At 39.0% G+C, this 50,994-nt stretch overlaps 1 protein-coding gene and 1 long non-coding RNA gene across 2 annotated transcripts; both read left to right on the top strand.

Moving 5' to 3' along the window:
* Positions 1-8,864: 8,864 nt before the first annotated feature.
* Positions 8,865-26,186, top strand: LOC133879254 (uncharacterized). Its single transcript, XM_062317783.1, has 2 exons — positions 8,865-9,293; positions 26,031-26,186. The coding sequence occupies exons 1-2, from the start codon at positions 8,865-8,867 to the stop codon at positions 26,184-26,186; spliced, it is 585 nt and encodes a 194-aa protein (XP_062173767.1).
* Positions 26,187-47,575: 21,389 nt separating this feature from the next.
* Positions 47,576-48,469, top strand: LOC133880489 (uncharacterized). Its single transcript, XR_009902304.1, has 2 exons — positions 47,576-48,018; positions 48,145-48,469. It is a non-coding gene; the product is annotated as an uncharacterized LOC133880489 (long non-coding RNA).
* Positions 48,470-50,994: the final 2,525 nt, after the last annotated feature.

Here is a 50,994-nt window from a genome sequence, read left to right on the forward strand (position 1 = left end):
TAACTGGAGTAGTACATGGGTTACGAGAAGGTGAAGTCATAGATAGTTTTTCAATTGTAAAAAATAATACATATACGACCGAGTAACTTTCCTCCATTCAAATTTAAGGTATTGTACGTATTATTTATTTAATTCAAATTTAAGGTATTTTATTATTTATTTAATTCAAATAATATCATCTAACTAAGGTAAATACATGATCAGCTATAGAATTAATCAAAAAGGAAGTCATATTTTTAAACAATATACATATTGATTTCACTAGATTGAAACGAGTTTAATTTAATGACAACCAAAAACCGTCATTATCTGAGTATTTCTTGGATCATAAAACGTAACGTATGTATAAAAATATGGATTTGAATTTCAAATTACTCATAGAGACATGTCAATAAAAATATATTGTCAAGCACGACATTACCACAAGATAGAAATCAATGATTAAGAATATGAGATTCACTCCACTTGAATGATTCGACTTAAGGTTGTTGATCTGACCTAGGCGTCTTTATAAATAGTTGAATACTAGTAAAGTGGATCAGTTGGTAGAATATATAGATCCATCGTCTCATGGTATTGTGTGAATTGCCTTGGTATAACCATCTCTCACACATTTTGGAACTTTACTAAAAGGAATTGGTTGGATAGTTGATTCTTAGAGGAGAATTAGATGGTTAGACTTAGTGATATTTGAGGCGCAAAATACGAATTTTGCATAGTGCTCACACCATTTGTGGAATACTTCCATGGAAACCTTTCCATGAACAATGTGAGGCACAAACAATGGTTTTTTTTTTTTTTTTTTTTTTTTTTTTTTTTTTTTAAGAATCTAAGCAAAATTATAGGGAATCTTTCTACGCTAGCTGCTTCTAATTAAAACAAGAATGCACTGAGAACAGCAAAAAATAAAAATAAAAACTATAGTATACATTGAAGATTAGATGTTTATACACATAATACAAATTGACAGGTTAGAAAGGGTTCAAGCCGCAGCGGCGGAAAGAGAGATATACCATATGTGTGTCGTCAACATTTGAAGTTTCTCTTTTTCACCACTAAGAATAGCCCAATTAGATTACATCTTTATTGAATGACTTTTTTTTTTTTTTGAGTGGCTTTATTGAATGAATTGTGTAAACAATTGCATGTGCTACAATAGTCGATCTATTTATAAGGAAAATATGGTAAATAATTAATAAGAAAACAAAATACTAATATAAAAAATGTCCTATATATTTTAACAATTTAGCTTGGGTGATTACAAATTTGGGTGCCAAAGACCTACTGGCCTGTCTGGCCATGTGCCAAGGGGCCCTATATAGGAAAAACCATCCTACAGAAATGCCCAAAAAGGATAGGAAAAACAGATAAGAAAAAAAGATAATACTAATCGACCGAGCTGAGGTCGAGCTCAAGTTCTTTTTCAAGTAATTTCAAACGGACAATTTTTTTACCAGCATTTGTTTATCCACAGAATAAGCCAAATTTTCTTGTTGGACCTCTTTATGCCATGACTGCAGAATGCTGATGGAATTAAGAATTTAAGGATAGGTAACGACAACATCGTACGCATGGGAGGCTCAAGCCATAGGGTTTTGATAATGATGCATTATAAATGATTGGGACTCTTATTGCATGTATGAGATGGACTAATCAAAGAGTACCTCTCATATTGTAAATGGAATGGACCCTAGCTAGCTAGCTCGTGTGAACAATACAGCGAAAACCCATATAACATTTACTAAAGTTGTTCAAACGTCTTCCTCCCTTCAACTGCATGATAGTTAATGTATGTCCTAATGCAGAAGAGCTCTCGGTTGTTACAGGTTTTGATTGATATATAAATACATGGATGATTGAATGAATCAAACGTACAGTTCTAATATAAAATAAATCTAAAAAAATGTATCAAACAACGTTCCTCCATTAATATTGATGGTATAATTTGTATTATTGATTTTCGAAAAAACTTCACTCAATCCCCTGAACTTTTATTACATTTGCAATTACCTCCTTAAACTTAAAAAACTCTCAATTTTGTGTATGCGGCCATCTTTTAATTTTTATTTTTTTTCAATTTCACCCGTCCGCTAAGATTTTTCAGTAAATCCTAACGGAGAAGGTGTCAAAATTTTCAAAATACTCATATTATTTTTAGGGAAACAAAGAAAAAAAATATTGTCAATGTCCCCCAATGACGACAATTCAATGTGCTCATTGGGGGTGGCCAGCCGTTGGTGCAATTTTATTTTTTTTTAGTTTTTTTAATTTTTTTTAATATTTCTATTTTTCATATTTTTAAAATTTTAATTATTTATGATGCATATGACATGTGTCAATTTTTTATTGATTTGACGTATAATTCCGTTAGTTTAATTGATGGAGGTACTATTTTCGTATTTAGTCATAAACGATTACCATCTACGATTCAAAATGAAACTTAGGTAAAAAAATAAAGTTCTTAAAACTCAAGTATTAAAAAGGCATTTAACCAAAAACACTAAAAAAACAATAAAAATAAATAAAAACCATCCAATGATGGTCTGGCCACCACCCCCAACACCTAGGGTGGCCAAACCACCCAAGGTCTTTTTTTTTTTTTTTAGTCAAATTTATTTTTAGTTTTTTTTAGTCAAATATATATATATATATATATATATATATATATATATATATATATATATATATATATTTTTTTTTTCCTTGACGGTTTCAGTGCCTGTGCCGATGACGGTGCTTGTGTCGGTTACGGTGCCAGTTCTAGGGCCGGTTCTGGTGACTGTGCCAGTGCCGGCGCCAATTTCGATGTCAGTGTTTGTGCCGATGACGATGCCTGTGCTGGTGCTAGTGCCTGTGCCTATTCCGGTGCCTGTGCCGGTACCAATTCAGTTCCTATCTCGGTGCCTGTGCAAGTTTCGATGCCGGTGAATGTGACAATTTCAGTGCCTATACCGGTGACAGTGTAACAACTCAAGTCCGTTAGGACTAGGTTTCTCAACTACTTCTCTCATAGGTGCAAAGAATCATAAGGTCTGCCAGAGCAATTAATTAAATGCGGAAATAAATGCATGAATAATATAAAAAAAATATTGCCAATTAAAATTTGCCGCTTGGTTTTCGAACGCCAAGTCTGACATTTATTACATTTGGAAAATTCATACTAAATAAGCCTAAGTCTTGAAACTTGTGCTAAAGCACTTATTGACAAGAAATAAAGTAATATGCAAATGGAATGAACTTAATAGTTAACCCTATCCCCATTCTGGCCTCTTAATACGGTGTGCTCGCCACCCGTAAACAAAAGTAAAACTAAATGAGCAAAAATGGCTCAATAAGTATATCCCCAAACAATAAATAGTTGGGTTAATTTCATTTTCTTTAAAAACCTTTCACTCAAAATATGGAATCTTTTGTAAACACTTCAAATAACATTCATTATAAAATACTACATAGTTAAAGAGAAAATCCTCTTTTCTATCCAAAACCAATTTTTCTGACAAAACTACGTTAAAGACATTTCTTTCATTTGGAATTTGTAAGTTCAAGGGTTATATCCAACACTTCTCATAATAGGGTCCATGTACCCTGTTACACCCCGTGTATTAGGGTTGTGCAGTCTTTGTTGTCATGGCTATGCATGCGGCCGCAGGCGTGCTCTTTGGTCAGCCGATTAACTTATTGGTGCACTCAGCTGGTAAATAAATGATGGATTACCACCTTCTGGCAGAGCCACTTTCAGTGGTTGTGCCTCCATCCTAGCATCGGTACTGAGCTCTTTCTTCTTTGGATTCTCTTGGGCTAAAACTATCTTCTTCATACACGTGCCCTCATTTTATAAAACTTATCTCATCTCTTTTATTTCTCTTAGTATCTTTGGACGACGAGTAGGCGGGTTTTTACATCTTGTACTTTTCCAATTTATCATTTTCTATGAGAAATTCTTTCCTGATTCTTGAACTTTCAAAAAATAGAGATTTACTATAATTAGAAAACTATTTGATAGACAAGAACTTTCTAACAACAAATAGATTTATATCGTAAACAGCTTTTCATTTAAAGAGAAAGTTCTTCAAGAAAATTTATGTAAGCCAGGTAAATTCATAAAAACATGATTAAAATAAATATTCATTCATAACACATGAGGTGTTAAAAGACAGTTAAATTAAATAACATGTCGAAAAATGACTATAGAAGGGGTAGGAAATCTACTTACCTCATGACTGTAGTTAAAAGAAATTCCTCGATAGCTAGCTAGTCACCTAAATAAAGGTTCAGATGTATTACTACTCTCATACTCCATACTAAAATAAAATCTTATTATTATGGGTTCGGCTTATTTTTCAAATCTTGAGTTTGAATCCTTTTAAAACAAAAATAACCGAAACACCAATACATCATTGCTCAAGTAACGTCCTTCGGACAAGAAAAGAGTAACATGAAAGAAGAAGAAAAAAATAATAATAAAAGGGCTGGTGCAGATACACATATGGCCGAATGTGGCTATAGAGGCTTGGTGAGAGAAAACCCAAAAAGAAAACCTTATTTCTCTCAAGTAGGCAGCACGTGTTAGTTGGTAGGATTTAAAAGCAAAGACACTCTTTTGTTTCTTAAGAATCAGGAAGGAGGAAAAGAAATATACAAGACCAAAAAAAAAATATAGAAATGACTGTTTTCATTCTCTTAACCATCTCTTGGACATCTCAATATAAAGATGTGTGCAAATCTATAATTGAATTCTGAGACCATATTTGTGGTCCTACAATTCAATGGTAGATTTAAACATCTCTTGTATGAAGATGGATAAGAGATGGATGTGTAGCATCTCTCAAAAAAATATGACTACACATGATTCAAGGTGGTTCTTACAAAAGGCTTGACTTTATGGATTTTTGTTTATAATATATCCTTATCTTGTACAATACTTTATGCAAGAAGCCAACCCAACCATTTTTTATTGTTAAACAATTACATAAGAAGACTAAAGAGATGAAGGATAAGGTAGTATGAAGCAATACCTGTAGAACTCGTGAGAGAGAGAGAGAGAGAGAGAGAGAGAGAGAGAGAGAGAGAGAGAGAGAGAGAGAGAGAGGTGAGGCAGCCGACGTTGCAATAGGGAGAGAAAGAGGCCAGGTATGCGATTTGGAGAGAAACGTGTGCGAGGGAAAAAGAAAGAAAGAAAGACGGCTGTGGACTATTAGGGTTTGTCTTATTCTCTTTAATGTAAGGAATAGAAAAACCTAGCTGATGTTTGGGTGGTAGAAAAATAACTACACGGTTTTTTTTTTTTTTTTTTTTTTTTTTAAAAAAAAAAGATCAATCAACTTTAAATTAAATAAATCATTATCATTAATATTCTTATTCTCATTAAAAATTTGTTTATTTAATTATTATTATTATTATTATTATTAAACTCTTAGCTTTGATCCATTCTCATTACTAGTCAAAGTCCACCATTTCCTAGAATCTAGACCGTCTACTAATTTACTATTCTCACCCTAGATCAGAATTAGATTGTTACAAGTGCCTTTGCATGTACCGGTGTCGGTGCCTGTGCGGGTGCCGTTTTCGGTGCTAGTGCTTGTGACTTTTTTGGTGCCGGTGACGGTGATGGTGCTTGTGCCAATGCCAATTCCGGTTCCGCAGCCTGTGCCAGTGCCTTTGTCGGTGACGATTTTAATGCCAATGCCGATGACGGTGCCTTTGCCTATGCCGGTGACAGTGCCTTTACCTATGCCAGTGACGATGCTTGTGCCTGTGCCGGTTCTGGTGCCCATGCCAGTTTCAATGTCGGTGATGATGCATGTGCTTGTGCTAGTCACGGTTCCGATGCTGGTGCATGTGCCTGTGTTGGTTCTGGTGCCTGTGCCGATGCCAGTCTCAGTGTCAGTGCCTGCACTAGTGGCGGTGTCTGTATCAATGACGGTGATGGTGTCTGTATCGGTGATGGTGATGGTGCCTGTGTCTGTGCCTGTGCCTGTGCCAATGCCGCTTCCAATTCCGGTTCCAGTTTCGGTGCTGGTGCCCTTGCCAGTGACGGTGACGGTTTTAATGCCTATGCTGGTGCCGATGAAGGTACCTATGCCGGTGCAGGTTTCGGTGCCTGTGCCAGTGCTAGTCTCGATGTCGGTGACGATGCATGTGCCTGTGCCGGTGCCTGCGCAGGTGACGTTGACAATTTCAATGGCTATGCCGGTGATGATGCATGTGGCTTTGCCAATGCCGGTTCTGTTGCCAGTTTTGATGCCGATGACGGTGACGGTTTTAGTACCTTTGCTTGTGCCGGTGACGGTTCCGGTGCCTGTGCCAGTGCAAGTCTCGGTGTCAATAACGATGCCTGTGCATGTGTCGGTGCCAGTGCTGATTTCGATGCTGGTGCCAGTGCTAGTTTCGGTGCTGTTACCAGTGTCAGTGCCGGTTCCGGGGCTTGTGTCGGTGACTGCGCAAGTGTTGTTTAACAAGTTTAATGGCTATGCCAGTGACGATGATGGTGCATGTGCCTGTGGCGGTGTCGGTTTCGTTGCCAGTTTCGGTGTCGGGAACGTTGACGATTTTAGTGCCTATGTCGGTGACGGTGCCTTTGCCTGTGCCAGTGACGGTGCCTGTTCCGATTTCGATGCTGTTTCTTGTGTCGATGTCAGTTCCGGGACTTGTGCCAGTGCCTGCGCATGTGACGTTGACATTCTCAATGGCTTTGCTGGTGACAATGATGGTGCATGTGCTTGTGACAGTTTTAGTTCCTATGCTGGTGACGGTGCCTTTGCTTGTGCCGGGGCTAGTGTCGTTGTCGATCACGATGCCTTTGCTGGTCCTAGTGCCGTCTTCAGTGTTGTTACCTATGTCGGTGCTGGTTCTAGGGCCTATGCCAGTGCCTGCGCAGGTGATGTTGACAATTTTAATGGCTATGCTGGTGACGATGATGATGCATGTGCCTGTGCTGGTGCCGGTTTCAGTTCTGTTGCGAGTTTCGGTGCTAGTGACAATTTTAGTGCTTATCCCGATGACGGTGTCTTTTCCTGTGCTGATGACAGTGCTTCTACCTGTTCCGGTTTCGGTGCTGGTGCCTGTATCGGTGCCTACGCCGGTGAGGGTGACAGTTTCAATGCTTATGCCGGTGACGGTGCCTTTGCTTGTGCCGGTGACGGTGACGGTGATGGTGCTTGTGCCTATGCCGGTTCCGATTCCGTTGCTAGTTTCGGTGCCTGTGACGGTGCCTTTGCTTGTACCAGTTTCGGTGCTTGTGCCTTTACTTGTTTCGGTTTCGATGCTAGTTTCGTTGCCTGTTGTTGTGAAAATATCTACCTAAATAAATAGGTAAATAATTGTACGTTTTACTCGCAAGTGCACAAGATCAAAACGATAGTATAGAGAGCAAGTACGAGATCATTCCCACGAGGATTGGTAAATTGTGTTTAAAGCGAATTTCCTAAAGCAAATATCTTTCAATGAAATTAAATAAGATTGCAATGAAATAAAGTAAACAACATAATTGAAAACAATAAGTAAAAAGGGTAGAGCTCCGATATCCACCACTAATCATACTCTTTTTGGGAACTGATATGCACAATGCTACAACCGTATTGCGATGCTTGCCAGCCACAAGGGCATGACATCTACTCCTAAAGCTATTGATCTCCCTAAGCAATGAGTTAGGCATGACATCTACTCTAAATCTTTTTTTTTCTCGAAAGATTTAGCATGACATCTACAAAGTTGTTCTTCAAGAAAACATAAAACTATGAAAATCGGCAAACACACTCAGGTTGAAATATGGCATCTTTTCCAGTTGTCTTCATGTTGATTAATCTAAGAACATGTGATGGGGTTCTTTCGTTACTCTATTATGCCCAAGACTCGGCCATCCAAATTGACATAAATAACAAATCTATACCACATGCATATGATGATCAAGCATAAATATGCAAGGAATTCAATAAAACCGGAATACTCAATTAAGAATCACAAATAGTTGTATCAAGGCAAATCAAAACCTTAAAGAAACATGATTAGGGCTTCAATCGAGCCCCAACTAAAGTATTAAAAACAACTAATTCGGACTAAAAGTATATACATACAGAAAATAAAGAAAGGAAGAAAGAAAAACCAAAACCCTTCTTGATTTAGCCTCTGATTCCCTCCCAAAAGCTTGTATTTATGTTTTAGACGACTTAAAGGTGTATTTATAGTGTTTGAGAGCAACCCTAGTCGATTTCATGCAGCCCATGAAGTCCAAAATCGAGTTAAAGTCGGATTAGAAAAATTTCCATAACAAGCTGTTGACTTCACTGTGCTACAGTACGCGAAGGCACTCGAGCGCAATGGTTGGGCGCTCGATCCCCTTCGCTTTCAGTGGTGCGCTTGAGCAACTGGATAGTGAGCTCGAGCGGCTGCTTCAGACTCTTTTTTCAGCTTTTCAATAGCAAGTCTTCTAAGTCTTGGAGCTTGATGGATTTTGAGTGTTTTTCTTCCAAAACCTACAAAATAAGGGAAAAACACAAAAACAACACAAAACATCATACTATGATGAAACTAAGGGCTTAACATATATAAATTGAGGGGCTTGAATGTGTAATATTAAGCACTTATCACCTGTGCCGGTGACAGTGACGGTTTCAGTGCCTATGCCGGTGACGTTGCCTCTGCCTACGCCGGTGACGGTGACAGTCAGGGTGCTAGTGCCAGTGAGGTTGCCCGTGCCTTTACTGGTGACGATGACAGTTCTATTGCCTGTGCCAGTGACGTTGCCTTTGCGTGTACCGGTGACGGTGAGGGTGACAGTGCCGGTGCCTGTGCCGGTTCCAGTTTCGATGCCTGTTCCATTGCTTGTTTCGGTGTTGGTGCCTGTGCCATTGATGGTGATGGTTTCAATGGCTTTGCCGATGACGGTCCCATTGCCTGTGCCGGTGACAGTGAGGGTGACGGTGCCCGTGCCCGTGGCGGTGCCATTTTCACTGCCGGTTATGGTGATGATTTCAGTGCCTGTGCCGATGACAGTGCCTGAGCCTGTGCCGGTGACAGAGACGGTGAGAGTGCCGGTGCCGGTGGCAGTCCCATTGCCCGTGGCAGTCCCATTGCCGGTGATGGTGCCTATGCTAGTGCCAGTTTCGGTGCTAGTGCCGATGGCTTTCCCTATGCTGGTGATGGTGCCTGTGCTAGTGCTAGTTTCAGTGCCGGTTCTGGTTCCCATCCCAGTGCCCGTGCCGGTTTCGGTGCCTGCTCTTGTGCCAGTTCCTGTTCCTGTCCCGATGCCTGTGCTGGTGTCAGCTCCAGTTCCGTTGCTAGTGCCCAATGCCAATGTATGGTGGTCCCATGCTTTAGAAGTTGCGACAACAATAAGAATTTATTTATTTATTTATTTATTTTGTGATTGTCAATAAGAATTTCTAGTTAGAATGATGAAGACTTAAAATTAAAATGGGAGAGTTTAATTTCAATAAGAATGGGGTAAAGCGCTTGTTTTAAACTCTCCAATTACATGCTGACACATCAACATTTCAAAGATAGCAAACAGACTCTAGAACACCCAATAATCACCTTAAAACACCAAAATCTCCACAAACTATCTAGATGGGGGGTTGAACCACCCTCATAATTGTCTAGAGACTTTTGGAGGTTGTCTAACCAACCCATGTGACAAATTTATTTATTTATTTTTTTTTTTTTCCTTCGATTCATGCATGCCTTACAAGAAATTAGAATTACACATAAATAACAAGTTAGAATGATCGAAGATGCATGCACTTACCAAAAAAAAGACACATGCATGTGAACAAAAAAAAAAGGTAGACATGCGCAAAGGCAGAAAAAAGATGGGTCTTCTTGGAAGGTATTCTGGCTGGCGTATCAGAGGAAGCCATTAAAGGGAATGCGAGGCCGTAGACTCTTGCCTACTATAGCTATGAGAATATATTGAGCTATTGCTTGGAGCTTTGAGAAGAGAGTGCAAGCGTATATATAGGCTTTCCTTTTACCCTTTTGGAGTAATTAATTACTTGCTTGACTATAGCTAGCTAGTAAATTATCTGATATATATGATTCATTAATCTGTGGTAAAATTGATAACATGACTCGATTGGGATGCGTATTAATCTGTGGCTGGCGTCAGGCTTCCATGTGCGCTTGAGACGAAATAATAATAGGGGCTTTAGACCGTGATGCATGGATTGTAACTGATATGGACTCCCGTACGTGTGAACAATACAGCAAGATTCCATATCATTAATTTCTTTTCATTATTTTTTTTTCTGAAATTATTATTATTATTATTATTTTGAATAAAATCACTTTTCATTAATAAGATCAAAGATCATAGAAAGGGAGAAAATTGCTTTCTAATTACAATACCATAAATACAATGTGGAATATCTTCAATTCAAACTTTATTTATGACATGCTTGACTACTTCTTTTGCTAAATCATGAGCAGTCGAGTTGGCATCCCTCTTCACTGTAGTCAAATACCTGAAGTATAAAAATAGTCGAATAATATGAAAAGTTAATTATTCAAATATCAGACATCTTGATTTTATACAAGACATATATAGTTCATTTTGGACTGGGAAAATGTATGAAGTACTACAATTCGGCCTTATAAACTCATATGGTAATATCTTAATGGTGAAAAATTAATTGAGTAACAAAATTTGAGCTGACGTGATAAATGTTATGTAGACTACCATATCAGTTTGCAAAGAATTTGTAGTAAAAACTATAGTACCCTCGCATCATTCTTTTGGATGGTATTCAACCCTATAAGTGGATTAAATGAGTAGTTAATTAATAAATTCTCTCAAGTATAAAATTTACCTAAGAGAATTGCGGGGTAACTGTTGGGAAGAATTTCGACCCTCTCGGGTTCTTGGCCCAATTCGAGAACCCGGCCCATTACATACACCCGACCAGGACCCAGCAATCCAGAGAACCCTTTGGGGGGCCAGTCCCGTCGTTCGGGCTCGGGCCGGTTGAACCGAATCGACCCGGGTGCACCGTGACGCCAGCATCCGTGTACGTCCTGGGGGTACCCAGGAATTAAGGAACATGACACACGACCCTGAACAGGATCGTGGGTCGTGGCCACATCGACAATTTAGCACGCCATCCACGAAAGATCGTGCATCCGACATCAACTCTGCGAACCCGAGATATTCGCATAACCGAAGCCACGTTTTCATGTAACTGCCGATTCCCGTATATGCCGGGACACAGTAACTACACTTCAAAACTCTATAAATACCAAAGACCTTCCAGGGATTAAGGTACGCTAATTAATACCTAATATTACTCTGTGCATTTATTCCCAGAACAGTACACTTACTTAAGCATTGGAGCAGGATTATTGACATCCCCCGACGCAGTGTTATTTTGCAGGTATTTATCGACGAAGAGCATTTCAGCCTATTATTGATCGACACGTCATCAAATGGAAAACTGGTTTAACATGATTGATTCCCAAGTAAAAAAGAAACTTGATTTTGTGTGCATTGTGTGGTTTAAGTTAATTGGGTTTCCGAGTATAGATGGGAAATCAACGATGGTTGGTTTATTTTCTGCCTTGGTATCTTCTAGATCTGGGAATTAAGGCAGTACCGTTTTTGTGACTGGCTAAGGTGGAAAATCTAGTCAATATCACTTGGGTTGCTTAGTTTGCCCTTTTCTTTTAGCTATTTTGTTTGTTTGTACACGTTTGTGATGTGGGGTTGTTTTCAAAGTTTTAATACTTAATTCCATTAACGGTGAAAAGCCATGGACCACATTTGGTTGATATGTCTCACATGAAATCTATGGCATTGGAATGGACGTCTCTATGAACTTATTTATTATCCAACCTAACTCAGCATCTACTGGTGCACAAAATGCCCCTTTTCATACTGCAATCACCCAGCTACATTTAATTTTTCTGCTCTGGTATGTATCCAATTTATCCATATTTCAAGATTCAGAGGCCTGTCCCAGTCTGGTTCCGTCTCTGAATTACATTTTTTTGGTTCTGTGCATGGTCATAATCAATGTTTAAGACCATCGATCTTACATATATCACAAACGGATAAAGATCTCTTACAATTTTTTTTAAATTTAAAACTTTTAAATTAGCCGTTCCTTGCATTGAACTGTACGTTTAAAAAAATAATAATAATAAATAAAAATGGAACATGTTACAAAGATAGTAAAAAAGAATTTTCCTCCTAAATTTTATTTATTTATTTTTTTTTCATTTTTGAATAGACAATTCTTCTTTATAAAACCAAAATATAGTTTTTGGCTCAAAATTTTTTTACAACATAAAAAACAAGAAACTGATGAAAATTTACTCAATTCTGATTAGTAACTGTTGAGGAATAAAACTGGCTCAATAGGAGAGGGTTGCCCACACCTTATAATCCTGCCCAAGATCTTGTCCACAGGCAATGTGGGATAATTCCTCAACAGTAACATACTACATTTTTATATGTGATATTTTTCAAACTGTTCGATGTAAAGAACAATCTGAAATAATTAACATAATTTGAAAATTTATAACTTTTTTAAAATTGTAGAATATCGATCCTAATCCATAACTGATAACCGTGTTTTGTAATTAAATAACAATATAGTCTATAATACACCTAAAGTCAATCGTATAATATTTATTCCATAAATTCATCATGTTGAGGAGCAGGTTTTAAGGAATTAATGTGCAGAACACCAAAATAAATTCTGGGGTAGAATTAAATAATAACATTTGTTAAAAAAGTGTGTGCAACACGTTAAGTGCGATGCATTGCATGGTTTCAATTAAATTAGAAGGGCCTGTCTATTTGTGAACCGTACCTTTGTCGTGCATTTACGAATTACGATAAGCACATTCTTTGCATACAATTTCGAAATCAATGCATGCAACAAAAAACGTTGTCATTTTTTAATGGCAAAGTGGACTCAACTTGGCAATGATTCCTCTAAAAATGCAACTAAATTATAACCTGGGAAATAAAAAATAAAATTATGAGGCAAACTTTTGACAACAAAAGTAAATAGACTAGGATAAAGATCTCCAGCAATTTTATTCTTCGAATTGTTAGTAATTTGAACAACAAATGTGAGAGAGTTTTTATAAAATTCATATGCATGAGCAGGGTCTCAAGAAACCCATTCACTTATTTAAATAGGTGAATCCCATAAAAACTCTCTTATATTTGTTAACTGGATTGAGATCTTGATTCATTCCAATCACCTTATGCATGTAATTCATTTTCTCTAATTTTTACCCGAATGGGATTTTTTGAAATTTTTATCTAAATTTTAAGAAAGTTGGACAAATCAGAATGAAAGGGTGGGTGCAGAGTTCGAGTGCTCCGAACAGGTAAGTCTTGCACTTCGGGCTGCCCGAATCCCGCATTGCCCTCTCTCATTCTTTGCTCGATTCAATAAAATTCCAATAGGAAATTAATCTAGGAGATCTTGAATAAGCCTCTTCACTTGGTCCCTATCTATTTTCACCTCTATGCTTATTATACTCTTATGTATCAATTAATTAATTAATGGCACCCAAAAGAATAGAACTACCATAATTATTAGATGGAGGTTCTAGACTTCATTAATTATTAGGAACTTTCAATCTAATTATGGGAAGCCAATGCATGCTTAAAGGTTGTCTCTCTTTTCTTTTCTTTTTCTTTTTTTCATTTTTTGTTTGAGTTTATTGTTTGGACGTTGTGACTTTGGGATCAGACATAGAATCACAAAACACTACTCCTAGATCAAAGATCAGAAAGGGCTTATTTATTTGTGTATTTTTCCTACCGAAGTGGACCAATCTACTCCGGTAAGTCAAAAAAAAAAAAACCTTGTAGTGTCTCTTTGTCGGCCAAAAGTACTTCTAATTAACTCCCTCTTTTTAGTTTTGATTTCTTGGACTCATTTGAACAATATGTTTTCTTGACCCCATAACCATAAGTCCCTAGTCCTTTTAAACATGGCCTTGGCTTATAGAAAGAAAAGATGCCCCCTATAGTATAGGCTATAACAAATTACTCACAAATGGTGGAACTACTTTCAACAAACGAGAAGTATTTAAAATTTCAAAAGATTGATCATCTACAGCTTCTTCTTATGTAGATTCAATGTAGCTGTAGATTCAAAATGTAGTTAATAAAAATGTAATTTTTAAAAATACAGTTAAGCGTTTGGTAAGATTTATAAAATGGTGATGTTTCTGCAATTTTAAAAACACCCAATTTTTAAAAATGATGTGTTTTTAAAAGTGCTTTCCCTTGTCTATGGTTTCAAACAACTTTTTTTTCTTTTTTTTTTTAATTTTTTTTCAAATGCACTCCCAAATAAGATGTATTTCTAGATTTTGTTTAAAAATACTCGTTTGGCCTGTGAAATCATGGGTCCAAATGCATTCTAAAATGAACCATTCCATTGCATATTCAAATCCAACACCCTGTTTGATTAGGAAAAAAAAAAGTCAGACACCTTATTTGAGCATTGTTTCTCTAAAATCACCATGCCTCGGATAAATTCAAAAATTATAAACCTAAACTTGTTCTCAAGTACTTGGATTGTTGTTTCTTTGACAGTGTGGCTTTCTTGGACACAACTTCCACCGCAAATGCAACGGCTTTTTAGGCGGATTAGGATAGTTTACAATTTTTTTTTTTTGTTTGAAAAATGCTACATATTAAAAAGGTGGTATATATGTTATTGACGAAAATTGAGTATATTTTTATTTTACATTATCTTGATGTAGCAAGTCATCATAAAGCCTCTTCCTGACATTGTACAGTATTGTACAATCCTAACATTGTCTTGTTCAATCGTCCCATCCCTCCCCTAAAATGCAACGCAAAAGGTGAGCTTAGCGCTAGGCATCACGGGCGGCTTAACTCTTAGGCGGCCGCCTAAGACCTCCAATTTAATAAGGCCCCCAATTATTAAATATTAATAAAAAAAAATTTCATAAATTTTTTTTTAAGACCTTAATTATAGTCAATACTCTCTAATTAAGGCCCCAATTAATAAATATTAATGAAGATTTATTTCATAAAAAAAATATTTAAGACTCTAATTATAGTCAATATTATCTAATTAATGCCCCAAATTATGGTAAAATATAAATAAGTAATTAATAGTAGCTTTTGTCTACACGTAATTAATTAATAATTATGATAAATAAGTAATTATAGTCAATATTTTCTAATTAAGGCCCCAAATTATGATAAAATTGATAACATTAAATAAGGAAATCAAATAATAGCTTCTGTCCATACGCAACGTTAAAAAATAGGGCATTTATGATTGGAGTCCAACGATTGGTATCCAACGTTCAAAATAAAATAGAAAAAAAATAAATAAATGTTAAGAATATGGAAAGTCTCTAAATATATATTTTATTCAATTACGAACTTCACTTTTTATAAGTTTCAATTTTTTCTCTCTATTTCTCTATTCAAGTCTTATTCAAATTTGAATTCTTTTCTTATTATCCAATTTCATTATTTTCCAATAACTCATTGTTTAAGTCCTTAAAATCATTCCATATATGATATGTGATAAAAAATGTTAGTTATCAAAAATTCAATCAATAACTTACATTGATTTTAATAAATATTTTTACGCTAATTTTTCTTTCCTAATGTAGGTTGAAAGTGTTAAATAATCCTATCATAAAGATTAAAGTGATTTGAAATAGTTCATTTGACAAATTAGACTTTATTGTTCTATTTTTAAAATTTACTTTATATATTATACTCATAACATAATTTTTTTATCAATTGAAAATAAAATGTTAGAAAAACTTGAAAATAAAATGGATGAAAAGACCAATGGAGAGCTAGTAAGTAGCTGAGGTCTAGTTTTGTTTTGCAGAAGTTTGATATCAGGATAGAGGGGTTGTGCAGCTCCGATCCAATTTTTACCGGAGTGTTTGGTTGTACGTACTCCATGTGTTTGTTTGTTTTAGTAGAAGGTGCATGCACATGCAGTTGATGGCAATGTAGCAATATCTGCAGTAAGCCAGGAGACTTCATTGATTTTAGAAATATATATATATATATATATATATATATATATATATATATATATATATATATATTTGCACAATATTTGTGGTAGTCTTTGTTAGAGTGGCATTTGACAAGAAAAGGTGCAAGGAACTTGGCTTGGCAGTGGTATGCGTTGTGGTGGCAGCAGGGGCCATGGCACAAGTAGTGTTCATGTCAATAACCGTCACTAGCTTTGATTATACATGTTAAATCACTATTTGTTCTAAAAATTTAAATTGATAGAAAAAGATGAATTTAATCAATTAATTTATATTATAACACTCAATCTCATGTGTGAGCTCAAACTCTCCCTAATTAGGTGAGGTCCGACACGTGAAATATTTAATTAAAATGTGAGGTGAATGATGAAAACATAGTTCGAACTCAAAAACCTCTGCTTTAATACCAACGACCTCTGCTTTGATTTGTACCATAGTATCTGAAAAAAATGGATAATGTCAAGGAAATTAAAAAGAAAAACAGAATAAAGATAAATAGACAAAGAGATATGATTTATAAAAATATGGATTTGAATTTCAAACTGATAGAGACATGTCAATGAAGATATATTGTCAAGCACGGCATTGCCACGAGATGTGCATGGCATGCATTAATTAGGCTTATAAATTAATGATAGGGACTCAACGTTGTGTGGACAATACAACAAAAGTCCATATCATTTTCAATGATTCAGTACTAAACAAGCTTTTGGTTGTTTCGGTTTTTTATTTTTAATTTTTTTTTAGTGTGAATCTGCCATATTCCATGATAATAAATTCAGAGCATAAAGCTCTTACATCAAAGAATTAAAGAATAATTAAAGAATAATCTATGACTTCAATTTTCGTTGACACATGACCAGATTTACACTGAGTAAACTAGATCTAAGACTATATTTAAGACATGGATAGTCCAAATTCTTACCTCCTTAATTATTTTCCAGCCGTGCAGGGGTGGAGCCACCTTCTGGCTCCCAAAAAAAAAAAAAAAAAAAAAATTGCTTAAAAACACAATTTCTTTATTTTTTATTTTTTATTTATAAAATAGACCTTCAAAAATTAATTTTCTCATCCAAAATTTTTTACAGCCCCGTCCTCCCCCCCCCCCAATTGTGCTACAATAGTCGAGCTGATCGAGGTCGAGATCAAGTTCCTTTTCAAGTAATTTCAAACGGACAATTTTTTTACCAGCATTTGTTTATCGATTTACTGCCTTCGGAATGTTTTATATATGCTCTATAACTAGAAGTTAATTGGACCGCACGTCCACAGAATAAGCCAAATTTTCTTGTTGGATCTCTTTATGCCATGGCTGCAGATCGAATATTGCAGATGGATTTAACTATATATTTAAGGATAGGCAACGACATGTACAACATCGTGCGCATGGGCGGCTCAAGCAGTAGGGTTTTGATAATGATGCATTATAAATGATTGGGACTAATCAAAGACTACCTCTCATGCATATTGTAAATGGAATGGACCCTAGCTTGATTGAACAATACAGCAAAAGTCGATAATTAATGTATGTCCTCATGCAGAAGAGCTTTCCGTTGTTACAGGCCGGTTTTGATTGATATAGGGCCCCTTGGCACATAGCCAGACAGGCCAGTAGGTCTTTGGCACCCAAATTTGTCATCACCCTAAATTGTTCAAATATATATAGGACATTTTTTTTATTAGTATTTTTGTCTTATTAATTATTTACCTTATTTTCCTTACAAATAGATCGACTATTGTAGCACAATTATTTACACGATTCGTGAATGATGAGAGGAGAAATACAATTGTTGAATTCTAGTTCGTCTACGCAAGAATAAAAGAAATCTAAAAAATATACCAAGTAACTTTTCTACATTCAAATTGATGCATATATACGATTATTAATTTTTTGTTTTTCAAAAAAAAAAAAAAATATTCAAACGATAGCATTTAGATAATTTAAATATACGATCTATAGAATTAATCAAATAGTAAGGAAGTTTTGATAATGATGCATTATGAATGATTGGGACTCTTATTGCGTAGTACTGTAAATGGAATGGACCCTAGCTAGCTTGTGTGAATTACAATACAACAAAAAAAGTCCATATAACATTTACTAAAGTTGTTCAAACGTCTTAATTCCTCCCTTCAACTGCATGATAATTACTGTATGTCCTCATGCATGCAGAAAAGCTTTCGGTTCTTACAGGTCTTGATTGATAAGTACATCGATGATTTAATGTATGTACTCATGCAGAAGAGCTTTCGGTTGTTACAGCTAGGTTTTGATGGATAAATACATGGATGATTGAATGAATCAAACGTAAAAAGTTAACTTCCTATTTATTTGATTAATTATCTAGCTCATGTAATTAATTGAGTTAGACGTACGCTGTACGTGCTTTAATTTGAATTAAAATCAATAATACAAATTATACCATCAATATTGCATATATGGACCGAGTAATTAACTTTCCTCCATTCAAATTTAAGGTATTTTACGTATTATTTATTTAATTCAAATTTAAGGTATTTTATTATTTATTTAATTCAAACAATATCATCTAACCAAGGTAATTAAATACATGATCAGGTATGGAATTAACCAAAAGGGAAGTTATACTTTTAAACAATATACATATTGATTTCACTAGAATGAAACAAGTTTTAATGGCAGCCAAAAACCATCATTATCTGAGTATTTCTTGGATCATAATATATTTTACGAATGCAACATAACGTATGTATAAAAATATGGATTTGAATTTAAAACTCATAGAGACATGTCATAAAGATATATTGTCAAGCACGACATTCCCATGAGATGTGCATGGCATGCATTAATTAGGCTTATAAATGATAGCGACTCTTGTGTTGTGTGGGGACACAAGAAATTATGGACTAGTTGTGTGAACGATATAGCAAAAGTCCATGACATTTACAATGCTTCATTACTAAAGATGTTCAAACGTTCCTCACTTCAACTGCATGATAATCTATGTCTGCAAAGGCATAATGCATGTATATGAGATGAACGAATCAATGATTACCTCTCATATTGTAAATGGAATGGACCCTAGCTTGTGTGAACAATACAGCAAAAGTCCATATAACATTTACTAAAGTTGTTCAAACGTCTTCCTCCCTTCAACTGCATGATAATCAATGTATATATGTCCTCATGCAGAAGAGCTTTCGGTTGTTACAGGTTTTAATTGATAAATACGTACATTGGATGATTGAATGAATCAAACCTACAATTCTTGATGATCAAAACCCTACTGCTTGAGCCGCCCATGCGCACGATGTTGTCGTTACCTATCCTTAAATTGTTAAATCCATCTGCATTCTGCAGTTTGAGTGTTACCCCACAGCAATATTAATAACTCCGAGTTAGACCGCACGTCCACAAAATAAGCAAAATTTTCTTGTTAGACCTCTTTATGCGATGACTGCAGAGGGATTTAAGGATAGGTAACGACCACATCATGGTTGCTGTTATTATTGTTTTTTTTTTTTTTTAATAAATAAAAAATCATGAGTAATACAATTTTTCTTAGGAGTTCCTTACAATGAAAATCCGGGTTTGTGTTGCTGTGCTATTATTAATTAATTAGTTAGTGGCTAATTCGGTAAATCATTTTAAGGAACTGCATCAGGCTAAAAAATTTGAAGAATTATTTGGTGAGTTATTACAGTACTCACCATAATTGGTGAATACTATTCACTCACCAAATGTAAAAACAAATAATTTTTTAATCTCTAACATCTCTCTTCTTTCAATAAAGAATAAAAAAATCTTTGAGAAATAATCACGAGCTGACGACACTCATGTAGCACTTGTACAAAAATCAGTACCATACTGTGAATTATGACATGTCATTTAAATAGAATAGTGAAAGTAGATAACTAAAATAGAGAGTCAGATGCATGTATTTTCGAAAAGTTTGTCAAAACATAGGTAGGAAAAATGTATTTTTTTTAGTTAAAATAGAGAGCAAATTTACTGAACGGAATGCGAATGCTTTAACTTACAAGCTCTAACTTCCAATGTAAATTTGTAAAAAAAAAAAAAAAAATATAAGGTGCAGTACCCTAAGTGTATATAAACTTCTTTTGGATGGTATTCAACCTTAAAAGTGGATTAAATGACCAGTTAATTGATAATTTATTGAATATGATTGAAGGAGCACAATGCTAAAACCCAGGGGCGGCTCAATCCTTAGGTGGATTAGGCAGCCGCCTAAGGCCACCAATTTAATAAATATTACAGAAAATTTTTACCAAAAAATTAAAAAAAATAAAAAATAAAAAATTGAAGGCCTTAATTATAGTCAATATTCTCTAATCAATGCCCCCAAATTATGGTAAAATGTAAATAAGTATTAATAGTAGCTTTTATCCACACGTAATTAATTAGTAATTAAAGTAAATAAGTAATTATAATCAATATTTTAATTTTTTTTTTTTTTTTAATGTGAATTTTCACTTTTCCATTGATGACAATTCTTGAGCAAAAGCTCTTCACTACTAAAATGCATGCAAATAGCCACGTGTAGTTTGACACGTGTACAGTGTCGTGCACGTGTCAAACAGTTAGACACGTGCATTTTGACACGCGTGATACGCGTGTCAAATGTGCATGTCACGAACTGCACAATTTGACACGTGTATTAGAATACACGTGTCAAACGGTTTGACACGTGTATGAAAATACTCGTGTCAAAATGGTTTGACACATGTATTCTAATACACGTGTCAAACCGCTTTTTTTTAAAAAAAAATTCTAAATTGTTAGCCACGTGTATACATACACGTGGCTAAATGTATTGCTTTAGAAAAAAGAAAATTGACACATGCAGAACCAGTTTCGAAACTTGTTATTTAAAATATTGCTAAAATATTGCTATTTAAAAGAAAATTGTTATTTAAAATATTGCTAAAATCAAAAATATTGAATATTGCTATACGAATTCGAAACACATGCAGAACCAGTCGTCGTCCACTTAGAACTGGCCGGTGGTCCGGTATTGACGAGAGAGAGAGAGAGAGCGAGAGACAGAGAGAGCGAGAGAGAGAGAGATAGAGCGAGAGACAGTGTTGACAGAGAGCGAGAGACAGAGAGCGAGAGAGTGAGAGAGAGTGAGAGAGAGCGAGAGACAGAGACAGAGAGGCGAGAGGGTGTTGACGGAGAGCGAGAGACAGAGAGCGAGAGAGTGAGAGAGAGCGAGAGACAGAGACAGAGAGAGTGTTGACGGAGAGCGAGAGCGAGAGAGAGAGATAGAGCGAGAGACAGTGTTGACGGAGAGCGAGTGAGAGAGAGCGAGAGACAGAGACAGAGAGGCGAGAGGGTGTTGACGGAGAGCGAGAGACAGAGAGCGAGAGAGTGAGAGAGAGCGAGAGACAGAGAGCGAGAGAGTGAGAGAGAGCGAGAGATAGAGAGTGAGAGACAGAGACAGAGAGAGTGACGGAGAGCGAGAGACAGAGAGCGAGAGAGTGAGAGATCGAGAGTGGGTTGGAGTGGCTGTGAACCTGCGTGAGAGGGAGGGCTGATCGGATCGGTGAGCTCAGGGGAACCCAGCCCTGCCCCCACCTCGCCGAGTTCCACTCCAGGAACGGCGCAAAGCCGTTCCGGGCCCTACAGAACTGCCTCCGAGTGAAACCACCCAGCAGGTACGCTGCAGTCCGACGGAACCCGACTGACTTCCGGCGGCTCCAGTGATCTTCCAGCGAAACCCGTGAGGAGAGGATACCAGAACCGCGACCCAGCCGGCCCTCCGGCGTGACCCCGCGAGAGACAGAGACAGAGAGGCGAGAGAGAGAGGTGAGAGCGCGCAGAGAGAGAGAGAGAGCGAACGAGAGTGTATAAAAAAAAAAAAAAAAAAAAAAAAAATCTTTTTGAATGCTCATCAGGTGGGCGCGGGATAACTCCCGCGCGCCTACCAACACCATTCCGGGACGTGTATTTAAATACACGTCCCCAATTGTTAAAATTTTATTTAATTAAAAAAATTATATTTAAAAAAAATAACATTTTGACACGTGTATTAAATACGAGTGTCCAATTGTTAAAATTCTATTTAATTAAAAAAAATTATATTTGGAAAAAAATAACATTTTGACACGTGTATTTAATACACGTGTCTAATTGGACACGCGTATTTAATACACGTGTCTAATTGGACACACGTATTAAATACACGCGTCCAATTGGACACGCGTATTAAATACGCGTGTCCAATTGTTGAAATTCTATTTAATAAAAAAAAAATTATATTTGAAAAAAATAACAGTTTGACACGTGTATGTAATACACGTGTCTAATTGGACACGCGTATTAAATACACGTGTCAAATTGGACACGTGTATTTAATACACGTGTCCAATTGGACACGCGTATTAAATACACGTGTCAAATTGGACGCGTGTATTTAATACGCGTGTCCAATTGGACACGTGTATTACATACACGCGTCCAATTGTGGCGGCTGTACAATTAGACACGTGTCAAATTGGACGCGTGTCTACAGTAACCGGTACTATAGACACGCGTCCAATTGTAAGATCTTACAATCAAAAAGCTCAGGCAATACGCCACAAGCTTCGATAACCATAGCCCAAGGCTATGAACTTACAAGTCATAAACAAAGATAATCAAATATTTATGACCTAATCTTCCGCACACCTACGTACAATTCCGGTTATAGATCAGATCTGCAACAAGCAGACAAATTCGAAGACATAGGTAGCCCAATTCACACCAACATAATTAAAACTCCCTCAACCCGAGTGCCAGGGAAAAACACCTCCCTCAACCCGAATGTCAAGATGTATAGTAACAAAAATCAAATTAAAAACAATAAAAGCAAGCAGCACCAAGCAAATCCACCGACTGAAAGCGGAAAGAGGCTGGCCGGCGTGGGAGAAAGAAGCGTAGGAGCCCTAAAACACGGTGGAGGGGCGCGAGAGAGGAAAAACTCAATTTCAGATCTGGTTTTGAGAAACCAAAACCAAAACCAAATTCCAAATCTTAAATTAAGGCCTCAATGGGTAACAATAGTATAAAAAGTACAGATTTGTGGACAAATAATTACCAACAAGGACATTGTTTATAAATAAGTAACGGTTGTCAAGTATACTATATAAGCCTCCATTTCAGATCCTTGCAAGTTCTTTTACCTCCTCCCGGTCAATTTCATAAGTTTGGACCTATTACAATTTGTCAAAGTTTGTTTTTCTTGTAATTCTATATGCTGTGAGAGCAAATGTCGTTTATCACATTTGGTAGGAAAGAAACTTGAGCCGTGAATAACAAGGCAAGTGGCTAAAAAGATTTAAAATTTAAAAAAAAAAAAAAAAAAAAAAAAAACAAAACAAAACAAAAGAATATAAAGGCAAGTGCTCCACCTACGCTGTGCACGGTAAAAAAATAAAAAATAAAATTACTAGAGGCCTTCCCAAATTGTACAGTATCTTGATGTAGCAAGTCACCATATATTTTGGGTCTTGCTGACATGGTACAATCCTAACATTGTCTTGTTCCATCCCTCCCCTTAAATGCAACGCAAATGAGCCTAGAGCTAGGGATTACGGGCGGCATAATTTTTAGGCAGATTAGACGGTTATTTAAATCTCTTAATTTAATAACGCCTTTAATTAATATATATTAATAAAAAAAATTTCAAAAAAAATTATTTAAGGCCTTATTATAGTCAATGCTCTCTAATTAAGGTCACCAATTAATAAATATTAATAAAAATTTATTCTATAAAATAATTTTTTAAGACCCTAATTATAGTTAATATTCTCTAATTAAGTCCCCAAGTTATAGTAAAATATAAATAAGTAAATAGTAGTAGCTTTTGTCCACACATAATTAATTAATAATTATGATAAATAAGTAATTATAGTCAATATTTTTTAATTAAGGCCTCAAATTATGGTAAAATTGATAAAATCAAATAAGGGAATCAAATAATAGTTTCTGTCGACACGCAACGTTAAAAAGTATAGCATTTATGATTGGAGTCCGACAATAGGTATCTAACGTTTAAAATAAAATGAAATAAATAAATAAATAAATGTTAAGAATATGAAAAGTCTCTAAATATTTTATTCAATTACAAACTTCTCTCTTTACAAGTTTTTATTTTTTCTCTTTATTTCTCTATTCAAGTCTTATTCAAATTTGAATTCTTTTCTTATTATCCAATTTTGTTATTTTTCAATAACTTACTGTTTAAGTACTTAAAATCATTTTATATTTGGTTAGTGATATAAAAAATAAAAAAAAAAATGTTAGTTACCAAAAAATCAATTAATCACTTGCATTGATTTTTTTTTTTTCATTTGATTTTAATAAATATTTTTACACTAATTTATCTTTCCTAGTGCAGGTTTAAAGTGTTAAATAATCCTATTATATATAAATACTAAAGTGAATTCAAAATAGTTTCTTTGACAAATTAGGTTTTATTGTTCTATTTTTAAAATTTATTTTACATATTATAGTCATACTATAACTTTTTTATCAATTAAAAAGGAAATGTTAGAAGTTGTTAAGCAATCCAATTTTTACCGGAGTGTTTGGTTGTACGTACTGTGTTTGTTTGTTTTAGTAGAAATTGCATGCACAGTTGATGGCAATGTAGCAATATCTGCAGTAAGCCAGGAGACTGCATTGATTTTACAATTTTTTTTTTTTTTTTTTTTTTTGCGCAATATTTTGTTGCAGTCTTTGTTGGAGTGGCATTTGACAAGAAAGGTACAAGGAACTTGGCTTGGCAATGGTATACGTTGTGGTGGCAGGGGCCATGGCACAAGCATGCATTGTTTATCTCAATAACCATTACTTGGCGGGTTGATTATGTATGTTAAATTATTATTTGTTTCAAAAGTTTAAACCGATAAAAAAGTATAAATTTAATCAATTAATTTATATTTTAACATTTTATCTTATGTGTGAGTTCAAACTCTTCTTAACTAAGTGACGTCTGATACGTGAAATATATAATTGAAACGTAAGGTAAGATATCTTTATCCTTTTATCATACCTCGTATCGTGGTATTAAATGGATAACAAGTCCCTTTCTTGTCTGTTTGACAAAATGATTGAACTGTTGTCCATCACAACTTGTGCGTAGTCTAAAAGAGCGTACAGCTCAAATAACAAAATTCATTTAACCAATGTGTGGATACGCCATGCATGGTTGACCTTTCAATTAATAAAAATGACAATTTATCATTTTGACAGGTATCATGCAAGTAATATTATTCCTCCATTCAAGTTGATGATATATATTGAGATTCACAAATCTTGTTGTTGGTGTGTTTTGCTATCGGTATGGTTTCTCTACAACGGTTCCGATCTAGCTTTTGCTTGTGCCTTCATCTGAGTAATTTGGATTCTTCTTAGTTTGAAGTCCTCCCGATACCTTGATGGCTGAACATGAATTGGAGTCCACAGTCAAGTGGATTCACGCACAGAGAAAACGAAGGTTCACCGCATAGCGCAATGGGCGCGTTTGACTTTGGATCAAAATTGATTATAGGATTTGGTTTAGGTGCGGTAAAAAAAAAAAAAAAAACAAAACAAAACAAAAAAAACCTACAACACTTATATAATAGTTTTTTCAACGGTCTAAATTTAATTTTAAATATTTCATAAAAAATAAAGAGAAAATTAAATTAAATCTAAACCGTAAAAAAATTACAGCTTAAATGGTATAGTTTTTTTTACAGCAGTTAAGCAAAATCCTAGATTGTATAGGCGTCCCAATTAATGCAAGGCCGACATACTCATCCTTTGACAATGCCATAATGTGTGCATGATATCTTGTGCGAGGCTTTTCATGAGGCGTTGTAAATGATATGGACTCTTGTGTGCATGAGATGAAATAATCAAAGAGTACCTCTCATATTGTGAACAATACAATGAAAGCCCATAACATTTACAATACTTCATTACTAAAGACGTTCAAACTCATAGAAACATGTAAATAAAGATATACTGGAGCTTCTCGCTGCAGCTCGGAGGAAACATTGTGGTGAGTGAGATCTACACAGTGGCCCGTGGTGGTCGGAAGACGACGGTGGTGGCAATGAAAGAAAGGTGGGAGGCCCTTGAACACAGTGGCAAGGCTCGTCAAACCAAGGAGGGTGACAAATTGGGCCTAGAGAAATAGAAATTCAATGATAGATTCACTCATCAACTGTACGAACGTAGGTGAAAGATGAAATAGAAAATAATTTTTATCATTTCTCAAATAACAAAAAAAAAAAAAAATGCTTGGTGTCAATCTTTTTCGTCCATCTTTGGTCTTTTTAATTAATTTTTTGCAAAAGTGATGGACCTCTTTTTGTAAAAAGTGATGGACCTCTGTTTTTTTATTTGCAAAAAATTGCAAAAAAAAAAAAAAGAAAAAAAAAAGATGATCAAGATGGATATGTAGCATTCCTCAGTAACAAATAGATTCTTGCACCCAACGAAAACCGTTAAATGTCATATATGCAGCACCAATCAATTATGACAGTGTCACGGCCGATAATAAAACTCAAAAATAGAGATGAGAAGGCTGGGTTTTGTAATAGAGATATATAAGTTAAGTTTCAAATTTTAGGTTCTCTTGTAGATAGATCAAACTAATCTTTACACCTTTTACAGATAATTGTAAATATACAACGAAAATTGATGTTACTCTTTTCACTCATTCTATACCAGTTGACATGACCTATTTTAAGTGATTTCTTATGTTAGTCACTTAAAACACGCCATGTTAGACTGAAATAAGGGTGAAGAGTAACATTAATTATTCTAAAAAATATATATTAGACTTACAATACTTTGACAATTTGTTAACAAATACCTATATATGATAAGAAGGTATTCAAATTTTTTTAGTGGCCGATACAATCACATACTGAACACAAATATAATCACATACCGACACAAATATGTTGTAAAAGAATTGTGAGTATTCACTCGTATACACAACAACCTCATGCATCATTGCTGAGGTAACATTTTCAAACAATGTATACATTTTTTTCTAAAAGAAAATGATAATGCTAAAATCTATGGTGTCTATAGGAATGATTTGAGCTGAATTTTTTACACGATCTGAGAACTTGATACAAATGCAATACAAAGTTAGTGAATTATGGTTTAAGAAAAGAATACAGGTCAAACCAGATGTCAAACCGGATTGATCCAATTAGACACAATTAATAAACATGGTCAATTTTGGGTTACCCTGCTTAATCCACGGGTAACCCGCATAACCTGTATAATTTTTTTTTTTATTATTATTTTTATCATTAAAAAATCAAAACTCTAAAGAATAAGACAAAAAAAAAAAAAAAAACAAACAAACAAACAAAATACCCTCATTTCACTACAAAAAACACGCCTTTTAGAGTCGGTTTCAACTAGCATAAAAGCGACTATAAATCATTTTTTTGAGTCAGTTTGAAAAAAGGACATGTATGTGCGGTCAAGATTTTATATTAAGGTCGCTTTTCGCCATTAAGGTCGTTTTTCGCCAAAAGGGACCTTAATTAGGGTCCGTTTTGCAAAAAGGACTTTAATTCGGGCCGCTTTCCAAAAAACCGACCACAATATTTTCGGGTCGGTTTCATTTAACCGACTATAAAAAATTTTAGTCGGTTTTATTAAAACCGATCATAATTGTCGTCCCTTTCAAAACCGATCACATACGTGGTCTGTTTGGAAACAGACGACAGATTTAGTCGTTTTTGGAAAGATACAACATTTGTAGTCTCTTTCAAAACAGACCACAGTTGTGGTCCAGTTCAAAACAGACCACAGTTGTAGTCAATTTCTAAAAGAGACTACAATCTTGGTCGCTTTTCAAACCGACCTCAATTGTAGCCGCTTTTGAAAAAGGGACTACAATTGTAGTCCCTTTAGAGATGGAACCGACCACAATTGAGGTCTGTTTCAGCATGTGTTCATCCTTAATTATTCCTATTAGCCCTGTTTACAACATATCCCAAATTCAATGCATAATCCATAATCCATAGTGATTATCATATACCAACAACCAACCAAATTCATATTAAAACCACCAACCATCCAAAAACAATAATCCAAACACTTACATCAAAATACCACCTACACTTACATCCATTACATACCCTTATAATTACATCAAAATACCACCTACACTTACATCCATTACATAAATCTAACATTACATGTTCATACTAAAATAATACACAACATATAAGTTAAAGTTCAAACTTAGTGTTTCTTAAACGTTAAGTGTAACGCCCCCAAACCGCTAAGGGTTAGGTTCGTCCATTTTCATACACCAAACTGCAAATATTCGTAAGGTCTACCAGATAACCTATCTAATATGTTGAATTAAATAAATTAAATAACAAAAATAATAAAGATTTTAAAACTCAGAGCTTTAATAAATGCGGAAACAGTTATTTCGAAAAGAGCAATTGTGTTTGATTCAATAATTGAAAATCTAAAGAAAAACTAAATTTATTATGCAAGTGCACTTATTAAGGTAACTGAGATGCAATGTCCTAATGCTAGCCTAGATCCCATCCCGGCCGCCTAGGTCTCTCTGCTCATAACCTGAAAACAAAACAAAAATAAGGGGTGAGCGAAAAATGCTCAGTAAGGAAACCCTCAACCATAAAACGATTGAGTTAACTTCATTTTCTTTAAAACAATTATTAAAATACACTTGAAATCTAAATTTCTAGAACACAAATCAAAATTTGGCATTTTACTTAACACATAAAATACCCGTTAACAATTAAGACTTCTCATATATAGGGCCCATGTACACTGTTACGCTCTGTGTACTAGGGTTGCGCGGTCTACTGCGACCTCAGGCAGGTAAACTGTGGCCACAGGCCCTACCCCGTCAGCTAATTAATTGAAGTGCACTTAGCATGACATAGGGATGGATTCCGCCTTCTCTAAGTCCTTGAGCGGTTGCGCTTCTATCCAAGCAACGGTACCGAACTTAAACTCTGCAAATCTCTGTGAATATATCTAGGGCCAAAATAATAGTCTCCTCTACACACATGCCTCATTTATAAAAATCTCATTCTCATAAATTATTCTTATTCCTTTGATAACTCTAGAGGCAACGCGTGGGAGGGTTTTTACTCTCCTTTTCTCATTAATTTCAAAAAGCTGTAACTTCCCGTCTCGGGAACCAACTAAACAATTTACTAATAATTAGAAAATCCTTTATAGCCAAAGCTTATCTTAAAACTGTTGATTTCAAGAATAATATTTATACCGATAACTTTCATCTCAAAACTATTTTTAAAAATAGTCATTCATGCATCAATAAAATTTGAAATACAGAACAAGAACAATTAATTTCAAATATGCTAATAAAAGGATAAAGTAATATGACATAAAACAATTTGAGAAGGGGTAGAGGATTCCTTACCTCTCTGATTGCAATAAGTTGCTGGACTATCTCGACTGCTAACTAGTCACCTGCTACAGGTTTAAATAAATCAATACCTCGTGCTAGTCACTAAACTACACACTAACACCACTAGGATTTGTCTTGCTAACTTACTGAGAATGGATTCCCTAGGTATGTTTAACAACATTAATTATTCTAATAACAATTAAATCATTAAATAAGTAATAACAAGTTTTCTTTTATTGACATTAGAAATACAACTTCATAAAGGTAATTGTCATCAGAAATATTTTATTTTATAATTATAGAGTTTAATAAATTCCGATATCACAAACTATACCCTTAAGTAAAATAATTTATAAAAATGATCCATGATTTTTAAGGAATTTACAAGAAGATTTGAATGTTTACATTAAACTACTTTGTACCAAAAATAGAATTTTTAGGACTATACTTCTCTTTGTGAAAGAATTTAGGGCAAACCCAAATCTGTACATAAAAGTAAAAAGAAAAGAAACAAACAAAATAGACAACAATTTATCGTTTCCCCAAAATAGTCACTGGCTGAATTGAAAAATGAGAGGATTTCATAATCCAACAATTCTTAATTGAGTTCGGCCAAGACAAAGAGAAGAAAAAAAAAATATATATATATATATATACCTCTCGGTGGTATTAGAAAAAGGAAAGAATAAGGGGAAAAAAAAAACAAAAAACAAAAAACAAAAACAAAAGAAAAGGAAGACAATACAATAAGGCATGTGATGTTGGTATTTAGAGAAAGACAAAGGAGAGAGAAAAATGACAATTGATGCTACATCTCATGGTTAGAAAAGAGAAGAAAATATTATATATATATATATATATATATATATATATATATATATATATATATATATATATATATATATATATATATATATATATATATATATATATATATATATATATATATATATATATATTAAACATGAGGCACACGTTTTGAGATGAAGGAGTCTAAAAGAAAAAGTAGCAATCCTTTTACTTGATTGTTATGCTGACATGATGGACAACAAGACAAAATACAATAAACAATGGTTATATCAACAAATGAATGCTACGGTTTCACTAGAAAAGGAGAACTAAGGAGAATAAATAGGAGGTAAGATGGTACCTTGTCCACAGAGCCCAAAACTGTGCAAGGGAGAAGAGGCTTGAAAACTCTTGAGACGGGAGAAGAGGGTGACGGTTAAAATATTTATTTATAAGAGTAGGGTTTCATTCTTTGGCTGTTAGGGTTTTATATATACTAAAATAGGTATTTTAATAATAATAAATCAAATATCTAATATTTTTAATATAAAATCTGATCCTCATATTTTAATATAAATATAAAATATAAAAGTGGAACTTAAATTGATATAAATTTATTAAATTTAAAAGTAGGTGTTTTAATAAAATATAAGAGTGGTTATTTAATATCAAGAAATATGAATTAATATAAAAAAAATAAAAATTCATATGTAAAATCAAGTGTTTATTAATCCCGTCTAGTTATCCATTCTCATAGGTAGTAAAGACTATTCTACCCTCGAAAGGGGGTCAGGGTTATTACATTAAGTGTATCTAAGATGATGTCAGTCGTACATGTTTCTTAAACATCACCAAGTCGACTCCCTATAGATGATCTTGGTTGTACGAGGGGGGATGACGGGTCTTCAGCGTTTTCTTGCACTCCATTCGGGCTTGCTTTCATCAATACTTGGAGCATCGTTCGGAAGTGATCCAGCTCTTTTTGATGTCTTGATTCCGGATTTGCCATTTTCTCTTGCAACTGAACAACAACGAGTTAAAGTTCACGTTCCTTTTCAGTAGATGTAGAGCTAGATGGCATGGCCGGTACATATGTGGATTTACCTGTTTTCGAAATGAGTGAGTTAAATCTACAGCCATTCGATCATAAGCAAAACAACTCATCAAGATAAAAACCATTCCCAATCAAAACCAAGTATTCAACAGCATATCTTATGTCATTTACATTTTAAGAAACACACGCTTTTGACGATATGTATCGATTACTTATCAAAAAAAAAGAAACACACTAATCTTTGTTTTTTTTCTATTTAATCATTTATTAGTAATAGTGAACCACATGGGTGACCATCATGAAGAACCTAAGCTAAAAAGTAAAGTCGACTAACAGTTTATGCGAAACATACCCAGCATGGAGCGGAGAGTTTCTAATAGTAGAAGTCGTGTAATCCTACACTTTCTTGCTTACCTAATCCAATTTGAGGGTTTCGATCTATGGGGCTTGTTAGTGAATTTTTTGGAACGGATGACGTGGAATTCCGGATTGACACGGTGGACCAAAGCTCCCAAGGTCGGCAAGAATCAAGTAAGGGCTCTTGAAGATTCCTGCAAAATAAAAGGGGTCGTCGGGGTGTCCCGGCAACGCCTCCTTCGACGATCAAGTTAGAATTGGTGAAGTAGGGCAGTCAGAAAGAAGACAACTCTTTTTTGCTTAAGAAGAAGATACCTTTTTGTATATATGAGAACTCTTTTATATGTCTACTCCTTTTAAACATCCTTCACATCAACATTTATTACCTGAAGATGCTTTTCTTTTCCTTAATTAATTTGAGCCCATGAATCCAGGCGTCTATGGTCGGCTTCCTCCCACTTTTCTGAACGGTGGCGGATGATCATCGACTAATAAGACAAAAATATTTATGGGAAAGAAATCTCCCCCTTCATTCAGCTCACTCTACTCGTAGCCGTTGACCCCAGCTCACTTCCTCATAATTCCCCCTTACCTCGGCGGGAAATTCCTTAACACTTACCCCCCAAATTCTTTCTCCATCCCTTACGGTTGGGAAGAGAATTCTAACACTTTATCCGAGATTATCCCTTTTCCGCCATTTAATTCGAGGGCGTCGAAACCTCCATGGTGGGCCCCAGGGAAAAGACATTCAACTTCACCAGGGTGATCAGTTTGAAGTGGAGGGGACTAGAAACGTCCTGATACTGAAAGGGCGCATTTTGTCAGGGATCGTGGAGCTTTGCGTACGGCGCCATAATGACGACAAGAAGGCCTTTTGACTTCCGTGCCAGTGACAGAATTAATCCACTGCCATCAATCAAACAGTTACACACCTCTTCGTTTTCCAATGGCTGTCGGCTTCATTATAAATATCTTCCTTCGGCCTCAGCTCCGGTCATTTCTTCCATCGCCTATTCTGTTTTCGCCTTCTTGCTTTCTCGGCTCCTTCCTTCTATCATTCCTTCCGACCTCCACATGGCCATCACTCGCAGAGACCCAGCAACTAGGAGTCGTGTGGATGCTCCCGAAGAGCCCGTCCCTTTGGCCGTCGCCCCCCCTCTTACCGTCAGACCTGGGGCTATTCGTTTGGTACCGCCGGAAGACCGGTTGGAATCGACCTGGTTGGCGTGCCACGAGGCGACCCTTCGGAGGGCTTACGATATCGGCCCATCTGTCAACATCTTCTTTCAAGAGCCCGGATCACTGGGAATAGCCGGAGGCGAAGTTACTTTGACAGAGCGAATGTTCATCTATCTTTGGAGACAGCAATTCTTCCGGGTTTCCGGCGAATGGGAAAGCCCTTCCCAGTCGGCTGTTCCGGATACCCAAAGGGTTCCCAGAGAATGGAGGCCATTGGTCAACGACTTACGGATTTTGCCCACATTGAGCATTGCCAAGGTCAAGGAAGTCAACACCATGCTCTCCTATTCGGCTAGGGCGGTTCAGTCGTCAATCGATTACGAGAACCTCGTTTCCGTTCAAAGCTTGAACGAGTGCTTTGGGTACCAAATCCCAGAGCAAAAAATAATTTTGGACAAGCGGGGGGCTCCGATAGCAGGATGGTCTGTAACGACCAGCAGACCCATTCCGGTCAAGGTTCCGAAGAAGACCGCCCCAAAAGGGGACACTTCGGGGAGGCAGGTCGGTCAGTCTCCTAGGAGGACACGTGCCTCAAAGGCTCATCGCCCACTGGCCCCAACTTCCCGAGCTCCAGAGGCTTCCCCGGACAGGTTATCCTCCGAGTCGTCGATCGGTTCCAACGACTCCATTATGAGGGAGATTGACGAGGTGGTCGGAACCTCGTCCGAGGGGGAGGAGGGGAATTCCTCTCCGGCTGTGACGATCCTTCCACGAGATCATCGTGCGGGCCCTCCTTCCCCTGGCTTAAGCGCTCGCTCACCCCCCATCTCTTTCGAGGAAGCCACCGAAGACGTGATCACCATCTCTCCAGTTGAGCCCGGCCCTCCTTCACGACCTGCGGAGGGCCCGGCTGTTCAACCTGAGGTTCTTCTGCAGAAGGAGAAAGGTAAAAGGGTCGCTTCAAAGATCGACGAAGGTCCTGAACCAAAAAGACTCCGAGCCCAACGGGACAGTGGGTTCATGGTTGACCGGATCTTAGCCATGGCCAGGGTTTATGCTCCCCCGAGGAACCGGAATCCTCCAATATCTACTTCCCTTCCCGAATCTACTCCTCCTGCCCCCTCTTCAAATGATCCGGTTGATCGTCCGGAGGCCGGTCCAGCCTTCGGGGTTGCTGTTACGGAGGGGGGTGAAACTCTTCCCAGCGGGTCACCGGCTCACTCACTGTTGGGGGAAAACCCGGACACCTTCTCTCAAGAATTTAACAAACTACAAGAAGAAGTGGCTGCCGAGAGAGAGGAACTTGAGCGGGCCTCGCCGACACTTATTTCGTCCACAAGACCGGAGTCCCCAACTCAGATTTCGAACCGTGCGGTTCCCGGAACTTCAACTTCCGCTCCTCCAACGACCCCTGTAGCCGCCGGGCGACGGCTGGACTTTCAAACCGAAGGGTTGACGGGATGTCCCTTGGAGGCTCTGAGTTCCTTGGCCACTTCGGACTACAGTCCTCAGTTCGGGCAGCTTCCGGTGGAAGGTTACGCTGAGCAGCTCACCGGAAAGATTCTTCAGGTATGTAGTTTAACAATCTTTAATTGGGTAGAAGTATATCTTCCATTTTTGCTCATGCATTGGTGTATTATCGTTGTGCAGTTCGCCGTGGATGTAGCCACATCTTGGAAAAACCTTCGTAGCTCCGAACAAGATCATTCTGAGACCATTCAGTCTTTAAGGGCCCGCGTGGAGGAGCTGGAGGAGGAATCCGTGAGGCAAAGAAGGGCCTTGGCCGAGTCTGAGAAGCATCGGCTCAGGCTTCAGAAGCTGTCCGAGCTCCGAGAGAACACATTGCAGAGCACCCTAAACAGCTGCGAAAGGATGGTCAACGACATGGAGACCCTTGAAAGCAACCTGTCTGCGGCCCAAGCTCGCCTAAAGGACTCACTGTCCGAGAAGGCCAAACTTGAGACCACACTAGAGGTCGAGCTCCAATCTTCCAACTCTTTAAGGGCGACCATCCAGTCTCTACAAGCCGAGAATTCGGCATTGAAGTCCGAACTGCAATCAACACAGGCAGCCAGAGACCGAGCAGTACTGGACAAAGGGAAACTCTCCGAGGAAAGGGACCAGGCGTTGTCCGAAAAGGGCGTGGCGCTTACTGCCAGGGACAAGTTGAGGTCGGAGCTCGAACAAGCTCTCTCGGACAAAAAGCAAGCCATCGACCTTCAAATCAGTGCGTTCGAGGAGAGGAGAGAGGCTGTGGAGAGGATTGAAGAGCTTCACCTCCAAGTGGTCGAGCTTACAAGAGAGCTTTCTCGGGTTCCGGAACTCCGAGACGCCTCATGGGCCGTGGGTTTCAACTGGGGTTTCGAATACTATAGGGGTGTCACCCAAAGCGCCCCGACCGGTGACGAGTCCTTCAAGGACCTCGATATCAGCACTATCCAGATCCCGGACGAGGCCTTGGAGACCATGGCCAAACTAGGAGTTGATCAGTTCCCCCATGTAACCGACTGGGGTCCGAAGAACTCTCAACCTGCTCCCGCCGGAAATTCAGAGCCAGGGTCCACTTCCTCTGCGTCTGGAGCAGGGTCGTCTCCGGCAAAGGGGGATGCCCATCATGGGGCAAAAGGGGCCCCTTCCTCCAGCAACGCCCCCGGCAACTCTTGATTGTCTTTTCTTTTAGAAGTAAAACATCCATGTACTGTTTCACTTTGTTTTTAATGAAAGGAAACCGTACGTTTCACTTATTGTTGCCATTAATGAACATCTTGTCTGATCTTACTTCATTAATGGCTACCAGCCGAATTAATTTTCAATCTAAGTTTTCAACGTTAGGTATACTTGCCATTATGGGAATCGCGGATGCATTTAACAACTTCACACCTATATATATGCACCTCTAGACTTCCACCGTTCATCACATCTTCATTTCAATTTCTCGTACTTTCCTTCTCCCATTTGGAGTCGCGATGCCCTTGCAGCTCCAGTACTTAGACACGAAGTTAAGAGTGTCCCGATTCCGGCATCTTGACCCACCTGGATGCGCGATCTTCGGCTTTATCTAGTAAGGGAGGCGCGATCTCCGACTTTACACCGGAGATATTCCACTGCTTATCACGCCCGGTCGGGAGTCGCCGGCCCTGGCGTCCAGTGGACCCCATCGTCCGACTCCTCGCCACTCTCCAACTTTGCATTGGCCACCCATGCCTTTAAACAGCTGGGTTCCCCTCTGCCAGGCTTGTCGACTCCTGACAGCATCTCCGTGGAGAGGAAGCGGTGGAGGGTGCTGGAAGAGGACGGTGACCTGTTGGCGCACGACTTGCCTTCATGTATGCCAGCCCAAATGTTTTACAACATGTAATTGTGTATTTTATCAATAAGCATGTTCTTTTTTTGCTCTAAAATATCTCCTTTAAAGGTTATTTTAGAAGGTTATTCTCGAGCACTCATTTTCACTTTTAGCAACCAAATAAAAATGTATAGACATCAGAGGGAGCGGGATCACTTACCTCACTTACCTCACTCTTCCCCCCCAAATCCGTGCGTTGCTACTAAGTAGGAACGGAGGGATTTTCTGTTGGAAAGGGGTAAATCCAAGTGATCCCAAACGAAGCAGTCGAACGTTAATCCATTGTTAAGAACGATAACGTCGCCTAACCCTGTCCGTAGACCGAGTCCGAGGTCAAACATTCACCCGTTCATCCACTCGAGGGGGCGGGCTCCCTTTACCCCCCTGTTCGGAGACAGGGGGTCCACCCGTTCATCCCCTCGTGGGGGCGGGCTCCCTTTACCCCCTGTCCGGAGACAGGGGGTCCACCCGTTCATCCCCTCGTGGGGGCGGGCTCCCTTTACCCCCCTGTCCGGAGACAGGGGGTCCACCCGTTCTTCCTCTCGAAGGGGCGGGCTCCCTTTACCCCCCTGTCCGGAGACAGGGGGTCCACCCGTTCTTCCCCTCGAAGGGGCGGGCTCCCTTTACCCCCCTGTCCGGAGACAGGGGGTCCACCCGTTCATCCCCTCGTGGGGGCGGGCTCCCTTTACCCCCCCTGTCCGGAGACAGGGGGTCCACCCGTTCTTCCCCTCGAGGGGGCGGGCTCCCTTTACCCCCCTGTCCAGAGACAGGGGGTCCACCCGTTCTTCCCCTCGAGGGGGCGGGCTCCCTTTACCCCCCTGTCCGGAGACAGGGGGTCCACCCGTTCTTCCCCTCGAGGGGGCGGGCTCCCTTTGCCCCCATGTCTGGAGACAGGGGGTCCACCCGTTCATCCCCTCGTGGGGGCGGGCTCCCTTTACCCCCCTGTCCGGAGACAGGGGGTCCAGAGTTTTTGAAATTGATACAACAAAAGCTTCACTTTACAAGACAAGAGTTTCAGAAGTAATATTTTTTGAGGTGTTCTACATTCCAGGCCCTTGGGAGTGCTTTTCCTTGCTCCGTAGCTAAGCGATAGGCCCCGTTCTCACAGGAGCTGACGACTCTATAGGGCCCCTCCCAGTTCGGTCCCAGTTTACCATCAGCAGGCTCTCGAGTCATCAGATTGACCTTCCGCAGGACCCAATCACCAACTTGAAGTTCCCTGGGTCTAACCTTCTTATCATAGTACTTGGCCACGCAGCGTTGATAGGCCGCGCATGCTGTGCGGGCGTCCTCCCGTCGTTCCTGCAATAAATCCAAGTGCAGATTCACGCCCTCTTCATTCAATCCCGGATTGTAGTGGGCCACTCTGAAACTTGGTGACCCTACCTCAACCGGTACTACTGCTTCCATCCCATAGGTGAGGGCGAACGGGGGTCTCTCCCGTCGCGGTTCTGACCATTGTCCGGTAAGACCAGAGCACCTCTGGGAGGTGTTCGACCCATGCTCCCTTCTTCTGGCCAAGTTTCTTCTTCAACATTTGGATCAACGTCTTGTTAGTGGCCTCTACCTGGCCGTTCGACTTAGGGAAGATAGGGGTGGAGAAACTCTTCCGTATGCCCAGCTCGGAGCACCATTCGCGGAAACGGCCACAATCGAACTGTTTGCCATTATCGGTCACCATGGCATAGGGTATCCCAAATCTGCACACTATCGACTTCCATAGGAACTTAATGACATTCTCGGTCGTGATTGTCGCAAGTGCTTCGGCCTCGGCCCACTTAGTGAAATAGTCCACTGCAAGCAGTACAAACTTCTTGTTACCTTTTCCCGCCGGTAGGGGACCGACAATGTCGACTCCCCACTTGGCGAATGGCCAGGGAGAGGTAATTGAATGGAGGTATTCCGGAGAGCTTCTGGGGATACAACAGAATCTCTGGCACGCATCACATGCTCTTACTAACTCCGCTGCGTCCTCACTCATCGTCGGCCAGTAATATCCTGCCCTGATAACCTTGTTCACAAGAGCCTTGGCTCCAGAATGGTTTCCGCATACTCCGTGGTGCACTTCCCTCAACACGTAATCCGCATCTTCACCCGGCAAGCATTTTAGTAAGGGCAAAGAATACCCTCGTCGGTATAAAGTTCCTCCAACTAGAACATAACGCGCCGAGTGACGGACGATTCTTTGAGCATCCTCCTTGGCCGGCGGGAGCTCACCTGTTCTCAGATACTGTACAATTTCAGTAGCCCACTCGGGGTCCGCCTCATCTACTTGCATCAGCTCTCCTGTCGCCAATACCGTGGGGTGAGCTTTGATCAGGACTCTGCAGCCGCTTACTGACTCCGCCGGGTCCGATCCTGATCCAATTCGCGAGAGAGCGTCTGCCAACCCATTCTCCTCCCGGGGAATTTTAATTATGACGATCCTGTCGAAGTACGAGTAGAACTGGTGTACTTTTTCAAGGCATTCGGACATCCTTGTTTCCTACGTGGCGTAACTTCCATTTATCTGTTCGACAATTACCCGGGAATCGTTCTGAATCTCTATATTCGTTATTCCCATTTGCCACACGATTTCCATTGCCGAAAGCACAGCCTCATACTCAGCTTCGTTATTAGTGGCAGGGAAACCAAATTTAAGGGCATACCTGAGCTCCTCTCGGTCAGGCCCTCGGAACACCACCCCAGCTCCGCTTCCTCCCCCCGCTGAGGAACCATCAACATAGGCAACCCAAGTTGGTCCTCTTGACGACCCTTCCTCATCCGGACTTTCACCCATCTCCACTACAAAATCAGCCAAGGCTTGTGCCTTTGTTGCTGTCCGGGGATGGTACTCGATATCAAACTCTCATAACTCGATCGCCCAATTGACTAGCCTTCCTGATAAATCTGGTTTCTGCAGCACCTTCCGAAAGGGGTACTCGGTGAGGACCCGCACCGCGTGGGCTTGGAAGTAGGGCCTTAATCTCCGTGTTGAGACCACCAGAGCATACGCCAACTTCTCAATACGAGGATAACGCTCTTCCGCCCTATGCAATACCTTACTTGTAAAGTACACCGGCCTTTGCTTGCCCGATTCCTCCCTTACCAATACTGAACTGACCCCGGTTCGTGACACTGCGAGATACAAATAGAGGATCTCGCCTTCCACCAGACGGCTTAGGAGTGGGGGGTTGGCCAAGTAGGTCTTCAGCTCCCCAAAGGCTCTCTCACATTCTTCCGTCCAAGTGAAAGCCTTCTTTAACACCCTAAAGAAGGGCAGGCATTTGTCCGACGACCGGGAAACAAAACGGTTCAAAGCGGCTAACCTTCCGGTCAATCGCTGCAATTGCTTCATAGTCCGGGGAGATGGCATTTCCAAAATAGCCTTAACTTTATCGGGGTTCGCTTCGATTCCCCTATGCGACACCATAAACCCCAAGAACTTTCCAGAGTCAACCCCAAAAGCACACTTCTGCGGGTTCAACTTCATTCGGTACCTCCTCAGATTTTCAAACGCTTCCGCCAGATCGGCAATGTGGCCTCCAGTAGTCAGGCTTTTAACAAGCATGTTGTCAACGTAAACCTCTATATTCCGCCCGATTTGCGTTTGGAACATTTTGTTCACCAGTCTTTGGTATGTAGCACCAGCATTTTTTAATCCGAAGGGCATTACCGTATAACAATATAGCCCTCGATCAGTCGTAAACGACGTCTTCTCCTGGTCGGACTCCGCCATGCGTATTTGATTGTAGCCGGAAAATGCATCCATGAAGCTTAACACCTCGTGACCGGCCGTCGAGTCGACGAGCTGGTCTATCCAGGGGAGAGGAAAGCTGTCTTTCGGACAAGCTTTGTTGAGGTCGGTGAAGTCTACACACATCCTCCACTTCCCATTTGCTTTATTTACCAACACTACATTGGCCAGCCATTCCGGATAATCAACTTCCCGGATAAATTCAGCTTTAATCAACTTTTGCACTTCGTCTGCAATTGCCTGATTGCGCTCTGGGGCAAAAGACCTCCTCCGCTACTTCACTGGTCTGCAGTTCCGGTCAACATTCAGCCGGTGCTCAATAATCGAGGGGTCTATTCCCGGCATCTCATCATGCTCCCAAGCACAGACATCAAGGTGGTCCCGCAAAAATTTCACCAACCTCTCTTTTTCGTCTGTTGGAAGCTGTGCGCCTACTCGAAGCTTCATACCTTGGGGTCCGACCTCCACATCCTCAAGGTCCCCAGTCGGACTCCCTGCCTGTAGCTGCTATTTAGCCACAGGACCTGTCTCCTGACTAGGGTGTGCCTGGCGAGAGGGACCCCCCAGGGAGACATTGTAACACTTACAGGCTGCCTTCTGCTCCCCCCGGACTTCCCTTACTCCTTCATCCGTCGGGAACTTCATTTTAAGATGGGGTATCTATGTTACCGCTTTCAACTCAGCCTGAGCTGTCCTCCCAAATATAGCGTTGTAAGCGGAGGGTTGATTGACAATAAGAAATCTTACCGGAATTGTCTTCTGTGTTGGGGAACTACCCACCGTAACCTGAAGCTCGATCGACCCCAGTGGCATCACATGTTCTCCTGCGAACCCCACCAGAGGAAATCTGAAAGCAGAGAGCTTATCCTTACTAATTTTCATCAAGTCGAAGGCTGATTTATATAGGATGTCTGCTGAACTACCATTATCCACCAAGACCCGATGAATCCTGTGATTCCCTATAACCATGGTTACCACCAGGGCATCCGAATGGGGTAGGTATACCCCCTCGTAATCTTCATCCGAGAAGGTGATGGTCAACTTCTCGCGCCTCGCAGCTTTTTCCGGCCTCGCGACCGCGTAAATGGACACCTCTCGCATTTCCTTCGCATAAGACTTGCGAGCCGAATAAGTCTCGCCCCCACCCCCAAAGCCTCCAGCTATAGTCTGGATTTCGGGGAAACACCCCGAATCCTGTGGCCTCCCGCGGCTTCTGCTCCGCTCACGCTGAGGCGACTTCTCCGCCCAGACATCCCTGCGGTGCTGAGGCGGTTTTCTTTCGCGGTAGTACTGCTGCTTTCCTGGGCGCGCATCGCGCCCAGACGATCCCTGGTTCCCGGCAAACTTATACACAGGGCGCTGGTCCGAGGAGCTCTCACGTCTCCCCACGAAACGCTTCAACTTGCCATCAGCTATATACTTTTCGATCACCTCTTTCAGAGAAATGTAATTGTCTGTATAGTGACCAAAAGAGTCATGGTAGTGGCGGTACTTATGCCGGTTGTAATGAGGCGGCCGGCCTTTTATTGGCGAGGGATCCTTATAGTTCGGATCCTTTATGATCTCCATGAGAATCTCCTTCGCCGGAGCATTCACGGGCGTCCAGTGATAACTTTCAACTCTCCTAGCGGGTCCGCGCTCGGCAACCTCCCTTCCCGCCGAGGCCGTCCTCGGTTTCGACCTCCTGTTCGGCATGGGGTTTTCCTTCATCGGCCCCTCGGCCCCTCGGAACGCACGAAGGGTTTCTTCCTGGTTCACGAACTCTTCTGCTCGATCATAAAATTCCCGCAAACTATCTGTCGGTCTTCTTGCCAGGTCCGCCATGAGGGCACCATCCTTCCTAATTCCTTGATAAATAGCACAATAGATGAATTGCTCATTCTGAGTCTCCGCGGCCAATCTCTCTTGGTTGAAGCGGAGCAAGTAACTTCTCAATGACTCCTGGGGGCCTTGCTTAATGGTCATCAACTGTTGAGCGGGCTTTTTCCGGACAACGCCAGCCATAAATTGAGACGCGAACTTCCTGGCGAGACCCTCAAAACTCGAGACTGAACGAGGGGGCAAAGTTCTGAACCACTCCCGAGCTCCCCCTGCCAAAGTAAGGGGGAAAGCTCGGCACGCAACCTAGTTCGGAGTAGCATGCAGCACCACGTGCGCACGAAAACTTGCCAAATGTTCAATAGGGTCCCCCAATCCTGTATACACGGGTATTTCAGGCATTTTGAACTTACTTGGGAGTTGGCATGACATTATACGATCAGTGAAGGGGGACACTGTGGTAGAAAACAAGCTATCAGTCAGCAGAGCTTTCCTCCTAGCTCCCGCTTGCGTGGATCCCATCAAGTAATCACATTGTCGCTCTAATTTAGTCAATTTTCGAGCCCACTCCTTTTTCACCTTCTTATTCTTTCCCATAAGGTCAACAAGCTCGGCATCACAGTCAGATTCACCCTCACCTTCAACCACCTCTTCCGAAAGACCATCTTCACACTCGGGATTCACCTGATCAGCCTGTGGCAGGTCTTCTTGAGTTTTTGGCCGCTCCGTTCGATCTCGCTCCTGCAGCTCCCTCTCGAGTTGCACCACTTTCTCGTTTAAGCGGACTATCTCCGCCTGGGGGTCATACGAAGTCCCTGGTCCCTCACGCACATTTTCTTCAGTCATACTTCTTCGAGTTAACCGCGTACTCACCATAGAAGGTTCCAAGTATTCTCGTATTCACAGGAACACGTGACCACGTCGTTCCCACAGACGGCGCCAAAGTGTTAGTGAATTTTTTGGAACGGATGACGTGGAATTCCGGATTGACACGGTGGACCAAAGCTCCCAAGGTCGGCAAGAATCAAGTAAGGGCTCTTGAAGATTCCTGCAAAATAAAAGGGGTCGTCGGGGTGTCCCGGCAACGCCTCCTCCGACGATCAAGTTAGAATTGGTGAAGTAGGGCAGTCAGAAAGAAGACAACTCTTTTTTGCTTAAGAAGAAGATACCTTTTTGTATATATGAGAACTCTTTTATATGTCTACTCCTTTTAAACATTCTTCACATCAACATTTATTACCTGAAGATGCTTTTCTTTTCCTTAATTAATTTGAGCCCATGAATCCAGGCGTCTATGGTCGGCTTCCTCCCACTTTTCTGAACGGCGGCGGATGATCATCGACTAATAAGACAAAAATATTTATGGGAAAGAAATCTCCCCCTTCATTCAACTCACTCTACTCGTAGCCGTTGACCCCAGCTCACTTCCTCATAATTCCCCCTTACCTCGGCGGGAAATTCCTTAACAGGGCTTGTCATGAATAACACGCCTTTAGAACTAAACTATATCTCTTTTGACTTAAAATGGGGGGAGGGGGAACTCTAGATAAGCTTAATGACACATTCAGTTAATACTTGAAGCAAACCGTTTTCGTTTAGTTTAAAAAATTAAGGGATAAAAGTCACTTCCATGGGATTATTAGAAGTGATCTATCTAGTAAAAAGGAATGCTCAAAAAAAACCGACATAAATGATTTAGTTCATTCATAAAGAAGATAAACAACATAATCATGATAGTTTCATGTTGCTTAAATTAAAGAAAATATATTTACCTGGTGTAGGCCCGAGCCCTACTCCACAAACACGGTCCGAACATTCTTTGCCCATTACTTGTGCGTACACATCGTTTGATGCCCAATGAATGGACCCCTCTGAACTTATACTAGGAGTTGATGGTTGTGTTGCCATTAGCTCCGTCATCTTCAACTGTACAAATACAATAACTTAATATGTAAAGATCGAAGAACCGTACTCACATCTACTACTAGAACACCTATACTTACAATAGCTTCCTTAGCCTCCTCATTCACTGGGGTCCCATCCTTCTTCGTACGTGTAATGGGAAATAGCTCGCTTCTTCCAACGCCAGAACCTTTTTTGAGCTCCTGCATTCAAGATCATTGATATAATATACGTAACATACATCGTAAGCCTTAACGTAGACTAAGTCCTTATTGAATGATTGGGTGAGTAACGCATACCCTCTCTTTGGCTAGACGAGCGTAGCTCTTCGACCCCAATGTTGTAGGAAACTTTTTTTTGCGTTTTCTTTCCCTGTTCTTATCCGCCATTTCCTACAAATGTTTTACAATTGATAGTCATAAAGAACAAAACAAACCAGGTTAGAATGACTGTCTACAGATAATTGACACCATCTAAATCAGAAATAAAAATTTAAGAAAAGATAAAGTATGGGTGTCACCTTATCATCTATTGACAACCACCTTGTTGCGAGGCATTCCATGTCTTCTTTATTGTACATGGGCACTTTGTTCACCAGATCCTCTACTGTTTGATTTGGATTTTCCTTCACCTTCATAGAACGCTTAATAAGGTACTTGGTTGATTTTCTTTTATGGCCGAAATCCATAAACGCTACCCTTTTAATTTCCTTGATATGAGCGGTACCAACATGGAACTTTCTCTACACACAAGATAGAATCTCATAATATTAATGACAAGGATAAGGCTAGAAAACCAAAAAAATACATTCATATGCTAGTAAGTGTTCCATACCATTAGTGCTGCCCAAATATCTTCCTTATTCTGTTTGGGACTTTCCTCCAATGTTTGGTGCAAAAGTCTACGAACTTGCCATTCTTTATCAGATTACCTGCAATCCTGTGGAATTTCTCGCTGCCTGGTCCAATCGGCTGGAAATGGTTGTTGAATTCAATTACTACCTTCTCTCCCTCCGGCAGTTGCCATACTTTGTTTGGACTAGCCATAGTCCTAACAGTGACAATCCCCTGAGCATCTGCAATAAAAGATACATATCATACAGTACAGTTACTTCACGGTTTATAAACTTACATGAGTTAATTACACAATAAAACGTATTTCATACCAATAATGCGGACTTGCCCATGGCCGCACACCTGTAGTGGGGTCGGATTCTGTGTGCTAGTACTATGTGAGGGCACAGATGCTGATGTACTCGGTGCACGACTGCCACCACCCCCTGCTGGCCTAGGGCTGGAGGAAGATGGAACATGCTGCCCCATATTCGTTGGCAGTTGGGATACTTGAGGCATGGGAGTCGGACACGTACCAATAACGTCCTCAGTGTCATTATCTGTCCCTGCTGAATCTTGTGTCTCATCATCCGAAGCGACCCTTGCAATCGGTACGGTTTTTTTTGGTTTGGAAGCTAGTACCTTTGTCCTCTTCTTTGCTTGTGGGGCCATGTCTACCTGCAATAACATATAAAATTATCATATCCAATAAAATATGCAATACATACAGTAAAGCTTATCAACAAATACACTTAAAATAAAGAAAAGAAGGATACCAAATGTAATTGTTTTACCCTATGTTTGAACAAGTTTTACAGAAACATGTACGGACGGTAATTATATAACTTGTGTGACTGGGAGCTCAGTACGTGCACATTGAATGTCATCATCCCCTGCAACGTGAATGTTGAAAGGCTCGTGCTCGACTGGGTAGACATTAAACCGAACAAGGGATACAAAAAAGACAGCTACAGATTCGAACTAGTGAATTTCACGGACTTAATACACACGGGTGAACAAATTACCGATGATCCGTTTGTATTATTCTCTCAAGTATCACAAGTATTTTATGTCGATAACAGCCATCCAAATTGGGCTGTCGTAGTGAAGACAAAATCTAGACATATGTTTGGCGTTGGTGAAGGTGAAGGTCACTACGATGTGCGAGATGACACTTATCATGAGCACTAAGCCCAATTGATAGGCTTCCTCTATCTTCCCCCTGATCCTTGAAAAACTCTTGCATTTATTAGATTGGGTTTTGACTATCTTATCTAAAAATTAATTGGTATTCAGTGAGAAATGTCAAAGTCTTTTATGGCATTCAAAATTACACCCTATAATGCATGTTCTAAGAGCTGTCAACGTGATCAGTAGAGCGCTGTTGCATCTCAAAAATCCCTAATCTCTTAACGTGACTCTCCTGCAACTCGAACACATGACCCTGGCTCTGAAACTATTTGTTAGATCGGAATTGATTTTCAAATGAGATGATCAAATGCTTAATCCAACCATGTTGTCAAAGATGACCCTGGCCGGCCACCCCCATTGTTTAGATTCTTTACTTTTTTTTTTAAAAAAAAAAAAAAAGAGTGAAAATTAAAAATCTGAGTAAATAAAAAATAATAATAAAAAAATTGAGTGAACAGTAAATCCGGTAATTTAGACAGTTTTAAGTAACGGAAGGGCCGAATTGAATTTTTTAGCAAATATTGGAGGGGTACATTGCAAATTTTTAAACATTTGGGGCTAAATTGAAAATCCCCTCAAACATTGAGGGGGTAAAATGTAATTTTTCCTATTAATAAATTAGACTAAAAAGAATTCCCCCAACTCAATATTTCGAAGAAAACTTTCTCTATATAATTAATTCTAAATAGCTTCTTGCTCTTTTGCTCCTAATGCATCTTTCTCTCTTGTTGTAGTCTTTGTGTTTGTTTTAAAAAATTATGTATTCTTACAAAAAAAAAAAAGACACTACAAATATTTCTTCCTCCTTTTTAAGTTGGATCTTATTTGACAATCAACATAAATTTAGAGGTTTGGTTTAGGTCCAGTTTCAAATAAAATTGGATTTGTTAGAATTAAGACACACGTATCCCATAATAAAATACAGGAGACACATGTTTCAATTCTAACTTATTCAATTTCAATTAAAACTCGTACGAAGCTCATGAATCTAACTTAAAATTCATTGGCTTAAGTGGGATAAGATGGGCTTTTCGAAGCAGTATGGGGGCCTGGGATTTCGAGACTTGAAAAGTTTTAATAACGCACTTCTAGCCAAACAATGATGGCGTATCCTTCATAATCCTTACTCCCTCCTCTTTGCGAAAATCCTCAAAGCCAAGTACTTTCACTATGGATCTATCCTCTTCGCCCCGCTCAGACGAAGGCCATCCTATATATGTCTAGCGCAGCATTTGGTCCACGCGGGGCCTACTCAAGGTGGGGCTAGTGTGGCGTGTCGGCAATGGTGCTCAAATTCGTATTTGGCAAGACAAGTGGCTCCCTTATTCTGTTCGTCCTCTTGATCTTTATCCCCGAGGTGAGTTTACTGAAGAGGCACGGGTGGAGGTGCTCATAGACTGGGACACGAAGCGGTGGAAGCTGGATTTGATCTATGAACTATTTGGCGAGGCGACTGCTGCAGATATCTGTCAAATCCCCATTGGATCAGTCCATAACTGCAACAAGCAAATTTGGCAGCCTACTTTTGTCAAGAACTGGGTTTTTCTCACGTTATCCTTGAGGGTGATGCCCTCCAAGTGGTGCAGGCACCAGTCACAACAAACAACAATTGGGGTAGGTATGGTCACCTAATTGAAGAGACAAAAGGGATTTTGCATAGCTTGCAGTCATGGTCGGCCCAGCATGTCAAGCGAAAGTAGCCTTATCTCTATGTGAGGAACAGTGTTTTATTGAGGATATTCCCCCTTGTCTGTATGAGATATTCAACGATGAGTGTTGTACTTAATTGATCTATTAATGAGAAGCGCTACATTCATTTCAAATAAAAGTATAGAGGCTAGGCAATTCTTTTGTTGGTTTTTGAAGCACGATGATTGGAATCTTCAAGAAGATACAAAGGCACTTCAATTTCTGCAGGTAATTTTCTCTCTTTGATCTTTGATTTTTGTTGGACCTAAAAATTGTATTCAGAATTTAAACAGGAAAAAAAATTAAGAATAGCATAATGTTAAGTTTTGGGATTTGTAGTAGATTGAATTTCATAGCTTTGGTATTATGGTTATGATATAACAATTTCATGGGTAATAAAATACATAAAGCAGTAATTTTGATTTAGTAAAGTGAGTAATGTTAAATATGTAGTTTTTTTTTTTTTCCTTTTTTACCCTTCTCACCTCTGAAAAAGAAAGTACACCCATCTCTTTTTCTCCCTTTCCATGTGTGGCATCCCCTCCCCCAACGCCTCTCTCTCTATTGATATTTTTTTTACCCCTTCACCTCTGCTTGGTTCCTTCTTGGGCTTTATCTGGAAATCTCTCGCCAATACTCATGGAAGGCTCAACGAATGGACGCATTGATTTTGGGAAGATGGGTTATGGGTATGTTCCCTCTCAATTCCCCTTTTAACTTGATTGAATAGGTTTTGGTTTTTTTCCTAATAATTTAGGTAGGGACCGTAGGGTCTTGGGGTTTTTGACAATCTTCCTTGGTTGGTTTTTGTTTAGTGCAAGCATTACACAACGGCCAACACCACTTTCTCAAGCATTACACACAGAAATTGCGACAACTAACCAGAGATCTTTGAAGGTGTAAGAAAGTTTCCATGGTGGTCTGGACTCTGGACTGTTTGTGTATACGTAGGCCAACAAGAAAACCAGAGACCGAAAAGTGAGGTATTGCCGGTAGGCCAGCATTGTGAAGAGCGGAAGAATAGAGGGAGAGACACAGAGAAACAGAGGAAGAGCGAAACAGAGAAGAAAGACAGGTCATGTATGTGGTGTTTGACAATCAATTACAAGTCTTTTTATTGGAAGCTTTTCTTTTTATTCTTCTCTTGGTGAACTGGCATATTAATTCTTGTATATATATTTAGTAAAAAACTTGGATTGTCTAATCAACTTAACAAAAGAAAGTCGAAGACAAAGAACAAAAGAAAGCACCATTGGAAACTGACCTGAATTGTGTAATCAACTGATATGGACACCAATATCAGATACCCAGCAGCAATTTCTTATCTCAAAATGTTGGTAATTGAAGGTATTAGAAACTGCACTAGCTTCCAATTGGTGAAGTGCCAGATATATATTAGGTATTTTGTTATGATAAATCAAGTCAGCCACCTTAACTGGGATCATACAATATGCACAAGAAAAATCCTCTGCAGCCATTCATTACCTTTTCCTACATACCAGCTTTTAAGAGAAAAGATACAAATTGACAATTCAAAGCCTATGCTGCTGACAAAAAAAAAAAGGGGAGCAAAATTCCCATGCATGATCTCGATTTTGTACCCCGCCATAAGTCCAACAAGGTACAACCAAAGTTTCGGTTCCTGTTCATTAGAAAATAACTTCATGTCTTAATCAATAAATAAATAGTAACAATTTCATAGTAGACTGAAACATAAAATCCATACACACTAAGCAGATGAGATATAACATGTGCCTACGATAACTAAATCAGATCTATACAGATTACCCTTTTTCAATAAAAAAAGATCCTACACTTTTTGTTATAAATAAAATAAATTTATGGGCTTGAATTCAGCAAATATAAAATAAACCCATTTCGAGAAAAAAACTGAACCAAATATTTGAGAGTTAATTGGATTAATTAGCTAACCTTCCGGTATTCATGCCTCACAGGATCGTAGACTCTATTTACCTGCCTCCACTCCTTGTAATTGTCACCCAAGCTCTCCAAACCTCTTAATTCTGTTAATTAAAAGTTTCCCATTCAGTTGATGAAACAATTAGACAACGATAAAACAAAGTGAAAGTTATCGGACATAGGAAATATATATGGGAGAAGTCCACTCTCAAACTATCACTCAATTGACAATGTTTTCCAAACTTTTAATCGTAATAATGTCTTTCTAAACTACCAAAAAAAAGTTGTCAATGTCCCCAAATGACGAAAATACATTTAATAAAATAAAACAGATACTAAAAATCAAGGAAAAAAAAAAAAAAAGGGGTGGCTGACTCAAAGAAGAGCAATTACCTAACTGATGTGCAAGTATTATAACAGGAAATGAGACTCTTGCAAGGCTTTTAGCTCATCAAATATATATTCTTCAAAATCAATCAATATGTGATCAACGTCAGGAATCTTTTACCGTTCTTTTCTTTTCTTGCTTTACCACCGTTTCTTCAACAAAGGGCATTAATCAATCCGTATAATAGAAAGGGATACAAACGGGTGTGGTGGGCATTGTGATTTCGATGATCAAAATTGTAATTTCAAACAAAATTTTTGAAATGTATCGTTTGAGATATTGAGGGTGCTTTGAAAACGTAAAAAATTGAGTTTTCAAATTACAATCAAAGGGGTGCGTTTTTAAAAACGTACAATTTTACTAAACGCTTAAGTGTATTTATAAAAATCTCATTTTCAAATAACATATTTTTAAATCGATATTTTAAAATCTAATTTTTTTATGTTGTGAATCCCACGCCACGTGATTGAATCAGATAGAGTAATCAAAGAAAATGGAAAGCAGGAAACTGATGTTTTAACCCCGCCATTATTGGGGAAGGAAAAAACTTGGGACGTAATCATCAAGGTTTGTTATTATGTTACAATTTATTCTTTCCATGTTTTACGTGACTAATTTCTATGATTACCTATTCATCGTCAATTTAGTCGGCTAAGTACCATCCGAGAATAATCTTTTCCTTTCCATTTTTTATTTTTATTTTTTTTCAGCATATTCTCAAAAGAGTCAAAACGTATACTCTTCACACCAGCCAGGAAAATATTTGAAATGCGACAGCTTTTATCATACTCTTCACACATGAAGAATGAAGCTGCAAGAGGCAAAATTATGTTTTTTGTTTTGTTTTTTTGTTTTTTTTTAAAAAAAAAAAAAAAAAAAAAGCAGGAGGAAGCAATCAAAGTGATTACTACTCTACCGAGGCGTGACGCGGGCTGACAAAACAAGTTGGTGTGTCAGGTTTGGATTGACCTGCCAATCCATTAGGATCAATTCGAACCCGACATGTTTAGCTAAACAAGTCAAATGTGTTTAAACCATAATAATAATAAAACTAATCTAAATTCTAATTAATACCCTAAAACTAGTCTTCAAAAAATACGGAGTGCTATTTGCTTTGCTGTTCGAACTAGCAACGCATTCTTGGAGTCATTGATGTAAGATGAATCATTCCAAGGATGACAAATTTTGGCTGTAAATTCCTGAATATTGTCGTTGTTGTTCAAGCATTCCCAGGATCTTCATACAATGTAGGCACCAATAAAAAATAAAAAATAAAAAATCTACAATAATTAACTTTTTGTCACGTCACTAAAAACTGTAAAGGAGGAGGTAATATTCCCATAGAGAAAATGCTGGA

This window comes from Alnus glutinosa, chromosome 10 (assembly GCF_958979055.1).
Source record: "Alnus glutinosa chromosome 10, dhAlnGlut1.1, whole genome shotgun sequence".
Classification (NCBI taxonomy): Eukaryota; Viridiplantae; Streptophyta; class Magnoliopsida; order Fagales; family Betulaceae; genus Alnus; species Alnus glutinosa.

Bases quoted from the DNA above. Each gene is read 5' to 3' on its own strand.
- LOC133879254 (XM_062317783.1), top strand. From the start codon at position 8,865: ATGGCTTTGCCGATGACGGTCCCATTGCCTGTGCCGGTGACAGTGAGG. The intron at 9,294-26,030 runs GTATGGTGGTCC...TTCTCGCTGCAG, and splicing joins TGCTAGTGCCCAATGCCAAT to CTCGGAGGAAACATTGTGGT.